Source organism: Toxotes jaculatrix, chromosome 16 (assembly GCF_017976425.1).
Source record: "Toxotes jaculatrix isolate fToxJac2 chromosome 16, fToxJac2.pri, whole genome shotgun sequence".
In the NCBI taxonomy this organism is placed as follows: domain Eukaryota; kingdom Metazoa; phylum Chordata; class Actinopteri; family Toxotidae; genus Toxotes; species Toxotes jaculatrix.
In genome coordinates this window covers 3,496,889-3,567,810 of record NC_054409.1, presented here as the reverse complement: position 1 = coordinate 3,567,810, position 70,922 = coordinate 3,496,889, and the positions used below count along the sequence as shown (strand labels likewise).

Sequence of the window (70,922 nt, the reverse complement as noted above, 5' to 3'; positions counted from 1 at the left end):
AGAACAGAGGAGGAGCAGCAGAGAGGCTTTTGTGAAGATCACAGTGAACTTCCTGAGGAGAATGAAGCAGGAGGAGCTGGCTGACTGTCTGCACAGCAGTAAGAGGATTTCTCTAAAGATTCAACATGATGGACAAATGGGACATTTACTAACATCTCAAGACATGGAGGGACATATGTTCATGTGTGTTCTTTAGGGGGACGAACATGTCATGTTTTCTTTATGAATCAGTCATTGATGTTGTTTCTTGTTTGTTCATTCAGGACATGTTGCTCCAGTTTGTCAACGTAAACTTAAATCTACTCTGAAGAAGAAGTTCCAGTGTGTGTTTGAGGGGATCTCTAAAGCAGGAAACCCAACCCTTCTGAATCAGATCTACACAGAGCTCTACATCACAGAGGGAGGGACTGGAGAGGTCAATGATGAACATGAAGTCAGACAGATTGAAACAGCATCCAGGAAACCAGCCAGACCAGAAACAAGCATCAGACAAGAAGACATCTTTAAAGCCTCACCTGGAAGAGATGGACCAATCAGAACAGTGATGACAAAGGGAGTGGCTGGCATTGGGAAAACAGTCTTAACACAGAAGCTGACTCTGGACTGGGCTGAAGACAAAGCCAACCAGGACATACACTTCACATTTCCATTCACGTTCAGAGAGCTGAATGTGCTGAAAGAGAAAAAGTTCAGCTTGATGGAACTTGTTCATCACTTCTTTACTGAAACCAAAGAAGCAGGACTCTGCAGGTTTGAAGAGGTCCGGGTTCTGTTCATCTTTGACGGTCTGGATGAGTGTCGACTTCCTCTGGACTTCCACAACACTGAGATCCTGACTGATGTTACAGAGTCCACCTCAGTGGATGTGCTGCTGACAAACCTCATCAGGGGGAAACTGCTTCCCTCTGCTCGCCTCTGGATAACCACACGACCTGCAGCAGCCAATCAGATCCCTCCTGAGTGTGTTGACATGGTGACAGAGGTCAGAGGGTTCACTGACCCACAGAAGGAGGAGTACTTCAGGAAGAGGTTCAGAGAGGAGGAGCAGGTCAGAAGGATCATCTCCCACATCAAGACTTCACGAAGCCTCCACATCATGTGCCACATCCCGGTCTTCTGCTGGATCACTGCTACAGTTCTGGAGGATGTGTTGAAAACCAGAGAGGGAGGAGGGCTGCCCAAGACCCTGACTGATATGTACATCCACTTCCTGGTGGCTCAGTCCAAACTGAAGAATGTTAAGTATGATAGAGGAGCTGAGACAGATCCACACTGGAGTAAAAAAAACAGGAAGATGATTGAGTCTCTGGGAAAACTGGCTTTTGAGCAGCTGCAGAAAGGAAACCTGATCTTCTATGAATCAGACCTGACAGAGTGTGGCATCAATATCAGAGCAGCCTCAGTGTACTCAGGAGTGTTCACACAGGTCTTTAAGGAGGAGAGAGGACTGTACCAGGACAAGGTGTTCTGCTTCGTCCATCTGAGTCTTCAGGAGTTTCTGGCTGCTCTTCATGTCCATCTGACCTTCATCAAGTCTGGAGTCAATCTGCTGTCAGAAGAACAATCAACCTCCAACTGGTCTGAACTGTTCAGAGACAAACCTGATCCAACACAGCTCTATCAGAGGGCTGTGGACAAGGCCTTACAGAGTCCAAATGGACATCTGGACTTGTTCCTCCGCTTCCTCCTGGGTCTTTCACTGCAGACCAATCAGACTCTCCTACGAGGTCTGCTGACACAGACAGGACGTGGCCAATCAGCAAACAGTCCAGTACATCAAGAAGAAGATTGAAGAGACTCCCTCTGCAGAGCAAAGCATCAACCTGTTCCACTGTCTGAATGAACTGAATGATCGTTCTCTGGTGGAGCAGATCCAACAGTCCCTGAGTTTAGGACGTCTCTCCACAGATGAACTGTCTCCTGCTCAATGGTCAGCTCTGGTCTTCATCTTACTGTCATCAGAAAAAGATCTGGACGTGTTTGACCTGAAGAAATACTCTGCTTCAGAGGAGGCTCTTCTGAAGCTGTTGCCAGTTGTCAAAGTCTCTAACAAAGCTCTGTAAGTGTATAGATAGTTGGATTTATTCATAATTATATAAAGACTCTGCTATTTTATTCAGCAGGACGGAAAATAAATTCCTCTCTTCTTTAATTCCTTATCATCATCTCTGAGCTCTGAGCTGCATCACACTGAATCTGAATTAAAATAATGGATCCTACATTAAAGAGCCAAGTCTCAGCTTTAATTTGAGCAGGTTGACATCAGTATAGAAATAACTGTGTGGGAGATTCAGCCCTTTTAGTGGTTCAAAAGTAACTGGACAAATACACATGAAGTGAAACAAACTCATCAGATTTAATATTTACTGTAAAATCCTTTGCAGTCATTGACTGTAGTATCCATTATTATATTTTAGAGTGAATGTGCTGAGATCCCAAATAACATCATGTCTAACTGTCCAAATACTTACGGCCTTGACTGTACATGTCTGTTTATTACTGATTGTGTCATATTTAACTGTCATGTCTCCAACTTGTTGAGAATAAAACAGAAAGGATTTGAATCAGAGCCAATGAAAGATGATCATCAATGTAGAGACTCCTCATTAGTTAGCAGGTGGATAAAGAGCTGATATTTCTGCTTCACTCAACAAATCTGTGTTTGATGTTTGGCCCAGTTTTCAAATGCAGGTCTGTTAGTTTGCTGTGAGCTGCAGAGCAAACTGAGAGTTTTGTTCCTTTGATTGTCCTTTCAACACAAATGTTATTTGACTTTTTCTTCATTGTTTCCTCTTCAGACTGAGCAGCTGTAACCTCTCAGAGAGAAGCTGTGAAGCTCTGTCCTCAGTTCTCAGCTCCCAGTCCTCTAGTCTGAGACACCTGGACCTGAGTAACAATGACCTGCAGGATTCAGGGGTGAAGCTTCTGTCTGCTGGACTGAAGAGTCCACACTGTACCCTGGAGACTCTGAGGTCAGTTCACTGTCTGTTATTGTTGTAGATCTTATATCTTTAATCCACAACTGAACCTGGTTTATCTTCATCCAGAACTTCAACTTGAATCCATTCATCTTGAATGAATGAATGAGGTTTGAAATAGTTATTTTTCCATATTTTTACTTTTTCTTATCTCAGACTAAGAATTTTTCCTTCAGTTTCACGTCATTTCACTTTACTTTATGTGACCCAACTCAGGCTGTAGAGAGGTCTGAGGAATTAAAATGATAAACCTCAAAGTAATATATTTTACTTATACTGAGTGGTGACACAAATAACTAAAAAGTTCAAAAAGGAAGAGCAGCAGACATGCATTCAAACAAATATTAAGTTTATTTAAACCTAGATAATTAAGACAGGAAGTGTTGAGAACTAACAGACCTGAAAGAACAAAAGCACTCAGGTAAGTACAAATGATAGCCTTTATTCTACAGTATTGAAATATCCTAGATAGCACCAACTGAATACAACAATAAAAGTTTAAAACAAGGGCAGAGTCCTCACTGTGGGGAGATTCTATCACAACCTGCTTATACTCACACCATGTGCTCACCTGGTGCTGGTCCCACTAGAAGACACTTCAAACACTGCAAGTCTACAAACAATGCAAGTCTACAAACACTGAACTACACATGAGAAAATTCAAGACACAACCATGTGACCACCACCATTTATATTACCACACAGCATGCAGAGTGTGTACCCTGCAAACTGCTCCCCACAGGCTGGACCTCTACCTAAAAATAAAAACAATTGGTTCGGATAAAATGAACAAGAAAGGATTTATATGGACAGATAATTAAAAACTCAGTGAGTTCAGATGAGCTAATGTCGGTGCAGCAGAATCATTACATCAGTCCCTGTAAAAACAACATGTGAAGTAAATAAAGCCAGCCAATAAAAGAACCGCTCAGGCAAAGCAGCAGTCTGGATCTGGGCCTGAAAGAAACAGAAGGAGAGTTTATCACTAAATAACATAATAAATATTCTAGTTTCATTTGAAGTGAACAAAGATTCTTTAATCTGACAGAATTCCTGACACTGTTGACGCTTTTACTCTTATTGCATCACTGCAGCTCAGAATAACATGAGGAGACTTTGTGATGAGAATTGTTGATTAAAACTAAACCCTCTGATGTCTGTTAGAAAAACTGTCCACACACTTAAAGATTTCATATGATTATAAATGAACATCTCAATCAGACTGAGCCTATAAGAAGTTAACTGCTTTTTTCCATCCTGCTTTGGAAGCTGAAAGAGTTAATTCACTATTCCTTTTTTAACGTGCATCACACTGTCATAATAATTTGTTGCTAATTAAGTAAGAAACTTAAAAATAATTATAGTATTTATCTACATTATATCCTTGGTCTGACATTATCAATTGCAAATTATTTCTAGTTTTTCTTTTCATTTTGGGTCATGTGATCACCAAGCAAGACATTTTTCCTGGATCAGGACTGAACATTTGAAGTTTGATCCATTTCAGTGGTGAATCAAAGTCAGTTTTTAGTCTAACATGTCTGATTTGATCTTTATCTTCTAATTCCAGACTTGACTGAGCTCAGCAGCATGTTATGAATCTGTGTTGACATGAATAGTTGTATGAATGTTGTGGTGACATTTGGATGATGTGTGTAGAAGGCTGACATTATGATGATCCACAATAAGAGAAAGACAAAGTCCCTCTACTCATGTTAGTGAAAGCTCATTGATTAGGACATATCTGATTGGATTAGAAATGATTTTATCTACATGATTTATTCTTTATTCAGATTGAGTTCCTGCAGTTTGTCAGAGATCAGCTGTGCTTCTCTGGCCTCAGCTCTGAAGTCCAACCCCTCCCATCTGACAGACCTGGACCTGAGTGACAACAAGCTGCAGGATTCAGGAGTGAAGCTGCTGTGTGGTTTTCTGGAGAGTCCACACTGTAGACTGGAGACTCTGAGGTCAGTTCACTGTCTGTTACTGTTGTAGATCTTATATCTTTAATCCACAACTGAACCTGGTTTATCTTCATCTAGGACTGGAACTTGAATCCATTCATTTTGAATGAATGAATGAATGAATGAGATTTGAAATAGTTGTTGTTCCATATTGTGACTTTTTCTTTTCTCAGACTAAGAATTATTCCTTCTGTTTCACTTTATTTCCGTCATTTGTCATGAATAATGTCTGTTGACTTCAATGAAACCTTCAGAACTCACAGGAAGTAGAGGCTTGACTCCGCACCATAGAAAACCACAACAGCCCGTGGTTCATCACCAACCGCTTCACATTTCAAACAGATTTTCCCCAATCAGCGACACAACCACTGAGGAAAAAACTCTGGTTATTGGCAGCTCCATTTTTTGAAATGTGAAGTTAGAGACTCCACTGACCATAGTTAAATGCATTCCTGGGGCCAGAGCGGGTGATGTTGAAGCATATTTAAAACTGCTGGCTAAGGATGAACGTAGATTTGGTAAGATTGTTATTCACGTCGGCGGTAATGACACCCGAGTACGCCAATTGGAGGTCACTAAAATTAATGTGGAATTGGTGTGTAACTATGCCAAAACAATGTTGGACTCCATAGTTTTCTCTGGACCCCTGCCCGATTTGACCAGTGATGACATGTTTAGGTGGTGTCCAGCAAACGACGTAGCCTTCATTGACAACTGGAAAACTTTTTGGGGAAAACCCACTTTGGATGGTGCAGCTCTCATATCTAGAAATATGGCAGATTTTATTAGACAACCAAAATCATGACAACCCTGAGTTGAGACCAGGAGGCAGAGTTGCAGTCCTACATGCTTCTCTGCAGTTTCTCTAGGGCTGTCACCCTCCCATGATTCCTACCATTCCAACAATTCCCTTCCTATAGAGACTGTGTTTGCTTCTCAGCTCCAAAGCCTTATCCTCTGCCTCTCATATCCAAACTGAAAGACAGAAAAACCAGTCCTATTTGCAGTGGTGTATCGTCCACCTGCTGCTTACTCAGAGTTTTTGTCTTAATTCACTGAATTTGTATCTGATTTAGTGCTTAGTATGGACAAAGCAATCATAGTGGGTGACTTTAATATTCATGTAGATACCCACAATGACAGCCTTAAGACTGCATTCAATTCAGTATTAGACTCAATTGGCTTCTTTCAAAATGTTAACAAACCAACTCACTGTTTTAATCACACCCTTGATCTTGTACTGACTTATGGCATAGAAGCTGAATATTTGACTGTATTCTCTCAGAACCCTCTTTTATCCCATCATTCTTTAATAACATTTGAATTTACAATAATGAACTGCACAACATCTGGGGAAAAAATAACTACTGTAGATATTTGTCTGATAATGCTGTTACCAAATATAAGGAAATTATTCCAAATCGATCTCATCGGTAAGACCTAAACCATCTTAGTGCGGCAATTAAATGTTCCAGTCTCTGTAGTAGGATGTGATGGTCAGTGGTGTCAAATGCAGCACTAAGATCTAACAAGACCAGTACAGAGACGAGTCCTTTGTCTGATGCACTTAGTAGGTCATTTGTAACTTTCACTAATGCTGTCTCTGTGCTATGATTCACTCTGAATCCTGACTGAAAATCCTCAAATAAATTATTGTTCTGTAGAAAGTCACACAACTGATTGGCAACTGCTTTCTCATGAATCTTAAAGAGAAAGGGAAGGTTAGATATAGAGTAGGCTTTTTAAGAAGTGGTTTAATTACTTACTTCACAGAACTGTGGTACATAGCCCTTTAGTAAGGAGGAATTTATCATATCCAGTAAAGAGATGCTGATTAGGGGTAAAATTCCTTGAGGAGCCCGGTGGGGATCAGGTCTAAAAGACAGGTTGATGGTTTGAGAAATTATAGAAGTTAGTTGGTGAAGATCAATGGAAAAGAAACTTTCTAAATACATATCAGGTTTTACTGTTTCTGAAGTTCCTGTGCTTAAAGAAAAATCAGTGCTAATTGAGGACAGGAGGTGATCAATTTTGTGTCTGATAGGTAGAATTTTATTATTAAAGAAGCCCATGAAGTCGTTACTGCTGAGAGCAATAGGAATACATATATCAATAGAGCTGTGACTCTCTGTCAGCCTGGCTACAGAGCTGAAGAGAAACCTGGTGTTGTTTTTATCGATTCAATCTCAATATCATATGACAGAACAAGGTCAAGGGTGTGGTTAAAACAATGAGTTGGTTTATTTACACTTTGAGAAGCCAATTGAGTCTAATAATGAGACAAATGCAGAGCTAAGGCTAACATTGTTAACATCCACATGAATATTGAAATCACTTACAATAATGACTTCATCTGTACTGAGAACTAGATTTGACAAAAACTCAGAGAATTCAGACAGAAACACAGAGTTTGGCCCAGGAGGGAGGTACACTATAACAAATTGAACTGGCTGTAATGTTTTCCAGGTTGGATGAGAAAACCTAAGCACAAGGCTTTCAAATGAATTATAATTGATCAACTGCAACTATGGCAAATGCACTCAAAGATGATGGAGACAGCCTGAGTGTAAGAATCCTCTGACTCTAAAATCATGATTCAAATTTCACTAAACCTAAAAACTGGTAAATGGCTGCGTTTATATAGAACTTTTACCCACAGCTCTTTACATGCTGCCTCTCATTCATCCATTCACACACACTGATGGCAGCCAGCTGCCATACAAGCTGCCGGTCTGGCCATCAGGGCTGGTTTGAGGTTGAGGTTTTTAGCGTAAGGACACTTGATGTTGACAGGAGGAGAGCTGTGATTAATGGACAAACATGTCTACCTGCTGAGACACAGCTGCCCTGTACTTACAACTAATAAACTATTTTATCAGAGGATTCAAACTAAATCAAATCAGGTACCAACATTAATACAGTTACAGTCAAGACCTGAAGTATTTGGACAGTTATTGTTCTTCAGACTCTGAGCTTCAGCACATTGAATCTGAATTAAAATAATGGATCCTACATTAAAGAGCCAAGTCTCAGCTTTAATTTGAGCAGGTTGACATCAGTATAGAAAGAACTGTGTGGGAGATTCAACCCTTTTAGTGGTTCAAAAGTATCTGAACAAACACACATGAAGTGAAACATCAGATTTAATATTTAGTGTAAAATCCTTTGCAGTCATTGACTGTAGTATCCATTATTATATTTTAAAGTCAGTCTGCTGAGAGCCCGAAGAACAAAACGTGTAACTGTCCAAATACTTATGGACTTATAATGTAATAAACAGACATGTACAGTACATGTCTGTTTATTACTGATTGTATCATATTTAACTGTCCAACTGTACCAAATTGTTGAGACATGAGCAAACTGAGAGTTTTGTTCCTTTGATTGTCCTTTCAACACAAATGCTATTTGACTTTTTTTTTCATTGTTTCCTCTTCAGACTGAGCAGCTGTAACCTCTCAGAGAGAAGCTGTGTAGCTCTGTCCTCAGTTCTCAGCTCCCAGTCCTCTAGTCTCAGAGACCTGGACCTGAGTAACAATGACCTGCAGGATTCAGGAGTGAAGCTTCTGTCTGCTGGACTGAAGAGTCCACACTGTACCCTAGAGACTCTCAGGTCGGGATTCATCAACCTATTTAGCTGATGATTTGTTCATATCTGATTTACATCAGTGGATAAACAGCCAACTTGTGTAGGATTGTTCAAAGTAAATTTTACTGAAGTTCAGCAGAACTTTCTAGACTCAGACAATTCATAATTTCTCTTGTTTATGCTTCAGTTGTTGATTTTTTTAATCCTACAGATAATGTTTAAGGAATTTGCCTTAAATACATTGAACCTGGACCAAAATGGACCAGAACCAAAAACAAAAATATGAACAAAAAAGGACAACAAAACAGACCAGCAGGTGTTGACAGAGGGTTTCTGTGTGATGTTGTGTGTGTCTGCAGGCTGTCAGGATGTCTGATCACAGAGGAAGGCTGTGCTTCTCTGGCCTCAGCTCTGAGCTCCAACCCCTCCCATCTGAGAAAGCTGGACCTGAGCTACAATCATCCAGGAGACTCAGGAGTGAAGCTGCTGTCTGCTGGACTGAAGGATCCACACTGGAGACTGGACACCCTCAGGTATGGAGAGACCTGCTGCAGCCACAGACAGTGTGTGATAGAGGAGGAAGAGCTGGAAACATTTAGTGTGTCACAGCTGATGACAGATCTCTACAGAAGTGCTTTGAATTGAACAACAACACAAAGTGGGATTTTCTCTAATTCTGACTTCAGTATCTCATCAGGACTCACTGTGTCATATTTAAGAGAAAATATGTGACAATCATTAAATCAGGTGTGGTCAGCTGTTTTCTGTGACCTGAGCAGGACTTTCTCAGACTGGATTTCATGCTGCATCAGCACAAAGCCAGCATGGAAACATTTGAGCTGCTGCTGGTTGAACTACTCCTGAACCAACAGGGTCACTTTGAGCACTCAGAGTGCTTTCACCACAACAACCCCAAAGACGTTAGATACCTGTTCAGTGCTGACACACTAATAATAACATCCCAACAATAATAAGACCATCTACACTGCTCAGAGACATTCATCTGCCAGTGTCTCAAACCAAGGAGGAAATGAAATCAGGTCTCTGATCACGTCTCTGTCTTCAAAAATATCCATGATCAATAATCAGCTGAACCTCTCTGACATCCTGATCTTGTCACTCTGAGATCTTTTGTTGTGTCTGACACCAAAAGTGATATCAAATGGAGAAGACAAATGATGAAATCATTCCTCCATGTCACCTCCCTGCTCTGTATAATTCCAAGATAAGGACTCCATGTCCTTTGTCTCTGTGCTGAATGAACAGAATAATCAAACCATCTGTGTATGAGAGCCATGTAATGTCCATGTTTGCATGCTGAAAGAGAATGTGCTGGTCTGACCCCCCTCCTCCTTTCAGGGTGGAGCCTGGTGGACTCCGATGGTTGAGACCAGGTCTGAGGAAGTGTAAGTGTGGTTTTCATTTGATTCCTGAAAACAAAGCAGCTCACATTCAACCATCTTCAGAGTGTCAACCAATGATCAGGTGATTGATCAATAACTGCAGCTGTGTTGTGTCTTCTTCTCTCCATCAGATTTCTGTGAACTCACCATCGACACAAACACAGTGTACAGAAACCTCAAACTGTCTGACAACAACAGGAAGGTGACACATGTGGTGGAGGATCAGTCATATCCTTATCATCCAGACAGATTTGACCAGTGGCCTCAGCTGCTGTGTAGTAATGGTCTCACTGGTTGCTGTTACTGGGAGGTTGAGTGGAGAGGAAGGGTTTATATATCAGTGAGTTACAGAGGAATCAGAAGGAAAGGAGGCAGAGTAAATTCTGTGTTTGGAAGGAACGATCAGTCCTGGAGTCTGTACTGCTCTGATGTTGGTTACTCTGTTTGGCACAATAACAGAAAGACACCTGTCTCCTCCTCCTCCTCCTCCTCCTCTTCATCATCTTCCTCTGTCTCTAACAGAGTAGCAGTGTATGTGGACTGTCCTGCTGGCTCTCTGTCCTTCTACAGAGTCTCCTCTGACTCACTGATCCACCTCTACACCTTCAACACCACATTCACTGAACCGCTGTATCCTTGGTTTGGGTTCTGGTCGTCTGGTTCGTCAGTGTCTCTGTGTAGAGTGTAGCAGAGAGAATCTCCTCCTGTTAGAGAAACTCTCTCACTGTTGAACAGATAGTTCAGTCTGTACATGTCTGTCTCTTTCACTCACACACACCTTTTCAGATTCATGTATTAAAGCAGTTTATTTGTTAAACTCTTCTAAATGATTCCTTGTAAACTTCTTCCTCTTCCAGTCCTTTAAAGATGGAAGCTACGATTATTACAGGAGAAAAATGTTGCTGACTTTGACTTTTTTAAGATTCTAATCATGATCTTGTCCTTTCACATTAAAAGCATCATTGTGAACATCAGTGTTTTGTCTTTCTCTGAATCTTGGGACAGCTGAACTGATTCAGTTCAAACTGAAATGTTGCCACAGTTTATCTGAAAGATCTGAAAAAAAAAAAAACTTTCAGAGGTTCACAGAGTTAGAAAGCTCCTGACTACTCTGAAGAGTTTGAGCCTCGATTCTATGAATTTTAAAAGTCAACTTAAAAAAAAGACTCAGAAAAGATGAGATTGAAAACCAGCAGCTGAAATTTGACTTTTACTGCTGATGTCATTCGTCATTTTCATTTTCACACTGCATCACATATTTCTGACAGTCCTTTCCCTTGTGATGTTTTCCACAGTCACCCTGGTTGTTGTGTTTTTAACAGTGCAGCGTAACTTCCACTTTACATCAGCTACTTTTTATTTTTAACAAGTTCATTAAACTGTTGGAATATGTTACAGTGCATCCCCTGGTTGTAAGTTAGTCCAGAGATCATCTATAACCATCATTGTTTATTGGATATATCCTGTGTCACCTTTGTTGCCATTTTACACAGTGCACAGCCTCCATTAAATTCTTTTACAGCGTATTTCCTGAATGAATTTTTTTTACAGTGCATCTCCTACTTTTACAGTGATCCTTTTAGTTGTCACATTTTTTTTACAGTGTATCTGCTTGTACTGAAAACATGGATGGAATAATACATGGAACATTATTCAAACTATGACCAGTCCTCATCTTCCTGCTGATGTCATCAATACTGATTGGTACATATTGATCCCAATAATCAGTGAGAGTCCTGTTGGACACTTGTCAGTGTGACCACTGGAGGGCAGTAAACTCTCTGATTATTTGTCCATCAGTCAGACATCTGTATTTATAGCAGTGTAATAATATGTGTGTTCACATACAGAGAGTCATTGTCAGACTGATTAACATTAGAGCTAAAATAAGTCAGTAAATGTGGAATAATGTCAGTGTGAACATCAGTATCATTGTCAGTGCTGTGTGCAGAGTTGTAGTTACTGACAGTGACCACTGGAGGGCAGAAGACTCCTGTTCAGTCAACACTAAAGACTGAGAAGCAACAATAAATTAAAAAAACAAATCAGATCAGACGATCAGTCAATAAACATGTTTACATGTGTTGATGGAAAAATGTGGAGGGTTGAAGAACTGCATGAGGAGAAGGAGCCTCAGGGGAACTGATGTGACTCTGGAGGATTCTCACTCTATTTCATTTGTGTTTATTTGAATTGGATGAATAATGTAAAGAGATCAGTGAGGTGTGTTGCATTGTAGACTCTGAGCTGGACCACAGAGGAGCATCTGAATTTCAAGTGTGGATCCAACATTGTGGTTGAAGAGGTTATAAAGTCACTTTGAGAGAGCCTGTCACCAAGTGGGGGCATTGGAGCATTGTGTGCCCCCATTACACCCCTACACCTCCCAAAATGACTTTTCAAGTGAAAGAAGAAAATGAGATACATTAACAGTCTGTGTGTTCACTGCAGAATGTGAAAAACCTTCAGGAGCACTGAGGAAAGTTTTCACTGTTTGTTGATGAACATCAGACACAGCTGCTCCTCAGCCTGAGCAGAGGCCAAAAGTAGAGGTGATGAGACTGCAGCTACCCCCCCTCCAGGTGGCTGAGGTGTATTATTGTCACACAAACGTGGGTTTTCGTTTTAGTTTAGGAATTTAAAAAAAATTCTCGCTGGAGTTACAAATAGCATTTATTTACAGCCCCAAAAAAAATACCAGAAAGCAAAGCAAAATTAATTAAAATTACATCCACAATTTACAGGGTGTTGCATCCCTCACTCTCTCCTTGAGTGCTTTGTTAGCCGGAGCATTATAAACCCTAAGCTCCTCCCAAGACCAACCAATTTATAATCATTGCATTAAATGAGATCTCTGGTCGCCACATCTTCATAATCAGGTCCCACATTAAACCCACAACAAAACACAAATCATCATTTCAATAATTCACTCATACATGAACCTGCTTCATCATATCATCCATTACTGCCAAACCAAAATCCCCCCTCCCACTCAGTGGGACCTGGTATGACAATGAAGCAGCTGTACAGGTACATCCTACCATTAAATAAGGCAGCCTTCTTCAGCTGCTCTGGTTCAGCCTCCAGGCACAGAGAAGGAGAGGACCAAGATGGCAGCAGCACTGGTAAAAGCATATGAGTGAATAAACCATCTTGAAATAACAGAGCTGGTGTGTAGTGTGTTTCTTATGTTTTACTGTGAGGGTTGGGTATATGGTGTATGAACATTTGTACAATGTGGTGTGTGCACTCACCAGGAAAACAGTGGGAATAATTTGTTATGAACCATGAGTGGGTACAGGGCTGAGTGTCTGTCCCACCATGTGCTACCACTGAGCAGTGACGTGGTCTTCATCACAGAGGGAAAAAGGAAAAAGACAAGAAGTACACAGAGGACAGATACACAAGGGCAAGGGTCTCAAAGGGTCTGGTCACAATGCAGAAAGAACTGAGAGACAGGAAGAGGGAGAGAGATGCTGTGAGCAGTGGTCAGATGGACATGTGCTCTGGAGATGCAGATGACGAGGTGAGAAAATCAGCTACAGCATCAGATGTTGTTCCAGGGATCAGTAAACTTTCAAGTGGCCTCATCCTGAGGCTTAAAATCCTTTCAGATGATATTGTGTCCACATGGTGTCATATATTTAAACATTTTAAATGTCATATTTTAAACATTTAAACATTATAAAAATATGAGAGGTCAGCAGGGACCTGTTACAGTCACTGCTGTGGCCAAGAACACTAAGGGGGAGGGCACAGGTGTAGAAACCCCAAGACAGACAGATGAGTCAGTTAAAGTCCTCTTTATTAAACTCAAAGTCACTGGATCAAAGTCCAAGGCCAGGAAACAAAACTTAAACAACTAAATCGTCCAAGAAGGAGAAAAACTTCAGAAGCTCAAGTTCAAAACTTCAAACTTCGAAGTCCTTACTTGGGGTGAACAAATGAAAGTGAATCCAAAGGGAACAGAGGATAAACCCTGAAGGTGACAAAGACAGGGAAACAGGTAACAGTAAGGTCAGGACAGCAGGTGAACACAGAGTCCAGGATGAGAAAAGCAGGTACAACCACAGCAAAAACACAGCAGGAACAGACTTGGACAAAACACTGGTGAACACAGGCTAGGACTCAGAAACACTGACAAGGAGACAAGGGAAGAATGAGACTTAAATACACTCGGGCTAATTGACAACAGGTGACACACATTAGGGCGGGACAGACAATCAGCAAAGGAGGTAAACAGGAAAAAGAAGTAGACAGAGGACAGATAAACAAGGGCTAGGGCTTCAGAATAAAATGGGAAAAGCAAAACCAAAACTCAAAACACAAAACAAGAGTAACATGTTTTAACAAAAACAGGAAACTACTGACAAAACCCAAGAGTCCTCAAGAGTCCAAAAGGCGCAAAATAGAGTTTAACAAAAGTCCAAAAAGAGTTGAAAATATTCTGTCCTCATGCACAGATCCTGCTGTTTTTCATATGTATTCAGTATTGTATTCACTCAGTATTGGCCTGTCTCCATTGGCTGGCACTGGAGTTTAGAATGAAACATGAAATCTTAGTTATTACCTAACACAGTGAAACCACTGAGTACATTTGTGAATAGTTGTCTCTGTTCAGGAAGCAGCCTGACTTCCTCTAGTAAATAATAACAAATAAGGAGCTCTTACATGGACTTATACAGTAAACAATCATCACAATCATTTCAAGTTTCCATCATATTATTCCTGAGATAATATGAAACATTTCCAAATCAGCACTTCAGGAGCTTTGGCACCTTCTAGAGGCAGTTAGTGGAAAGAAGCTCAGGTGAAGAGCAGATTTCATTGTTGACTCTCTTTAATATCACACTTTGTGAATGTGTTCCTCTTCTGCTCTCAGCTTTCTTACCCTGGACTTCATCTGTCAGCCAGTGATGATGTTTAACCCAGCACGTGCTGCATGGTTCACTTCTGTTTATCTGAACATCTCAGCTGCCATCCCTGGTGGGGTGAGTGCAAAGAGGTTTGGAAACAATATAGAGATGACATTTCTGGAAATCATATTCAAAATGATCAACTTTACTCAGTACCCTAAAACAGCTCCTATTGGCCCACATTTTCTCTGCTCCTCCTCTGTTTAGGGGCCAGGAACCATGGTCAAGCCCTAAATGTTACATGGACACTTTTCTTCATCACTACAGAAGTGTTTATTTTTGTACAAGTTCATGTGTAAAGCTGGAAATACTGCACACACAGCAAATTCTAGCCTCTGGAATAAACTCTGTGTGAGTTAAAATCAACTCAGTCTGAGTGAACATGTGTGACCATCGAATAGACTCTGTGGCAGAGTTAAAATAACTCTGTTCCTGGAGCTGAATTTTTAACTCTGAAACAGAATTAACTTGAACTCCTCCTGGTGTTAAAATACTCATCCCTCACTGAGTGTGACTCTAAAATTTAGTTAATTTCAATATAAACCCTTCTCCAGTGTTGACACTTAGAGGAATGTGTGTTTTATTTACCCTTTTTAGAATTAAAATGTATTCATTATTATTTTAGTTTTATGGGAAAATGACCACCAAACACCATCCTGTTGATTTTTTTGCTTTTATTTGTGCAAATACATTTAAAAATTCAATACATGACACTTTGAATTAATTGCTGTCTTAAAACTGTAAAATTTAACAGCACACAGGCAGCAAATAATGTCAATGAAAAACATTAGTGAAGTTGTACGAAACACTGTAAACAACACATTACTGCATAATAAAATGTCTGCAAATGTATAAAAAACTGACACATTTCTCTGTGGTGCATTGTGTAACTTGAGGTAGACTACTACTCACTTTACAGTTCAAGTAGAAAACAGTAAGAGAACTCATTCAATTCAGATTAGAAATCAGATTATACAACTCTCTGATACAACATAACATTATGAATCACAACCATATGACATCTGAGCATCAAACCATTTGAAATATCTTAATCTCTCCCTTTCTAGAATCAGTTCACTCTGTGTAGTGTCACTCACTTGGAAAGCATGGAAGTGATCATGGAAACAAGTTTCATGCTCAATCAAAACAAAAAACACTTTGTGCAAAATGATTGATGTTATTTTGCTGAACAATGGTTCATGTTTTCATCAGTACCAGTGCACACAAAGAGTCCAACACCATACTCAGCTCCACAGCATTTCACCCACTGTGTGACAGACGATGGCTTCACAATCAAGGTGAAGAGATGCTGTTATATCTTCAGAGAAATCCAGTGTTTCAACTGAACACATTTTAACTGGACCAGACTCAACTGTTTTTAAGGACAGGCATTCCCAGTGATAGCTGCTTGATAACCTGCTTGATAAATTCCTCTACCACGCCCCAAAACTGAAGGACTGAACAGCTTTGCTCTGAGCTCTTTTACTCTGGGAGTTTCTTCAGTTGTATCAATATTGTACAGAGTTGTCTGCAAAAATGTGTACAGGCTGGAGAGAGCGTCATCATACTTCACACCGAAAACAAAATGTGACTTGAACAGCTCATCAAAAGCACCAAAGGATGTACATGACTGACATGACAGAAGCTTTTTGTCCAAGACAATATAAAAGGTGAAAACCTGGGTCTTTGAAGTTTCTGTGGAAAGAAGATCTGGCTGATGGGTTCCTTCAGTGGTCAGGAGATGATCCTCAAGGCTTTGGGATGACTGAAACAAGAGAAATATGTTTACAAAAATGTGTTTATAAAACTCAGCAACATCTACAGTATTTAGAAGTTTTGACAAACCTTCTGAAATTTTACCAGATGATCCGTTGTCTCTCCGACGCTGATCTTTGTGGGACGCTTTCTTCCAGCTGGTTGTGGAGTGAGAAGATGAAGCAGCACCAGAAGAGAAGCCATGTTGCTGTCCCACTCTGGGGACAGAGTGAAAAGTACTTTTACACTCATTATATATATTAAGTAGTGTGTTTATGATATTGCTCTGTGCATTGTTCTAATGGTTTTACTATGATCTTAAACATATACTCATATAACAACTATTAATGGCCCAGTCATTATAAATCTGTGCTGGAGAGCAAAGCAATGTTCAGCCCTCACACTGAATCTTAACTGCAGACTTAAGTGGCCTATTTAGACTCAGAGATGCTTTTGTAAAATAAATCAATAAAAACACAATAAACTGACGACTGTTGGACGACTCACATAACTGCATTACTATTCTGATGATAACTGTACCTGCTTCATCAGCAGTGTCAGATCCTTCATTCAGGGCAGCTTTCAGTTTTTTAAGAATTATTTCTAATAAACAATGATTCAAATCTAGTTGTATACAAGTTGCAAGCACACTGTCCATCAAAGGCTGGCATCCAGAATCACTTGTGTCTCTGCTTAAAGTGCTTGAGACTGACAGTGTATCTGTCAGACTTGGAGAGGAGGAGCCTTCACACCCTTGCTGCAGGACACTTAGATCTGAAGATCACACACACACAAGTATAAGGCAAATAAAATCTAAAGTCCAGCACATTAAAACTATATCACATACCTGGCTGGATATTACCTGTCTCAAGACAAAACATTACCATTACCTATAACTCTGCTGACCACAAGTAGTGAGGGTCACATATTCTGTCAGGTCTGAACGATCAGCCAGGTTCATAGATGCTTCAGTAGATGGGAGGTCTGAAATGCAGACAACACATACAGCTTAATATGAACTGATTAAATACTGTACTTTGGAATTCTTATCATCCACTTCTCACAATCACATATTTTTGTCTGTGTCAAGATACAAATCTCTCAAAATATAAGTGCAGCAAAATATGAATTTTTAAATGTCCTACCATCATCACTGTAGATGAAACAACACAGATCTTTGAAACATCCTCATCCACCTCTGCTCCCTGTTGATCTGTGACTTTCAGTGTTGTAGTCTCTGGGATAAGAAACTTCTGCTGGACAATACCATAACAACTCCACCTTACAACATGTTTACATCTTTAATAATTTAATACTAAACATCTGACTGACCTGCACTGAGAAAATCTTAGAAGCAAGCCTCTTCGAGTTTAATGTCCTTCTTCTTCCCTCCATGTTGTACTTTGATCAACATGTTGGTTTGACATAAAGGAAGAAAATGTCATATGTCTGAGAATAACATGTTCAAGTTAAAGTTTATCCCAACTACACACTGTTAAAATACACGTTTCTCACCGCTGTTCAAAACAGCAAGGCTACAGTTTATAAGCTCAACTGTTAGCATGCTAGCCAAAACTGTATTTTCAGCTGCGTCTGCGCCGTTGAGCCGGAAATTATTCTCTTAAAACACCGACATGCGGTTGCATTGTTGGATGGTTATTTCCAAAACAGTATTAATTACCTTCAAGATGCGCGTCGTCATTAATTTGTGAAGCTTATCAAACAGTTTGTCATTACCGTCATACAGACACATCACACGCCACAGACAGTATGGCCGACATTAACGTTTGAGTGAAAGCTAACAGCTCCACAATGGCAGCTAAGGACAGTTAGCTAACTAATGCTGCGGGTGCTACTTGCTCTAAATAATGGAGTAAAAGCAATGGGGTTACGTTCAACATCAAGTTCGCAGTCATTAGCGGTACTATGTAAGTAGATAAAGTGAGAACAATGACAAAATATCACACATTTAAAGTACTTTCTGATAAAAATCATGCTCTTACCAGCCTTGTGACGACGTTCCTTGTGCTGCTCATGCCGCGATAAAATGCGTCGTGAACTCCAGGGTCAGAGTTAAAACCAGATCCTGAACACCAGGGAATAAACTCCAAAACCCGGCCTGGGTGTACAGCTTAACACAAACTGTAGTCAGAGTTATAAAATAAACTCCAGAAATGTAACTCTTTCACACTTTTTTGCCTGACTCCAGATTTTAGTACTTTGTGAATTTGCTGTGTGTTAGTACATGTAGTTGTGTACAGTTCAGCTGCTGCTGTCCTTGGTGCTGAATTCACCAACCCAGCTGAATGGTCCTGAGTGCTTATTGTTGTAATTCATTTGGTATTTTTGAGGAGATTGAATATCATTAGTATGGGTTATGTTTTGGTTAATGTTAGGCTTTCAGTTATGATGTGTCCTCATAACTATATTAAGACAAGAATGTGTGTGTGTGTGTGTGTGTGTGTGTGAGAGAGAGAGAGAGAGAGAGAGAGAGACAGAGAGAGAGAGAGAGTGTTTGTCCTTTGATGCCTTTGATGTATCAACATTCTACAGTCTGATGTCACAGGCTGCAGTAAGTGGACACACAGCCAGAGACAAGTTCAGAAGTCAAACAGGAGCAGAAACAGTTGGACTGGACAGGACTTGCTCATGATTTAGGAAGAAAGAAGCCCTCAGATATTTCTGCACAATTATTGACAAGGAAGGGAGGAGCTACTGCTGTTACAAGGACAAGAGGAAACTACAGGAAAGTCCAGATCAGCTCCAAGGTTTTCAGTAAGTCAAAACCTTTTTTAGTTGATGTCAGTGTTTCAGTTCAGTGAGATGTTTGTTAAATTGGCATGATGTCTAATCACACAAGAACTTCAGCCCAAAGGTTTCAGTACATGTTCAGTTTATTTATGCTGATTGTATCTGTGAGATTTTCCTATTGTCAACTTAGGTTTACATTTTTTTTGGTTCAAAGCATTATGGTTTGTGTTAAAGAAAAGGTGCCTATTTTTTTCAAGTTTGTCTTTTAAACTTCAAATGTTCAAAAACATTCACATTCTTTTATGTAAATTGAAATCATTTGTGGTTGTAAAAATCCACAGTCCATGTCCTGTGTAAAAGGGACGTCCAAAGTTCAAAAGAAGCAAACATGAGGCTTCAGCAGTCTGACTTATATAGTTGAAACAGGCGTCCTCCAAGTCTTTTTTATCATTTATGTTGAAGATCAACCAGCAGTGCTTTGCATGTGGAACAGTAGTTTGCCTGCAGCCACAGATCCAGACTCTGCAGCTCTGGAGGTGGAAGTAACTGCAGAGACGAGAAAGCACAACACCATGGGAGAGAGAAGAAGCCAAGTTAGTAACATACATTAATGGGATATGAATGTGTACAGATGGAGAGGGAGAGGAGGAGAGAGGAAATCAGTGCATCATGGGAAGTCTTCCAGCAGTGTAGACCTATAGCAGCATAACTAGTGGCTCATTCAGGAAAGCCTTACTCAGCTCTGACTATAAGGTTCATCAAAAGGGAAAGTTTGAAGCCTCCTCTTAAACATGGAGAGGGCGTCTGCCTCCAAGACCCAAACTAGTAGATGGTTCCACAGTAGAGGAGCCTGATATCTGAGGGCTCTGCCTCCCATTCTCTCTATTGGAGACTTTAGGAACCACAAGTAAAGCTGCATTCTGGGAACACAATGTTCCAGGGTAGTAGGGGATGGCTGCACTGCTGCTGTGACCCGGCTTGGTAACACAGCCGGCCATTGCCAACTCTTAACATTCTCCTCTCCTTAGCTGTGTCTTCAGTAGCTAAACTTGTGTATCTGTGCTGAAGATTAGAGAGAAAGCTCTGTTCTAAAACGTCTCTCTGTTTTCAGCTCTCAGGACTTTTGCAGCTTCTACCTCAGTCTCTACAGTTTGGAGTTTAGTCTCACTCCTGTGCTCTTGTTTGTACTTTGGGATATCAGCCTTATGTCACTGTTTACTGATCAGTTACAGCCATATCAGAGCTGTGTTATGTTACTGATGATGCAAACCAAACTTTTCCTGCTTAACTGGGGAAAAGTTGTAGGAATATTGATTGTAGTTATCAGTGAGTTGGCAGCGCTTGCCTTGGTCCTCGTTAGCCTGTCACCACATGAGGGCACTCTATAAAAGGGTGCTGTGGCCATCTTGACCCTCTCTTGCTCCTGGCTCCGAGGTTGCTGAGTGGACACGCTCAGCTTCTCTCTCAGAAGTTAGCCCTGATATTCAGTTGGATTTTGTTTTTGGTTTTTTTGTTTCTTGACTGTTTCTTTTGCTTGTGACAAGAATTTTATGTCTTGTTTAGTTACTGACATTCTCAGTGCTTTGATTTATTTGTAAGCATAAATTTATTGTTTTCTTTTGTTAGTATTTGTTAGTATTTTGTTATTATCCTGTGTTTTCCACTAATTTTATTTCCTTGTCCCCTTTTCAGTGGCTGAGAGCTGAAGGTGGTGGCGGTTGTGGTGCTGGGTGGTAGTTTCCCCCTCTTTCCTGTGTCATGTGCCTCCTCTGGTCCTGGGTTCCTTTCACTACGTGTGCGTGGGTGTGCGTGGGTGTGTGTGGCTGTCATGTGTACCTGGGGTGATAATTTTTGTATATTATTTGGGATCCCTCACCCCTCTCCTCGAGCTGGCCCCCTGGTAAGCCTCAGCCCTGATAGGGTCTCCCCTCACGTCCCCTGTGTGTGAATGGTGTTTTATAGTATTTTAATACTCTGTGTGTGAATGGTGTTTTATAATGTTTAAAGACATACTGAAGTTATTTTGAAATAAAGTATATTGATTATTGCTCTGGAACTACGTCTCTGCCCGTTGTAAAATGAACCTGGGTGCCTTGGAGTTGGTACAGTTGACTAAAACTATTTCCTTGGGTGAAATTCCCAAGGTGGCGTTGTCTGGCTTCGTAGGTTGCTCTTAGTTGGGTGTTGTAGTGATCGACACCATCCGCTATCTGCTACAACCCCATTATCATCTATCTCATCTCCCTCGCTCGCCACACTCAGATCAACAACTTCATTTGCTGTGCAGTATGTGGTGGAAAAATACTTTCTTCCTGATGAGAAGTGAAATAGAATTCTTTAGACAGTTATTGTCTTTTGATGTTTTATTATAAAATAAGGTTTACAGAGTAATCAATTTCTGCAGAAAGGACAGAGCTCACGCAGCATGTCATGCTACAGAGGTCTGACCCCAGGTTACAAGTTACAAGAGTACTTATGCCTGTTTCTCACATACCAGGATGGCAAGGAGGGCAGGGAGACAAAATAATCTGAAGGTCAAGAAATAGAGATAAGTTGTGCTCGGAGGCACCGGAGACATAATAGGTGTCTTCACAAAGTACAGTAAACAAAATACATTAGGCCACTACAGGTCATGTTATATGTACTTCACCCAGAATTGAATATACAAGTTCATGAGAATATATGAATGTTTGTTAAAGAATATATGGTTATATGATAAATTGACATTACAATTCCCCCTTTGGCCATAAAATGGCCACACTAAAGTATATACAAATTTATCATATCATCAGTGACTACATTCCTTTAGGTTTAAGTAGACACATTATTAGCTGATAAATGTTAAAATATGCATTTAGCTGTTTTTGTAGGACACAGATGTCCTTAGGTTGATAGCAAGCTAGGAAAAAAGTACAAACACTCAAAACATCAACATCAATATCATCATCATCATCATCATTATTATGAGTCTCAGAGGCCATCTGGTGTGTGACTGACCTATCAATAGACCTTACATTGTTGCTCTTCTTGGTGACACAGAGCTTTACTCTGTAGTCACTTCGTTGGAGCTTGGCATGCTACTGGTGGAGGAGGGCGCTCTTTCACCCCTCACTCTTATATTGCAGATGGTTCCAACGCAGCTGAAGGTTAGGGGCAGCGCACAGCGTGCACCCCAGTTGTCTTCCTCAACGTCTGGATGAGTCTTTTTTCCCTAGACCATTATTCTGGGTCTAAAGAATTTATGTCGTCTCCTTTGCTTTGATTCTCTGGTGGCTGGTTGTCGGCCTTTGGTTCAGGAACCCGTTTGCAGTGGCTGGCATGTACCCATGTGGCCTTCTCCGCAACCTTTACAGCTGTTTCAGTGGTCAGCAGAACCTGGAACGGGCCCTGGAATAGCCTTTGTTTCCAGTGACGGCGTCTGTGATCTTTGATGAGAACCCAATCTCCAGGCTGTAAGTTGTGGAGGACTGCTGTGGCTGCAGATGGCAGGGCACTTTTCACCTTTGAATGTAATGCTGATAAAGTTGTAGACAAATTGGCACAGTATCTCAACATAGCATCATCACATGCACCTGTGGTAAGGGGAGGATGCCTAACTGGACCTACACCTGTCTGAGGGGGTCTACCAAACAAGATTTCAAATGGACTCAAGCCATATTTGTTTCTTATTCGCGTGCGCATGTGGAAAAGCACCAGTGGAAGTGCTTTAACCCACGAAAGACCAGTTTCATCACAACATTTAGCAAGTTTTGCTTTAATGGTGCCATTTTCTCTTTCAACAGCACCTGCACTCTGTGGATGATATGAACAATGATGACGTATGTCAAACCCAAGATAGTCTGACACTTCTTTCAGGGCCTGGTTGACAAAACCTGGTCCATTGTCACTGCTGATGACTGAAGGAATTCCTCACCTAGGAATAATTTCAGTTAGCAGTGCTTTAGCCACAGCTCCAGCATCCTGTTTGGAAGAGGGGAAAACTTCAACCCATTTGCTGAACATGTCAACAATTACAAGACAGTATCTTTTCCCTTCACTTGGTGTTAGTTCAATGAAATCCATCATTAAATGATCAAAAGGTTTGTCAGGAGGTGGATGACCAGCAGGTGGCATATGAATAGCCCCTGATGCATTGTTGGATGCACAAATTATGCATTTCCTGCAAAAGTCCTGTGCAAAAGTTGAAAAACCACGTGTGTACCATGATGAATTAACAGCAGCACACATTCCCCCTTTGCCCACGTGGTCTCTTCCATGGGACAGTTTTGCATAACAGTGGAAAAGAGCACGTGGCAAACAAGGTTTGTTATCTGGACCCATCCACACTGAGTCTTTAAATGTGGCACCTGATTTTGACCACATGGTGCGCTCTTGAGGAGTGGAAAGAGACTGCAGAACAGAAACATCAGCAGGTGAACAAGTGTCAGGAGTGTTAGACAACATCAAACAGTTAACTGTGAAAGGTGAACCAGACAATGCAGCAGCTTTAGCGGCTGCATCTGCTGCAGCATTTCCTGTAGAAATAGAGTCAGAACTGTTAGTGTGAGCTTCACATTTAATCACAGAGATGGATGCTGGAAGGAGGATGGCATCCAGCAATGCAGACACAAGTTTATGGTGTGAGATGGGCTTGCCAGAAGATGTAAGAAATCCTCTGTGTCGCCAGAGGGCCCCAAAATCATGCACCACTCCAAACGCATAACGCGAGTCTGTGTAAATATTCACAGTTTTACCTGAAGCCAGTTTACAGGCTTCAGTAAGAGCTACAAGTTCTGCAGCTTGTGCTGAAAAATGTGATGGCAGTTTGCCACTGAGCAAAATGTCATGTGGTGTCACTATTGCAAAACCCACTCGAGCTGCACCTGTGTCCACGTTGCGGGACGCCGAACCGTCCACAAACAGCTCCATGTCTGCATTTGGTATGGGCTGAGTGGAAAGATCTGGTCTGGGTGTGCAAACTTCATCAAGAATCTGAAGACAGTCATGTGCTTCTCCATCTGCTGCAGTTGGGAGAAGAGTTGCTGGATTAAGTACACTGCATCTTTTAACAGTAATGTTAGGCATATCAAGCAAAGTAGTGTGATATCTTAACCAGCGCTGTGCAGAGAGATGAGAGGTTTTCTGTGTGTGCAGAATGTGAGCAACAGCATGAGGAACCATGAGTGTCAAATCTCCATAGCCTACAATATCACGTGATGCAACCACAGCCTTCTCTGCTGCAGCTACAGCACGCAGACAAAGAGGGAGACCAGCAGCAACAGGATCAAGCTTGGTGGAAAAATAAGCTACAGGTCTCAGTCTACCCCCATGTTCCTGTGTCAAAACAGAGGTCATGTATCCGTCCTTCTGGTCAACAAACTGAGTAAAGGGAAGGTCAGGGTTTGGCAGTCCCAGTGTGGGAGCAGCCTGCAAAGAAGCCTTTAAGTCAGTGAAGGCTCTGTCAGTTTGGTCAGTCCAAGTCAGTTTGTCATGTGCACAAAGATTGTTACCATGAATCATGGAAGAGAGAGGTGCCTCTCTCTCTGAATAATTTGGGATCCACTGTCTGCAATATGACGTCATGCCTAAGAAACTCATCATTTGCTTTTTGGTGGTTGGTTTTAGCACAGATTGAACTGCTTCAATACGTTTGGGAGAGAGAGATTTGCCCTCTGCTGTGATCACATGTCCCAAATATGTAACACAAGTCTGAGCAAACTGCAGTTTTGACAAGCTAGCTTTATGGCCATTATTTGCTAGATGTTTTAGCAATGCTATTGTATCTGTTTTACATGCTTCCTGTGATGGACTACAAATCATCAAATCATCAACATACTGTAACAAAACAGAGCCTAGAGGCAAATGGAGGCTCTGTAAATTGTCACGCAGTGCACTGTGGAATACTCCAGGACTTTCTGAATATCCCTGTGGACAGCGAGTCCAAGTGTAGCCCTTACCATCGAAAGAAAATGCAAACCAGAATTGACTGTCTGGATGAACGGGAACGGAGAAAAAAGCATTTGTGAGATCAATGACAGAAAAATGAGTGGCATTAGGTGGAATTAACCACAAAATTGTATGTGGATTTGAAACTTGGGGCGCCCGCGGATGTATTGCAGCATTTACTGCTTACAAATCGCCACTCAGTGGGTTGATCTGCGTCTCGGATTTTCTTAACTGGAAAAATTGGTGTTCTGACAGGGGAGTCATCGCACGGAACTATAACTCCAGCCTTTAAAAGTGAATCAAAAAAACAGGCCTGATACCATTTAGCGCTTCTGGTTTCAATGGATATTGTTTCATGCATGGTCTGTAATCTGATTTTGGGTGAACTACAAGAGGTGTGGCTCCCTCAATAAGCCCCACGTCATATTTGTGACGCGCCCACAAACAGGGTGGCACCTCAGATAGTTCAGCCATGTCAACTGATGTGTCGTGTGAAAGCATGCAAGGTGTGGTGTGTGTATTTGGAATCAAACAAATTGTTCTGTCGACAAAGGCAGTAGATGTAAGTTTTGTTTTATATACATCACCCCTTTCGCTGTACAGTGTTCTGGGATCCCCATTTATGGGCCTGAAATCAGAGAGGGTCTGTTGTCTGCGGAGCCATGGTCCCATTTCCTGCCATGTCCAGTGGGCAGGTTTCGCCAACGACACGTGTGGAGACGCACCATCAAACAGTTCATCTTGTGAATGAGAGAGAGATACAGAGACAGCAGCAGCCTTCTTTGTCCAATAAATACATGTCATATTTAATTTCTCCACTTCTAGTGGCTTTCTGTTCCAAACTTTCTCAAACATTCCTTCTGGCCCTTCTGAAACATGTGCTGTGCAGTGTAGTGAATCAGCTGACATGTCCTGTAGTGTGTGAGCAAAGCTGGTCTTCATTGCAAGCAGTGTGTGTGCTTGTGTGTGCGTGTGTGTGTGTTACCTCCTGTAGTCTGTGAGTCACTGTCGCTGCGGCCAGATCGCTCCTCTCCCCCTGCCCCGTCCCGCACTCACTTTGCAGCAGTTGTAGTTTGCACAGAGCCATTCTTCTGAGGGCAATCTTTAGCCCAGTGTCCTTGCTTATGACAGTCAAAACAGATGTTTAGGGTCATATTGCCAGTGTCCACCTCCATCGTATTCACGTTCTCGTCCCCGACCTCTATGTGGCCGGTCGCGGCCACGTCCTTGTCCGCCAGCCATAGGTTGAGCACCCCTGTACATGGTTAAGGCTGCCGTGTGTAGATCCTTGTCGACTTTGTCTTTCTTTCTCTTCTGTTGATCCTTGATAGTGTCTTCAGCATGCACAGTGTGTCGTCTGAGATCATTTAATCAAGCTTTGTCCCTTATTGCCAGATGTGTTCTCATCCAGCTGTCGGAGTTCTTCTCTCAGCTGTGACTCAGTCCTGGTCTGTAAAGCATCAGGTTTAGATGTGGTTGAATCAGGGGATGAGGATGATGCTGGTGGAGGTGATGAAGTTTCTGTTAGACGTCTGGAGGATCCTTCTGCTGTTCCCAGATCCCCACCAGGCTCATGTGGCAGTGGAGGTGCGGTCGGAGGGCAGGAGTCGAGGTCGCGATCCACCTTGACATATTGACTCACAGAAGGACAAAGTGTATTAGTTTCTTCATTTTCCTGTAAGGAATGTGTCTTGTACTTTTGCGTTTGTTACTTTCAATTCTTTATCTCCTTCTTTCCCTCTTCTCTCCATATGGTATATGCCTTCCAGTCTGCTTTATACCGTTCATGCTTCTCTCGTTTACGTTTGGACAAAGCTGCATGCTGCTCTGCACCTTTTTTTCTTTTTTTTTTTTTTTCTTTTGCCTCCAAACATGTCTTCAGTTGGTCTAATTGTCTCAGGCTAAAGCTGCCATTTTCTGGAAACCCAAAATCAACCCACTGTGTAAATTGATTCATACTTTCAGATTTTTCTCAATCATCAATTTTATTATTGGTGGGAGAATTTTGGGAGTTGGCTCCACATCAGACTTCTCCTTACTCTGACTTTTACCCAACCTTTATCTCTGATTATTTTGTCTCTTGTATTCACAGAATAAACTGGTCCACTTTTTCAAGCAGATACACCAGAAACTCTCAAATACTACAATAATAACCAAGACACGTCTGTCTGCAAGTACTTATGCGAGATATACCGGTTTTCACTCTTAATTCTCTGATTAACTCTGTAACCTCTCACAAACAACATCAAGACACTTCTCACCGTGTGCGATTCTTTCCCTTTAAATCCTTCGGGATTGGAGCGATGACTGGGCTCCGTCCGAGGACAGCTTCTCACCCACAGGGAGGAATCTTTTGCAGCCGGCTTTCTGTCTTTTCAACGGAGTCCAGATCACACGTCCAATCCCATCCTCGTCGCCAAGTTTGTGGTGGAAAAACACTTTCCACCTGATGAGAAGTGAAATAAAATTCCTTAGACAATCTTTGTCTTTTGAGGTTTTATTACAAAATAAAATCTTCAGAGTAATCAATTTCTGCAGAAAGGACAGAGCTCACGCAGCAACACCATGCTACAGAGGTCTGACCCCGAACTCCATGTTCCCAGGGCTTTTAATGTCTCTTTCTCACATACCAGGATTGCAGGGATGGCAGGGAAAGAAAACAAGCTCGAGGTCAAGTGATAAAATTAATGAGCAACTGAGATAAAGTGTAAGTTATGCTCAGAGACACCGGACAGCAACAAAGATAAAGAATAGACAGTCTTTGTCCAAGACATAAGCAGGTGTCCTCACAAGGCACAATGAACAGCATACTCAGCACATTAGGTCACTTCAGGTCAAGTTGTATGTACTTCACACAGAATTGAATATACGAGTTTATGAGAATATACGAGTGTATGATAAGAGAATATATGGCTATATGATAAATTGGCATTACAATAGAAGTCCACATCATCCCACCCTCTGGGACACTCACACCGCATAGGTCTAAGAGATCAGTAAGCCATGATCCGTGCCTTCGGATATTTGGAGGTATCGTTCTAAACTATGTTAAGGGTTCTCCAACAATGTTTAAATTTGATTTATGTCAGGTGATCAATTGTCAGGGTCAGCCACAGGATTGGAGGGGATATGATATTTACTTGTGTGCAGATTTAGGAACTAACAAAATGTGTAGGGGCGGAAGTCGGAACCCCACAGGATCTACATGTTCAAGCTGGGGAGGAGTAGCTAAATATACTGGTCCGCATTGGACACCAGGTCCTCCCTATGGAGATTTTGATAATTGGTGGGGCAATGTATCATTTTGCAGAGAAGGGAGTAGTAATGCTGGGTCACTAAATCCCCTAGTGTTGACAATTCCACAGAAGTGGATAGGCCCAAATGCAGTACGCAAGAGTGAACGACGTGAAGAGATAGAGACGTTTTATTTTATAGTTGGAGTGGATCACTCGGGGAAAGATACTTTTGGTATTATTAAATTTAACATGCGTGATCCACCTCTAATTACCGAACCTGGTCCCCAGATAATTAATGCGAATGCTTCCTTAATTTCCTCCCCGGCCCCTCCAGAGGATGAGGAGACGTCGGGGGTGGTAGCTGTAGATTACACTAAAAATCCCAGATATTATGGCTATAGCAACAGGTTATACGGATTCTAATGTATGGATAGACTGGGTTATGAACACGGCTAAAGAACAGGGAATGGGTGATTGTGTTGCGTGCGCGTTTGCGAGACCCCACCTATTCACTGAACCTGCCCCTCTGTATCCAGAGGATCAGTGGGGATATCAGTGTATGTTACAACTCACTAAAGTTCCGACACCACCAGGTTGTACTACCCTCGCCTCCATTTTTCCGCCTATTCAGAATAACACTAAAAGAGGGCCGTTCAACCCCTTTAAAGGACAAGGTAATTATACATGTTTTAATTTTACTCGAGCGGGAGCTAAAGTGAATGTCGGCCAAATCAAATTAGACTGGTGTAATGTTACTTATGTAGATAATGGTTCTATTATAGGCCCGTGGGCACGCGCAGGTATTTATTACTTTTGTGGGGATGACCGTCTGCTTGTGAGAATACCTGAAGAGACGATAGGATTATGTGCCATGGTGAGATTAGCATCTCCGTTAGCTCTCATAGGACCCAGAGGAAAAGCAGTCCCTGTAAATGGACCAGCTATGTACCCACCTACATAGATGCTATGGGAGTCCCCAGAGGTGTTCCACAGGAGTATAAATTGGCAGATCAAGTTGCAGCAGGATTTGAAAATCTTCCTATTATCGGGGCACTTTTCCCAATAACATCCAGTAAGAATGTGGATCGTATTAATTATGTCCATTACAATGTGTTACGTTTGGCTAATCTCACCCGTGATGTGGTTGAAGGACTTTCAGAACAATTAGCGCCAACTTCTTTTATGGCAGTTCAAAATAGAATGGCCCTGGATATGTTATTGGCAGAAAAAGGGGGTGTATGTGCTATGTTCGGTGATATGTGTTGTACTTTTATTCCAAACAATACTGCGCCAGATGGATCAGTCACAAAAGCTTTGGAAGGCCTAAGGACTCTGTCTAAAACCATGCATGAGCATTCAGGTGTGAGTAACCCCCTGGAGGAGTGGATGACGTCCATTTTTGGAAAATGGAAGGGTTTGATTATGTCTGTTATGTTTTCTATAGCTACTTTTATTGCAATTCTTGTAACTTATGGATGTTGTTGTGTTCCATGTATTAGATCATTGTGTACTCGATTTATAACCACTGTTATTGAAGGGAAACTGGATCCAAGACAGATGATGCCCCTCTTAGCTGCAGCACTGGAGGAGAATGATGTTAGTAAGATGATGGAGGTGCAGTGACATGGTGTGATCTCTGAGAGAGAGATCAAAAGGGGGAATTGTGGGTCATAGGAAGGCTGTAGTTGTTCATTGTCCGACCAGTTGTGTTAGGTCATGCAAGGTTGAACTGCAAATGGTGTCATAAACTGTAAAAAGGTTTGGTAAACAGTTGTAAAAGCAATTGAACCCAGGGGGTCAGATTCTTGGTGTGCAATGGGGGGGTTACTTACGACATATAATGTGCTGTTCTGAACTGTTTCTTTAGATCTGTGACAGAAGGTACAGTGTGTGTGTCACAGGTCTCCAGATATCTGCATCTGAATTACCCATATATACTTTGTATGAATAAAGTGTATTTTAAATTGAAGAATTTGAGGTTCAGTGATCCCTTCTTATTAATCAAGTCGGGGAGTAGAGAGACAGCATTTCCCCGACAGTTGCGACATACAACCGAACAACTCCATCCACAACTCACCACCCCCATGGCACAACACCTCAGACACGCACATCAGATGCTTGGGAGAGAGATTGCATGATAAGGAAAAAAGAGAGTTCACTGGCAGTCGCTACACTGTTGGATCCACGCTTCAAAACATTTGGATTCACCAGTCCAAGAGTGGCAGCCGGTGTCAAAGAGTGTCTGATATCAGAATGCACAAAAGTTATCAACATACACAGCACGCAGCAGCAGCAACAGCAGCCTCCACAGATATTTCTTCTTTATTTGATTATGAATAAGGAATGACTAATGACATTTCTGGTGATGATGATCTACCATATGTTTTAGAAGTTGACCTGTGGACACTGTTGGATCAGGATGCTAACAGAGCCAGGCAAATGCAAAGTGCCACAGCTAATGCAATGGTGGAAGTGAACCGGTACCTAGCTGATCCTCCCCTGGAAAGAACTGAGGATCCCCTCACATACTGAGCCACCCACAAAACTGTGTACCCCAATCTGTATCATGTAGCCAAGCATTTTCTGTGCACCCCAGCCTCATCTGTGCCGTGAGAATGGGTTTTTTCCGAGGCTGGGGAAATGGTTTGTAAAAGAAGAAACCGAGTGTAAAAACTGTTATTTCTTAATAAAAACTCATAAACAGTTACACAAGCACACCCACTGCCCTGTTCTTCAAGCACACCTTCTTTACCCACGTACACATAAACCTCTTTACCAACGAAGCCCAAAACATACCATGATATAATCTGTATTTGCACCAGTACCATGTGAAAATTACATCAGTCTGTATTTGTAGAGCACATCTCATGAATGTACCAGCGCCATTTCAATGTTTCACAAAGCAAAATACAAGTGAAGATTATGTAGGTTTACAATCAGCCATGCCAAATAACAAACATGGTCTTCTATTATTATTATTATTATTATTAGGAGGTTGTTAAAAGAACGAGACAGAGAGAGAAAAACCAAAGCTAATAGAGTGTGAAAGTACAAACATGGTGTGAAACTGTTTGGAGCTGCTCGTGTTTTCTTCTCTGACATGTCAGTTTTTTAGAACAGCCTGCTCCAGACAGACACACATCATTCACCATGTCACACTCCTTCCATTTCATAGTGATTGGTTTAACTGTTCTTCAAGGGAAGTTCAGTGACTTGGAAATTCTCTTGTATCCAGCCACTGATTTCTGCTTTTCAATCCCATTTTTTCAGAGACACTCAGTGTTGTTCTGTCTTCATGGTGGAGAGTTTCTCTGCTCACTCACCAAAAGCTGGATCCTCCAGATGCAGGTGTATTTATACTACAATCACCTGAAAGCCCTTGGCTGCACACAGGTGATCTCCATTTATCTAATTATGTGACTTTTCAAACCAACTGGCTTCACCACTGATGATTTAGATGTGTCCTGAGTGTTTTGTGTTTTACATTAATAATGAATTAAGATCACATCGAGATCTGTTTAATTTTGTCATTAAATGGACTTTTTTCTGTTTGTGTCAAAAGAAATTAAATTCCCTTTCATTCAATGTTATGTTGTTGTACAACACTGAATGTGAAGAGGAAGCAGCAGATGAAACACTGCTCTTAAGGCGAGTGACATACAGTGGCTACAGGAAGTATTCAGACCCCTTCAGTTTTTGCAGACTTCACTGTTGTAGATTTAATTTTAAATAGATAAAATCAGCATTTTGTTAATCAGTCAGTATAGATTGAAAATGGGCCTGATTCACATTTGGTTAATTATCTATGTGAAATTTATTTGCTTTTGTCACTTAACAATAGGATGAAAAAATACAGCACAGAAACTTCTCTCTTTACCATCTTTTAGTGGAGAGCGTGGCACAAAGTCATGTTAGGAGCCGACAGTCTCTCCCTCCTTCCTCGTGTTTCTGGGAGAACCTCCCTAGTGTTTCTTGTTTGTCCCCTGTTTGTCTGTGTTCTTGTCTGTGTGTGTGTAGGCCTGGGTGTGGTTGACTTACTTTGGGTTTCCCGCCAGAGCTCCTGCTCACCTGTCTGCAATCACCTCATCAGCCACACCCTCAGCCTGCAGTGTATTAACAGCACTTCTTCTCTCCACACCATGTTGTCAGTTCACAGTAGTGTTAATACTCCTGTTAATGATAATGTTTGATGTGTGCAGGTGGATAAAGCTCAGTGTTGATTAAATGGAGAAGCTGAATTCTCCCTCCACCTGCGTCTGTGACACAGAGTCTGACACTTCACATCAATTCTACTAGTGAAGACAATAAACAGTGTGTGTCCCACTGCTGATCACGGTAAACCTCCATTTCTGTCAGGAGGACATATGAACTGGATTCTCTCATCCTGTTGTCCTTTGCTTTTTCCTATACCTTCAGTAGCAACTTTCAAATACACTTTAACATTTCACATAGTTTAATTTGATGTAATGTTGTAAACATATGGTGTAAACAAATATTTTATCAGTTTTTTGTTCTATCCCACCACATTGTGTCCTCTCGGAGATAATGATGCCATCCATTAGTTTCCCTGATGCAAATCTATTTAACCTGTTATAAATCTAAGGGCAGGTGCATTTCTGCTGTTTCGATGGACGAGTTGTTCCAGCTCTTATCACTGAGATTCACAAACCATTTTGGTCATGTCTGCATGTTAGAGAGTGAGAGAGTGTGTCACATGACCAAACACAACTACAACAACAATCAGTTTCTGACAGTGCTGGTGTCAAACAGGTTTAGTAATAAGAAGAGTCTATAGTTTGATTCCTCCTGTCTGAAGAGTCAGAAGTTGTCTGACGTTTGTTCATTTCTAAGAAATCCACTCTGCTTGTTAACCACTGCAGTCCAGTGGGTTGTGTTGAAGCTGTAGATCAGTGCATAAATGAGAGAGATTGTTAAAAAGCACAGTTGTTGAGTAAAGTTTGCTGTTTGTGAAAATGTGAGGCTGATCAATCACACTTCAGCTCCACCTGGTGTTGAAATGTTCTTCATCTGCATGTTCTCCTGCATTATGATAAATCCAGTCATGCTCCTACATTTACAGCCAGAATTCACACGCTTTCCTGTCCACATATCAACTAGATCAGATTTTTTATGATAAAAACTGATAAGAAAACAGGTTTAATTAATTTTAGTGAATGAATGAATGAAATGTGTCAGGATGCACTGCAATAACAAATGAAAAGCTTTAGATGGATGTTAAAAGATAAACACACACAGTTCATGTCTCATGTTAAAATCCAGCACACACTGCTCCCTGTATGTTCTGTCACTCTGCTGTTGTAAAGAATGGTCGACACAAATGATCTGTGACCCTGTGTGTGTAAAAGCAAACACACTCAAATCCAATTTAAATCTGGTTTGTTGACGTGTGAGTCTGACAACAACAGTTCAACACACTCACAAAATGTGTCGCTCCACTGAGACACCAGATGCATGTGATTTGATTTCATGGTTCTGCAAATCTCAGGGTTATTGACACACACAGAGAGAGAGAGAGAGAGAGAGAGAGTGAGAAAGATGCAAAGACATCTTTCAATTGCTCTGCACAATCCTTTAAAAAGGCATCCAGGGATGTGTCCAGTCCTGCCGCCTTATGTGGATTGAAGCTGGCAAAGGCCTTTCTTACTTCAGCAGGCGACAGCTGGAGTGCCTGGTCTCTGGATGGTAGTGGGAGCGTCTGTGCCTGGATGATGCTTTTGACCTCAAACTGTACATAAGAGGTGTTCAGTTCATCTGGTAGAGAGCCGTTGTTTTGGCATATCGTTCAGGGAGGGGTCTTGTAGTCAGTGATGTTCTGAAAACCCTTCCACAGTCGACGTGGATCTTTATCACACATGAAGCAGCTGTTCAGTTTTTGTGCGTACAGCTTCGTCCCCTCTCTGATCCCTGTGACAGGTTTTTCCTTGTCAGACTATTTGCTGCAGCATCCCCAGATTTATATGCAGAATTCTAGGTTCTCAGCAGAGAGCAAACGTTTTTGTGGTTGGCTCGCCTCTTGATGGTTTTGATCACTGTCACATCATCTATACATTTATTAATGTAGTCAGTGACAGACACAGTGTATTCCTGGAGGTCAGAAACATTGTCATATGTGGCTGCCTCTTTGAAAATGTCCCACTGACTGGTCTCAAAGCAGTGGTCTCATTCTAACCTGTCTGACCTCTGGCTTGACCTGTTTCACTCTGGGTTTCTAAGCCGGTGTGAGCATCACAGCTGGATGGTGTTACCAACATGGCAGGAGGGCAGCAGCTCTGTAAGTTGTTGTTTGTAGACATTAGGTCTGGTAGTGCTGAATTATGTTAGAATTCAAAGAACTTTCCTGCATGTTGTCAGAATAATTATTGGATTTATTATTAGTGTTAGGAAACAGCATTTAAACCATTCAATTCAATACACACAGGAAACAATACAGAAATTCAGAGGTTCATTAAAACTCAGGGACACACTGCTGCATTTAAATAACACATCACAGAGAGTTCAGACCTGTTAGATAGATGAGTTATATGGTTTAAAAAATTCAGATAAACAGAAAATGGAAGAAAAAAAACATTGTCTAAAGGAAGCTTGACCTCATGACCTTAGGGTGACCAGATCCCAATTCACCAGATGTGGGACAAAGACTACGTTTGTGTGGGACAATGTGGGACAATGTGGGATACCAATGCATCAAGGTAGTCTAAAAGAACTTTAAAAAAAATAAACATTTCTATTCTGATCCTTTGCTTAAAACAGTACTATACCTTGCCATCTGATTGATTCAGTAGCACATAACAGCCTGCAAATAAAAACTTAATATATATTTAATATATCTTATTTAAATGCAACTTTCCCAAGTTCTCTCACGTGAGAAAACATAGTATGCATTGAGCTTTCATGCTATTTCACAGTGCCTGACAGTGTACAATCAAACAGAACACACAGTCAAGGCTACAACTGTTCTTTCAAGTATTGCACTTTAATTTGCCTTTTCTCCAACAACTGAGAGCAACAACATAACCCCAGCACAACTCCAAACACCACATTAAAGTGTTTGCTCTAGTAGAACAATACTGAACCACATATTCAAGTAGAATATTAGCTTTTATCTGAACAAAACAAAACTCACTCAGCTCAGAACCACATAGATTAACTACACTGAAGAAATGTATTTGAAAATTATCTGCATTTACTGGACAATGCCAACTAAAGTCACCACATAAAATAATAAATAAAAAAAAAAACAAAAAAAACAAATACAAATCAAAACTGGTCAGGAGGCAACAAAAACTTATATTAAATAATATTTTTTCAGTTTTGTCCATCATAGTCACACAATCATTGCTCTTCCAGCACCAAGGAGAGCACCTGGCTGAATTTTTTTTTAAGTTTTGTCCATCAAAAGTCTTTAAATTCTCTCCATCACGGCAACAATTGCAGGCAGGCCGGGCCCACACAGAGAATGCACTTTCAGCACCACAGAAAGCACCTGCCGGTGAAACACAAGAATAGGGCACTGTCTTAAAATCTAGCACCACACTGGCTCAGTGCTCACAATATTCTAATCTATATCTTAGACAATGATCTTACCTTAGATGTTCTTTACTTTATACTTTTTGCTTGAGCGTGCAGCTTCTAATAAGGCCTTCTGCTTAAGTGCATAGCTGTAGAATTCCTTGCAACTGTATTCAAAATTGGTCTTGACTTGAATTTCACTCTTGATAAGGTCCACAGAGCAACGGTTCCTCTGATTAGTCCAGGCTGCAGTCATGAGGGAAAACACTCTCTCTACAGAAGCATTGGTTATGGGGATGCTGAAGAGAAAGGATGCAACAGCAGTCAGATTTGGTGTCTTTGTGCTTTTAAGCAAGATCGACCACTTCTCCACAACAGGAGCTCTTCTCTCAACAATTTCCTGTTGGCGTGGCAGAGTCACACAGTACTCCTCATACAGTTCATCTATGTCCAGTTTCCCCCCTATCTGTAGGGACTCCACAGCATCACTGAGCTGGGAGAATGTGAAGCTGCTCTTCAGCGCCAAGCATGAAACATTCTTCTGGTAGTTGTCTGTGAAGTCATACCATTTTTCCAGGTAGTTGAGTGCAGTCTTGTAGAAGTTGGAAAAATCACGTTTGATTGTTGCTGCCTTTTGGTCAGGAAACTGTTGGACAATAGCACTGGTCTCTATTCCAAAGAAGGAATCAATTTGTCGCTGTTGGAGCTTTGTCTTGAGAGTGAGCATTATGTCATATAGCTCGCAGATGTTCCCATCCTCTCTCTCCAACAGAAGCACAACATCATGGAAGATCTTCAGTATGTTATTGAGGAAAGCCACGTAGGCCTGTAGCTCAACGGGTTGCCCCTCACCATCCTGATCCGTTTTCAACAGGTGCCACAGTGCTTTTGGGCACTTACTCTCTCCCAATGACAAGAAGTAGCTCTTGATAGCTGCCCAGCTGTCATGCAGCCTCTGGACAGCAGGCCACAGACTCAACCATCTTGTGGGTACATGTCTCTGTACAACATGATAATCTTCCTCCACAAAGTCGAATACTGCTTTCAATTCCTCTGTGCGCTGTGCAGAAACTGAAAAGTGACTGAATATTTTGTTCACTACAGAGTCAATGTCAATGTTCAACATGTCTCCAGCATGCTTTGCACACTTGTGTACTATGTGGGCCATACAGTTTGCCTTGATGATGCCACTGTTGTCTGCCTTTAGCTTTTGGAAAACAGAATTCTTTTTCCCGTAGTTTACACTAGCATTATCAGCAGTGTAAGCTGAAATCATGTCCAGTTGTAGGCCATTTTCCTCCAACTTGCTTGTAATCTGGCGGTGTATGGTAGCAGCTGACTCATGGCTATCCTCATAAAAGTCAAGGATCTTGCTTTTCAAACCCAGCTCTGGTGTCCAATATCTCAAAGACAGTGGGAAGAGTTTTGTAGTGCCATGATTAGATGCATCTGAAGCCACTGAAAAAAACGGCGTGTGGACTTTTTTATTACTTGGGAGCTCTTGCACAACCGCCGTTTTGAATTCTCTCAAACAGCTCTCCACAGAGGCAGGTGCAAGCACATCTGTAACTATGGATGCTGCCTTTGTATGACCACATGACATTTTCTTTGCAATCTCGGAATCTGGAAACATGGTCGATGTTAGCTTATTACCACAGTCTTCTGACCTGTATGATAGGGAGTGTTTTACAGTGTGGTAAACGCTAGCTAGTTCAGCTGCTGTTACCTTATCTGCGTTTGAATCTTGTTTGGGTTTTAGCAGGAATGTATGCATAGACTGGGAAGCCTCCTTTTGAGCAACACGTTTTCTGTGCGTCTGGCATTGTCCGTGTCGTTTCACGTCGTATTCCCCTCCGTGTGAAACGGAAAAATGACTCAAGCAAACTTCACACAAAACTTTACCAGAATCGGCTTGCACTGGTTTCACCCAGGGATAGATAGCCTCCCAATCTTCATTGTAGCTGCATTTCCTCTTCTTAGCCGTGCGGGTTGTGCTTTCGTCCATGTCTCAAGCTGCATGCCGTTTTGACTTGATCTGCATTGTTTCTTGATGGGCGCACCCGCAACCCACGTCCCAGTTTGATTTACATGATGAAACAGCCTGCCCCGCCCCCTATTTATTAAATGCCAGATTATAAAACACGCATTTCAAAACTGGAGTCTGATTGTCAATAATAATGCGGGACAACGTCTCAATTTGCGGGACGTGTGAAAAGTAATGGAATTGCGTGACTGTCCCGCACAAAGCGGGACATCTGGTCACCCTACTTCACAGACCTTCACAACTCGAGTCAGCATCAGACGGACACACGCACAATAAACATCCACGGTAGCTGGAATTTCCCTCTCAGCTCCGGTGTTTCGTAGTGGAAAACGCCAGGACATGAAATGAAACGATCCGTTGCCTTGAAATCCAAAGAGGAAAGCGACGGCGGGGATCCACACGGTGTGTATCCAGGAGTAAAGCATGGTGTCCTTTAATCAGCTGCAAAAGCTCCGCACTCTTCCCGACGAAGCTCCGTGTCCAGCGGTTCATTTCCAGAAGAGAAAGCGCTGCAGATGAAGCCGAGCGGAGGAAGAAATCCCAGTGTGAACGCTGCTGATGAACACAAGAGCTGGAGACTCTGTCTCTGCTTCTTCTGCTGCTTTCACACGGACATTAGCGACCAGAGAGGAAGAGACTGTGTCTGTGTGTGAGTCCTCTGAGTCCTCTGTCCAACTCATTTCATTCAGCACCACAACCATGATTTGTCACATGGAGTGAAGTGAAGCCAGTGAAGAGGAGGGGAATGGGAGGAGGAAGCAACACAAAGTGTTTGCTGGTCTCTGATGGGATCTTAGCCAGCAGTTTGTCTCTGTGTTATTCTGTCTCTGCACCGTTTAACATTCATACTCAGGTGGACAGTCACAGTGGACACTGTCTAATGTCCAGAGGACAAGTTCTTTTATCACATATTAAAGCTGTGTGATGTTCACTGACACTGACCATGTGTAGTTTAAACACGTGTGCAAGTTTATTTTCCTTAAGACAGAAGATGAGCTGATTAATGCAGGAAACAACATGAGTCAGACTCAAGTATCTGCCTTTATAATTCTAAAATCATGAGCTGAGGACAAAAGGTGAAGGCGACAGCTCATATGGAAAATTGGCACATTAAGAAAACATATATTATTTGTGTGAATATTATATTATTATATTATATATGTCTTTTCAGTCTAAAATCCTTCTAGTGTATCTACAGAAGCTGATTAGTCCCATATATACAGTGGTGTTCCAGTATATGTCAGAGGTCAAAGTGAAGACAGTCTAGTTGGTCTCATTGGATAAAGCCAGTTATCTGTGTGCAAACAAGCGTGACAGCAGATTTATTCCACTTAGTTCTGTCAGAGCCACTGAAGCTGTTTCTTTACTTTTTATTCTTCCCTGGAGCTGCAGTGAGAACATCTACAGAAGAAACATTATTATTATTATTTACTGTCCAACACAGTAAAGTGTAAATGATGGACATTTACTCAACACAACTTTTTATTTCCACTGTCACAGGATAGAAAGAACAAAGAACTTCACTAAGAGCCTTGTTTCATAATTCATTTCCAGCCCACAGTGTTTCTGTCCTCCAGCAAACCTTTGGATGTCAGTGTGTCAAGCTAATGTTGGTGAATCTGAGGCTGTGTTGACTGAGAGAAGAAGCTGTGAGGTCTTTTAGACCCTGAGGACTCACTTTGGACTGATTTGATAGATGCTCCACAAATAAAAGTGCTTCTCCACTCAACTAACTACTACTCCTCATAGGGACTGTCTGCAGGAACTGAAGCTGCTTTTGGTCGAAGAGATATTCATGTGTTCACTGTTCACTCAGGACCATTCAGCTGGGTTGGTGAATTCAGCACCAAGGACAGCAGCAGCTGTTACAGTGTGAAGTGCAGCAGCTTCAGAGTCCTTCTCACCTCACTATGGCAGCAGAGAAGCAGCTAAAGGAGACACAGCAGCCACAGATGTGTTCCATGCTGCTTACACACTAATTGTTCTCAAACTTGTATGAACTAATTACTTCCCTTTTTTCCTTTTAATTAATGTGACTGACTCTCAGAGACTAACAGAACATTTACCTCCAAGCAGCAGTTACTCCATCAGTATAGAGTCTCATTATTCAGTCGTGTAACAGGACGGAGTCAGACACACTCAGCAGCAGAGGACAGTGGAATCATCTTCCCTGATCCATCCTGTCTGTCTCATCCACATCCTGTAAGACTTTCTGCTTGTCAATAATCCAACCATCATAAATGATTGTCCCTCAGTGCTTTCACTGTAAAAACAGCCTGTGTGACACCATGAGCCTCAGTGAGATCTGGACATAATGTCAAGTTGTTGCTGTTTAATGTGATAACAAGTTGTTCTGATGGTGAAAGTGGATTAAATAATATAACAGCAATAAGAGACAGAGGGCCACCTGACAGCATTAATGGACATGGACAGATATGTGCTCACACACTGCCGAGCTGCACACACTGTTAAACACTGTCACAGCTCATTAGCATCACGTTCTACCTGCAATTCAAGATCAATGAGTTGGTTCAGGATGGTGCAAAACACGAGACAACAAACAATCAGACACCAGGCATGAACTGCATCATGTTAAAATCAGAGCAAAGCAGCAACGATTGAAAAAGACAGAAAGTCAAACATGTGAGAGCACGATTGAATGTGGAGGAAGAGACAGAGATGATGGTTCTACTTCAGTCCAGCTGCTGAAAACTGTTTCCACTGCAGTTCTACTCCAAGGTGGAAAAATGCAGAATATTACCTGACACTTCTAACAGACAGGAGCTGAAAACTTCACACAGACAATACAAGTGTCCCTGAATAACAAAGAGAGGAACGAGAGGAAGAGAAAGTGGGTGGACAAAGAGAAAAGAAGGATCTGAGAGAGCAATGGAGGAGAGAAACTTTAAAGTCCAACAGTGATTCATCATAGTGAAAACTACCTGATACTTGTCCTGAGTGTTCAGTCAGTGAAAGAAACCATGAAAACAAAGCTGATTCTTCATTTTACATTTATCATGAATGACTAAGGGCTTTTTTTTTGGATCACTTGATTATTCATCTGAGAAAAGCAGTAAGTTCTTTGAGTTACTGAGTCACTGCAGTGTGTTCAAAACAACTATACTTATAGAAATGAAGGCACTGATCACACAGTCTAAAACATAAGCTTCAGAAAAAAATGAATACATTTCATATGCTGAAGGAAATGTTAGGTTTGTGTCATGTCCGACAGTCGACAATCAACCAAATACCCAACAAATCTAAGTCATTTAGCTTTGTAGCTCTGCACACATCCTTCTTCAAACACTGTGGTTTATGACACAGCCAGTTAAGTCTGGACTTCAAACCAGTTCAAACACAGTCATGCAGCATGTAGATGCAGAATGTAAATCATTTTCTCAAACAGCTGCACCAGCACTGAGGAATAAACATCAATGATAATTCATCATGATTTATGCAAAAAAAGAGAAGTTCAATGTTTCTGTTGTTTTACTGTTTGAAAAAGGAGAAAAAATGTTTGTATATTTGAAGACTAAAATCAGCTGTGAAGAACATTTTCCTTTGTTTTCTTCTTTTCAGAGGTTTTTGAAAAGCAGATAAAATGAATCAGTGGATGTGTCAGAATATGGAGAGAATCTTTATCGACTACAAACTTGTGACTTTTGGAAATTTCCCAAAGCAAAACTCTGTTCATGTGACTCAAACCAGTAAATGTCTGGTTTCAGCTAATTTAACCTTTGGGCTGATGAATGAACGACTACCTGCTGCATAATCAGACTCATCACTACATTATTCACTGCACAAGCAGCTGCACACTGGTTCACACCTGAGAGAATAACGTCTGTCACTGTTCAGTTAGAAGAGCAAAGAAGAAGCAGGTGGTAGAAGAAGAACTGATGAGAGGAGGAAACGGAGGAGGGTGAGAAAAAGATGAATAATTACTGAACCTGCAACATCAACAGACGCCTGTCAGTGCCAAAGAAATGATTCTTATCAAGAAAGGCAGAGATTAAAGCAACTAGCCTCATCTTCATGTTCCAGATGCTCACACAGTTTTTAAAAAATAAAGTAAACCAGATGAAAATAAATCATTCATGATTTGACTCAAGATGAAGAAAACATATCTCTTTACCTGGATGCATGAAATAAAAGTAATAAATCAGTGAAGGTTCAGAATGGTTTCAGTAAAATATCACAGATCTTATTTAAAGCTCTGATACTCTGTCACAGCAGACAGCAGGACAATGACAGTGAGAAGACTAAAGGAGACGTGGAGCTTTGTCCTGGTTTGAAGGACAGAAGACGGAGGACAGTCTGTGTGTGGCTGCTCTGTCTGGGGAGACTGGTGGAGAAGAGACTGAGGTCCAAACTCTGACAGGACACAAGAGAGCAGCTCCAGCCCTCTGACAGAAGACAGGCTGGGAGGGAGGACAGCTGTCCAGCTGTGGATCAGCTACTGGACACTGACGGGACACACACCAACGTTCTGGCTGTCCCACAGAACAAACCCTGACTTCATATCAGGTGAGGATGTGTCCTTCATTTAAACTGAGGACTACAGGAAAAGTATAAGCTTCATTTCTTCAGAAGCTGTTTACAGTTATTGGAATTTTAAAATAAATAAAATCTCAGTTTGATCACAAACAAAACAGATTCTATAAATTCCCTCGACAGAAATAAAAACCAATCTCATTTCTATTATCAGCTGATTAAATGTTCATTTTCTCAGCTCACCATCTGCTGGGCTACAGAGCTGATCAGCTCAGCAGGCGTGTTGTGATCTAATAGGATCAGACAGGTGGAGACATGAAGGATGAAAACAGCTCTGCTCCAATGAAGGAAGCAGAACTAGAAACAGGCAGAGACACCTGCTGTACTGATTTCATCAACACTAACAGAGAAACACAGAGATGGAGTGAACTTTCATTCATGCATCTTAGTTTAATCTTTAAAGTTTATTCTGGACCATGGAAAATAAAAGCCCCAGAAAAAGCTGGTACTCCTGACATCGGGAATGATTTTTAAAATGACTCATGAGCTGATTTAAAAATCTCAAATGTTTTGATGCGCATTTAAAAATATAAAGTATGAGGGAAAACTGTTGAAAACTCACCACTTCAAGCTTCTCCTTCCTCCACCTGTTTCTCTCCCTCCTTTCATCTGTCTCTATGTAGACTCACTCCTTCCTGTACTGTCTCTCTGCATCTCCTTCATTTCACCTTCACCTTTACTTTTCATGGCAGCATCATCCACATACAGAGACGATAGAAGCAAATGGGTCATTTAGCAAAGACGAACACATCAAAGATAAAACACAAACTTTCTACATGCTCCTAAAGTCAGAAACACACTCAAACACCAAAATTCTCTTGTTGTTTCTCAGGCAAACACATGCACACCCTCCTACAGACTGTCCACACTGCTGCTCTCTGTGTCTGTGAGATCACTCGTCACCACTTTGTTCCTCCAAATATAACAGTGATAATATTTGTGTCTGTGAAAGGACACATATACACACACTGTTACACATTCTCCACCTGCTTTGTGGTTGTGTGAGGAGTGTGTGAAGTGTGGAGGCGAGCATCACAATGACTGACTTCTCCTCTCTGCTTGGTTCCACTCAGCTGCCTGTCACTGACTCTTCAGAGCAAAGTGTTGGAGGTTAAAAATCTATTTACTGAAGCTGGAGCTTTAAACAGGCCACATTCGCAGGTAAGTATGAGCTGCAGTTGTATATGTCAGCTTTTGCAGTCTGTCCACAAAGCCAGCCGTCAAGCTGTCTCTTGGGAAAGAAAGCAAAGGCCCACGTGGTACATTTTTCTTGTCTCAAAGACGCCAGCATCCCCACCAAAGCCTAAAAATAAAGTATACCAGCGAAATGACAACATCTAGCACGCATTTCTTCCGCAAAGAAAGAGCAAAGTCGGACAGGGGAGCTCACACTTATGGCGCTCTATAAAGATGTTTGACTTTTCACCAACTCAAAAGGCTCAGCCAAAAGGCCAAGCCAAGCAAAAATAACTTCAACTCATTGGTGTTCCTCTCCACGGAAGTCTTTAGTAAAAGGCGAAAGACTTGTGCGTTATGAAGAGAAACAAGAGTCAGAACGGGCCTGTCTCAGAGAGCAGCTGAGGACCCTAGTTGTCCCAGCTACCACCGTCGCGGTGCGCCTCCCTTGGCTTGCCGCGTGCTAAATCCCAGCCTCCCCTCCATTGCCCCCCCCCCCCCCCCCCCCCCACCACCTCCAGCCTGAAAAATCCAGGCCTGGCTTTTACATGGAGACTACAAAGTCTGGGAAACCATCAGGCGTCTTCAGGGAGTCCACGACCAATCATCGTAGCTGAAGTGCACCGTGTTGTTGAGCGGGGTTCCCTGGGTGATATCAGTAAATCAACTCACTGGTTGTGCACAATTCACTTGATAAAAACGTAGCCGCATTTTCCTTCAGCCAAAGTAAAAGTTTGACTCCTAACTAAACATGTCTGGCAGAGCTTGATTTTCTACAAAGCAAGAGAAAGGTGCACCGTTCCCAGCGGCACTGCAATGCCAGGTCGATGCGTGGAGTGAGCGGAGCAAGCTCCCTTTTCAGCTCCCTCTCCTAAAAATGGGTTTAATACGTTATCCCCATATAGGGAACATATCAGATATTAAACTGATAAGAACAGATACTACACTTGATCTTAGCCAAAAGGCCGAGAAGCGATGAGGCCCAAGCGTTTGACGTCCAAATCAAGCTCTTGGTACAACCGTCACTTGTCGCGGTGTCCCGTTTGTAAGCCAGCATATCAATTGCCGCCACTTAGCAACTCTGCCCATCTGTCTGCTGTGTACTTTTCCCTGCCGCTATACAAAGATGTTTGACTTTTCACCAACTCAAAAGGCTCAGCCATACGGCAAAGCCGGCCAAAAATAGCTTCAACTCCTTGGTGTTCCACACCAAAGCCTAGAAATAAAGCATACTAGAACAACATCTAGCACACATTTCTTCCACAAACAAGCAGCAAAGTCGGACAGGAGAGCTCACACTTCATTTTGTCATGGAAAGGCCACGCCCACTTCCCCAACTCCAATGGGAACACGGGGAATTGTCATGACTAAACACGCCACTCTGTAGCGTACGCCAGAGAGTTTCTGCAGAGCAACACTTCCGCCGCTCTGTGGACAGACTGCAAAAGCTGACATGTAACTCCTTGTTGATCATGGTATTTCCCCTGCCAGGTAAGTATGAGCTGCAGTTGGAAGAGAGCAGGTGGTGGTCACCGGGCACAGCACTCTGTCTGATGGTGCCTACAATGCATAATCCCACATTTCAGTGCCTTGAGCATCAGCTCCCCTTTGTATGATACATTTATGGCTGAAAAGACACAAACACTGCTTCAAATAGGCTGCGGCGTGCGGCAAACGCGCTTTGTTAGATCTACCCATCATGCACTGCTCTGCCAAAAACAAAGGAACACTGTGTGAAATGCCACTAGTCAAACTGTCTCTTGGGAAAGAAAGCAAAGGCCCACGTGGGACACTTTTCAAAACATTTCACTACATGAACTAAACACTGACATGAACTACTAACATGTACTGACTTACTGAAAACCTTGGAGCTGATCTGGACTTTCCTGTGGTTTCCTCTTGTCCTTATAACAGCAGTAGCTCCTCCCTTCCTTGTCAATAATTGTGCAGAAATATCTGAGTGCTTCTTTCTTCCTAAATCATGAGCAAGTCCTGTCCAGTCCAACTGTTTCTGCTCCTGTTTGACTTCTGAACTTGTCTCTGGCTGTGTGTCCACTTACTGCAGCCTCTGACATCAGACTGTAGAATGTTGATACATCAAAGACATCAAAGGACTCTTGTATAGTTGTGAGGACACATGTTGCCATAAGTCATTCCCTTGCCCCTTAACCTAACCTTAACCATCATAACTGAAAGCCTAACTCTAACCAAAACATAACCCATACTAATGATATTGAACCTTCTCAAAAATACCAAATGAATTACAACAATAAGCACTCAGGACCATTCAGCTGGGTTGGTGAATTCAGCACCAAGGACAGCAGCAGCTGAACTGTACACAACTACATGTACTAACACACAGCAAATTCACAAAGTACTAAAATCTGGAGTCAGGCAAAAAAGTGTGAAAGAGTTACATTTCTGGAGTTTATTGTATAACTCTGACTACAGTCTGTGTTAAGGTGTACACCCAGGCCGAGTTGAATTTTGGAGTTTATTCCCTGGTGTTCAGGATCTGGTTTTAACTCTGTCCCTGGAGTTCACGACGCATTTTATCGCGGCATGAGCAGCACAAGGAACGTCGTCACAAGGCTGGTAAGAACATGATTTTTATCAGAAAGTACTTTAAATGCGTGATATTTTGTCATTGTTATCACTTTATCTACTTACATAGTACCGCTAATGACTGCCAACTTGATGTTGAACGTAACCCCATTGCTTTTACTCCATTATTTAGAGCAAGTAGCTCCCGCAGCATTAGTTAGCTAAGTGTCCTAAGTGTCAGATCTAAGTGTCCTGCAGCAAAGGTGTGAAGGCTCCTCCTCTCCAAGTCTGACAGATACACTGTCAGTCTCAAGCACTTTAAGCTGAGACACAAGTGATTCTGGATGCCAGCCTTTGATGGACAGTGTCCTTTCAGAAAATGTAATTGTTTTCCAGCTTGTATACAACTAGATTTTAATCATTATTTGACATAATTCTTAAAAAATGAAAGTAATATGTACAGGTATTAGATGAATGTACTTGCTTACAACATAGATCTAAGTGTAGCTGTAAATATGTTTCTAATGTTTTCTTTTTTAGAATGTGGAGCAAATTCTTACCTCAAAACCAGCAGAGCATGAAGAGACTGGAAGTTTGAAATATTCCACCACACGGTTACTGGTTAATATTATTGTTGCTCATGCATGGAAAAGAAGGATAAGAGGCTTCAACTTAATGCTGTAAGACATTTTATGAAAACAGACAAAAATGGTAAGAGATTTTTTTCCCTCTTGCAGGAGAGCTGTTAGTAAAGCAACAAAAGAGTTCCATGCCCTTGGGATTGTTTCACTTTTCCCATCTTTGAAAGACCCATACTCCAAAAATGATATGTAAGTTTAACTTTAACTCCCTTGTTTGCATATAAGTAACATACAGTATTTTTTCTTGAGACAGCTTTTTTTCTTTCAGGAACTTCTATGATATTCAAAGCAACAAAGGCCCCAACCCTTTCTTGAGTGGCGCATGAAGACAAATCCAGGACCATCTCTTCATCCCAGAGTAGAGTGGAGCTAAAAGGAGGTCCCACATCATCCAGAACATATGATGATCAGCCAATCAGAGATGAATGCATGGAAGCCATATCTCTCCTTCACCACACAGCTGATCCTGACTTAGTGTTTCAGACACTTTCAGACACTTCATGACCCACAGCGGTCAGCTGATGTATTACATGTTTCTACGTTTCTTGGATGTCATGGGACTGGTTAGTATTAAATATATATTTTTAAGTAAAAATATTGGTTTATTTTAAACGATTGAAAATGTTGTTTTTCTCTTTTTATTTAGATTTTGCAAGACTTCTCACTGATGTTTGGAGCAGAGGTTGCTTCAAGGTTACTTGAAAAATGGAACAGCAGTTTTAAAGATAAAGTTATCAAGGAGGCAGGAACCTGAAAGAGACGTCTCTCTTAAAACAACAACTGAAAGCTGCCCTGAATGAAGGATCTGACACTGCTGATGAAGCAGGTACAGTTATCATCAAAATAGTAATGCAGTTATGTGAGTCGTCCAACAGTCGTCAGTTTATTGTGTTTTTATTGATTTATTTTACAAAAGCATCTCTGAGTCTAAATAGGCCACTTAAGTCTGCAGTTAAGATACAGTGTGAGGGCTGAACATTGCTTTGCTCTCCAGCACAGATTTATAATGACTGGGCCATTAATAGTTGTTATATGTGTATATGTTTAAGATCATAGTAAAACCATTAGAACAATGCACAGAGCAATATAATAAACACACTACTTAATATATATAATGAGTGTAAAAGTACTTTTCTGGAGTCTCTGGACTAAGTGACTCGTTGGGAGATTGTGATGGCTGTGGTTTGCCATTATCATGTCCGCTGATAACCACAAAAATACAAAAGCAGAGTCCAGAGAGATCCAGCAGCGTAACCAGGCAACACGTAAACAAGGGAGAAAAACTACTCACTCACTTCGTAGTTAGCGGGATAAAACAAAGGTATTAGTCAACGTCCAATGAAAAAAAGAGAAGAAATGATTGGCGATGTTATTAAGCAGTCTGTAGGACTATAAAACTTATAAGAATCTATATACAAAGTGCAAATATTAGAAAAAAGCCTGTAAACTGCCTCAATGGCCAGGCTCCTTGATATCTCAAAGAGCTGATAGTACCATATTATCCCAACAGATTGCTTCGTTCCCAGAATGCAGGTTTGCTTATGGTTCCCAGAATCTCTAAAAGTAGAATGGGAGGCCGAGCCTTTAGCTATCAGGCCCCTCTCCTGTGGAACCAACTGCCAGTTTGGGTTCGGGAAGCAGACACCCTCTCTAATTTTAAAACTTAAAACCTTTTTGTTTAAAGCTTAAAACCTTTTTGTTTGACAAAGCTTATAATTAGTTGTAGTTACAGTTTTGGTTATTATGACTAAACCTATAGTTAGTCACAATTATTTCTGTATTATATCTATATCATTGCTGAGACAGTAACACACTTTTCAGAGTCAGTCTGATACCAAACCTTCTGACACAACAAATCAGACTACAGACAGATCACTACAGGACGCTGTACAGGACAAACCAAACTACCTGGAAAACTTTAGTATGAGTATTTAGTAAAAGGATAGGCCTGTTGTGGGTGACAGGGACCAGGAGAGTGGGATGTAATGCAACAATTTAATGCAACCTCTACCTTTGGCCTCTGCTCAGGCTGAGGAGCAGCTGTGTCTGACCTGCATCAACAAACAGTGAAAACTTTCCTCAGTGCTCCTGAAGGTTTTTCACATTCTGCAGTGAACACACAGACAGACTGTTCATGTATCTCATTTTCTTCTTTTACTTGAAAAGTCATTTTGGGAGGTGTAGGGGTGTAATGGGGGCACACAATGCTCCAATGCCCCCACTTGGTGACAGACTCTCTCAAAGTGAGATCGTTCAGATAAACTGTGGCAGCATTTTCGTTTGAACTGAATCAGCTCAGTTGTCCCAAGATTCAGAGAAAGACAAAACACTGATGTTCACAATGATGCTTTTAATGTGAAATGACAAGATCATGATTAGAATCTTAAAAAGTAAAAGTCAGCAACATTTTTCTCCTGTAATAATTGTAGCTTCCATCTTTAAAGGATGAGGAAGAAGTTTACAAGGAATCATTTGGAAGAGTTTAACAAATAAACTGCTTTAATACATGAATCTGAAAAGGTGTGTGTGAGTGAAAGAGACAGACATGTACAGACTGAACTATATGTTCAACAGTGAGAGAGTTTCTCTAACAGGAGGAGACTCTCTCTGCTACACTCTACACAGAGACACTGAGGAACCAGACGACCAGAACCAGAACCCAAACCCAGGATACAGAGGTTCAGTGAATGTGGTGTTGAAGGTGTAGAGGTGGATCAGTGAGTCAGAGGAGACTCTGTAGAAGGACAGAGAGCCAGCAGGACAGTCCACATACACTGCTACTCTGTTAGAGACAGAGGAAGATGATGAAGAGGAGGAGGAGGAGGAGACAGGTGTCTTTCTGTTACTGTGCCAAACAGAGTAACAACCATTACAGATCAGACTCCAGGACTGATCGTTCCTTCCAAACAAACAGTTTCCTCTGTTTCCTTTCCTTCTGATTCCTCTGTAACTCACTGATATATCAACCCATTCTCTCCACTCGACCTCCCAGTAACAGCGACCAGTCAGACCATTACTACACAGCAGCTGAAGACACTGGTCAAATCTGTCTGGATGATCAGGATACGACTGATCCTCTTTCACATGTGTAGCCTTCCTGTTGTTGTCAGACAGTTTGAGGTTTCTGTTTAGTGTGTTTGTGTCGATGGTGAGTTCACAGAAATCTGATGGAGAGAAGAAGACACAACACAGCTGCAGTTATTGATCTATCACCTGATCATTGGTTGACACTCTGAAGATGGTTGAATGTGAGCTGCTTTGTTTTCAGGAATCAAATGAAAACCACACTTACACTTCCTCAGACTTGGTCTCAACCATCGGACTCCACCAGGCTCCACCCTGAAAGGAGGAGGGGGGTCAGACCAGCACATTCTCTTTCAGCATGTAAACATGGACATTACATGGCTCTCATACACAGATGCTTTGATTATTCTGTTCATTCAGCAAAGAGACAAAGGACCTGGAGTCCTTATCTTGGAATTATATGGAGCAGGAAGGAAAGATTTCATCATTTGTCTTCTCCATTTGATATGACTTTTGGTGTCAGACACAAGAAAATATCTCAGAATGATAAGATCAGGATCTCAGAGAGGTTCAGCTGATTATTGATCATGGATATTTTAGAAGACAGAGACATGATCAGAGACCTGATTTCATTTCCTCCTTGGTTTGAGACACTGGCAGATGAATGTCTCTGAGCAGTGTAGATGCTCTTATTATTGCTGGGATGTTATTATTAGTGTGTCAGCACTGAACAGGTATCTAAAGTCTTTGGGGTTGTTGTGGTGAAAGCACTCAAAGTGCTCAAAGTGGCTCTGTTGGTTCAGGAGCAGTTCAACCAGCTGCAGCTCAAATGTTTCCACGCTGGCTTTGTGCTGATGCAGCATGAAATCCAGTCTGAGAAAGTCCTGCTCAGGTCACAGAAAACAGCTGACCACACCTGATTTAATGATTGTGACATATTTTCTCTTAAATATGACACAGTGAGTCATGATGAGATACTGAAGTCAGAATTAGAGAAAACCCCTCTTTGTGTTGTTGTTGAATTCAAAGCACTTGTGTAGAGATCTGTCATCAGCTGTGACACACTAAATGTTTCCAGCTCTTCCTCCTCTATCACATACTATCTGTGGCTGCAGCAGGCCTCTCCATACCTGAGGGTGTCCAGTCTCCACAGTGGATCCTCCAGTCCAGCAGACAGCAGCTTCACTCCTGAGTCTCCTGGATGATTGTAGCTCAGGTCCAGCTCTCTCAGATGGGAGGGGTTGGAGCTCAGAGCTGAGGCCAGAGAAGCACAGCCTTCCTCTGTGATCAGACATCCTGACAGCCTGCAGACACACACAACATCACACAGGAACCCTCTGTCAACACCTGCTGTTGACAGAGGGTTCTGTCTTCTTGTTCTTTTCTGTTCATATTTTTGTTTTTAGTTTTGGTCCAGGTTCAATGTATTTAAGGCAAATTCCTGAAACATCATCTGTAGGATGAAAAAAAATTAACAACTGAAGCACAAGAGAAACTGAAAAATAAGAGAAAATGATGAATAATTTTCTGAGTCTAGAAAATTCTGTTGAACTTTAATAAAATTTACTTGAACAATCCTACACAAGTTGGCTGTTTATCCACTGATGTAAATCAGATATGAGGGTTGATGATCCTGACCTGAGAGTCTCCAGGGTACAGTGTGAACTCTTCAGTCCAGCAGACAGAAGCTTCACTCCTGAATCCTGCAGGTCATTGTTACTCAGGTCCAGGTGTCTCAGCCTAGAAGACTGGGAGCTGAGAACTGAGGACAGAGCTTCACAGCTTCTCTCTGAGAGGTTACAGCTGCTCAGTCTGAAGAGGAAACAATGAAGAAAAAGTCAAATAATATTTGTGTTGAAAGGCCAATCTGATGAGTTTGTTTCACTTCATGTGTATTTGTCTAGTTACTTCTGAACCACTAAAAGGGCTGAATCTCCCACACAGTTCTTTCTATACAGATGCCAACCTGCTCAAATTAAAGCGAGAGACTCAGCTCTTTAATATAGGATCCACCTTGTATGGTAGCTGGCTGTCATCAGTGTGTGTGAATTGGTGAATGAGAGGCAGCATGTAAAGAGCCATGGCTGCAGGAGGAAGAATATGTCAGTCTAAATGAGTCAACCCCTGCTAGTCATATTAATTATCACATTCCTCGAGGCACAGGCCGAGGAGGAGGAGTGGCAGCAGTCTACCACTCAAGTTTATTAATTAATCCTAGACCTAAGTTATAGCACATTTGAAAGCCTTATCCTCAGCCTCTCACATCCAAACTAGAAGACAGAAAAACCAGTCCTATTTGCTGTGGTGTATCATCCACCTGCTGCTTACTAAGTTTTTGTCTGAATTCACTGAATTTTTATCTGATTTAGTGCTTAGTACGGATAGAGTAATTATAGTGGGTGACTTTAATATTCATGTAGATGCCCACAATGGCAGCCTTAAGACTGTATTCAATTCAATATTAGACTCAATTGGCTTCTTGCAACATGTTAACAAACCAACTCACTGTTTTAATCACACCCTTGATCTTGTACTGACCTATGGCATAGAAGCTGAATATTTGACAGTATTCCCTCAGAACCCTGTTTTATCCCATCATTCTTTAGTAACATTTGAATTTACAATAATGAACTGCACAGCACCTGGGAAAAAAATTAACTACTGTAGATATTTGTCTAATAATACTGTTACCAAATATAAGGAAGTTATTCCATCTTTATTAGCTGCATGTACTCTGTGGTCCTGGCTCCACCCACCTGCTGCTGTTTATTGTCTACAATGATCCATTTCTAACACATGTTCAATGTTCCACTCTGCTACAGATACATTTTGGATTAATATTCTATGCCAACTGTAATGTAAATAATTACCAATTATGACAGTTTTTTTCAATGTCCCATTTGTCCATCATGTTTTCATTGTTTTCGTTGTCATTGTTTTTACCGATGTCATAAACACTGACACGTAATCATCTAAACCATTTTATAACAAAGCATAACTGAGTGTGTGTATCTCAGCCAGAGTTCATATATGTGAAGCTGAATAACAGCAAAATAGAAAGAAGAGCTCAAAGATATGTAGAGATGTATAAACTATGAAAATCATTAGATATGGGCCTCTTTAAAGTCAGCATAGTTGGACTCACGAAATATCTGCAGTCATTTCAAACAAACTGTAACATTGTCTCACCTGAGAGTCTCCAGGGTACAGTTTTGACTCTCCAGTCCAGCAGACAGAAGCTTCATTCCTGAATCCTGCAGGTCATTGTTACTCAGGTCCAGGTCTCTCAGACTAGAGGACTGGGAGCTGAGAACTGAGGACAGAGCTTCACAGCTTCTCTCTGAGAGGTTACAGCTACTCAGTCTGAAGAGGAAACAATGAAGAAAAAGTCAAATAACATTTGTGTTGAAAGGACAATCAAAGGAACAAATCTCTCAGTTTGTTCTGCAGCTCACAGCAAACTAACAGACCTGCATTTGAAAACTGGGCCAAACATCAAACAGATTTGTTCAGTGAAGCAGCAATATCAGCTCTTTATCCACCTGCTAACCAATGAGGAGTTTCTTTATTCTACTCGAGAAATGACAGTAAAATTTTCAATTCAATTTTATTTATATAGCTCCGTAGGCAATCAAAATATTCTCAAAGTGCTTTACCCAGAGCCTGACCCCAGAGCAAGCACTTAAGGAGACAGTGGCAAGAAAAAACTTCATGTTCATTGAATATTAAGTTCAGAAATGGATCATTGTAGACAATAAACAGCAGAAGGTCGGTGGAGCCAAGACCACAGACAGAGAACATGCAGCTCCGGAGCCAGAGATACTAAGACTTTAACTACAACTAATTATACAAAAAAAAAAAAGATTTTAAGCCTAATTTTAAAATTACAGAGGGTGTTTGCTTCCCCAACACTCTCTCTCACGTAGTCCTGTGCTTGTTTCTCTCTGGTCTCTCTTTCTCTACCTTTCTGCAGGTATCTCTGGCTCCAGAGCTGCATGTTCTCTGTCTGTGGTCCTGGCTCCACCCACCTGCTGCTGTTTATTGTCAACAATGATCCATTTCTAACACATTACTATGTTTAATGTTCCACTCTGCTACTGATACATGTTGGATTAATATTCTATACAGACTGTAATGTAAATAATTACCAATCATGACAGCTTTTTGCCTCTGTGCTCTGTTTCCTCTCATAACTGTAATCTGCTGAGCACACAGTATCCACTAACTGTTCAATAACTGTAATCTAAATGCTGGTGTCACCGGGTGACTAAGTGTAAGTGTGTGTTTCTAAGTGTGTATGTGTGTTTGAGAGGGTGCGTGCGCATCGACCGTAAGTAATTGGATAACAGGATAAGAGACAGGTGTGTGTGTGTGGCGCGAAAGGCGAGTTTGTTCTCCTTTTATAGAGACGCGGACAGCGAGAAAGAGGAGCAGCAGGCGGAAGAAGCAGCTGAGCTGATCGGGAGGAGAAGCGGCTGAGGACACTGTGTACGAGTGCTGGGCAGACGGTCGCCACGCCATCTTGGCCTAGGAGTCCGGTGAACAGCGCGAGAGGAGCGCCCCGGTCGAGTCGTGTGCGCCGCTGCCGAGTGGGGATCCAGGCCGCCACTACGCCACAGACGCACGGTGCGAGAGGGGGAAGCCTCGGGTGAAAGTGGAGGGGTGGGGACGCGTTCCACCCCTCCTGCGGTTAACAACCATCCAACGGCCACGCAGAGACCTGCTGCCCAGGGGACTCTCTACATTCCATCTGGTCAGGTGGACAACCTGCGGGACTTTTTAATTCAAGTAGCCGGAGTACTCTTTATTTTACCTATTGTTCTAAACTTACGTTTGTAATAAAGATATTTATATATTTTTTAACTGAACCTTCCCCTGAGTGTTGTTGCTTTGATGTGCCTGCTCCCCACAGAGAAAAAGTGTCTTATATCATCACGGCCCCTCCACTCGGTGACACTGGAATTCTAACATTGTCCATTGCCAACCTTGTTTGTATCATGTTTTAGCTGCATGTCCTTCTCCTCCTTTCCTCCAATTCCAGCTGTCCTATCTTCCTCCTTTTCCTCCTTTCACCCAGTCTGGCCATCAGCAGGAGGGTCCCCCATCTGAGCCAGGTTCTGCTCAAGGTTTCTTCCTGTTAAAAGGGAGTTTTTTCTTGCCACTGTCTCCTTAAGTGTTTGCTCTGGGGTCAGGCTCTGGGTCTCTGTAAAACGCCTCGAGACAGTTTTGAATGTGGAAGGAGTTATATAAATAAAATTGAATTGAACTGAATTGAATTAAATCCTGACTGAAAAACTTAAACTGTTCATATGAAGACGGTCACACAACTGAATTGCCTTTTCAAGAATTTTAGAAGTAAAGGGGAGATTGGATATAGGTCTATAGTTTGCTAAAACACCAGGGTTAAGAGAAGGCATATGACACAATTATATTAATCAATCATTAATAAACAGACATGTACAGTTAAGGAAGTAAGTTATAAGTGATTTGGACTGTTAGACGTCTTTTGTTCTTCAGGCTCTCAGCACATTCACTTTAAAATATAACAATGGATACTACAGTCAATGACTGCAAAATATTTTACATTAAATATTAAATCTGATGCGTTTGTTTTACTTCAAGTGTATTTGTCCAGTTACTTTTGAACCAATAAAAGGGCTGAATCTCCCACACAGTTCTTTCTATACTGATGTCAACCTGCTCAAATTAAAGCTGAGACTTGGCTCTTTAATGTAGGATCCATTATTTTAATTCAGATTCAATGTGATGAAGCTCAGTCCTCAGAGATGATGATAAGGAATTAAAGAAGAGAGGAATTTATTTTCCCTCCTGCTGAATAAAATAGCAGAGTCTTTATATAATGATGAATAAATCCAACTATCTATACACTTACAGAGCTTTGTTAGAGGCTTTGACAACTGGCAGCAGCTTCAGAAGAGCCTCCTCTGAAGCAGAGTATTTCTTCAGGTCAAACACGTCCAGATCGTTTTCTGATGACAGTAAGATGAAGACCAGAGCTGACCATTGAGCAGGAGACAGTTCATCTGTGGAGAGACGTCCTGAACTCAGGGACTGTTGGATCTGCTCCACTAGAGAACGATCATTCAGTTCATTCAGACAGTGGAACAGGTTGATGCTTTGCTCTGCAGAGGGAGTCTCTTCAGTCTTCTTCTTGATGTACTGGACTGTTTGCTGATTGGTCTGTGAGCCACTTCCTGTCTGTTTCAGCAGACCTCGTAGGAGAGTCTGATTGGTCTGCAGTGAAAGACCCAGGAGGAAGCGGAGGAACAAGTCCAGGTGTCCATTTGGACTCTGTAAGGCCTTGTCCACAGCCCTCTGATAGAGCTGCGTTGGATCAGGTTTGTCTCTGAACAGTTTAGACCTGTTGGAGGTTGATTGTTCTTCTGACAGCAGATTGACTCCCGAGTTGATGAAGGTCAGATGGACATGAAGAGCAGCCAGAAACTCCTGAAGACTCAGATGGACGAAGCAGAACACCTTGTCCTGGTAAAGTCCTCTCTCCTCTTTAAAGACCTGTGTGAACACTCCTGAGTACACTGAGGCTGCTCTGATATCGATGCCACACTCTGTCAGGTCTGATTCATAGAAGATCAGGTTTCCTTTCTGCAGCTGCTCAAAAGCCAGTTTTCCCAGAGACTCAATCATCTTCCTGGTCTCTGGACTCCAGTGTGGATCTGTCTCAGCTCCTCCATCATACTTAACATTCTTTAGTTTGGACTGAACCACCAGGAAGTGGATGTACATCTCAGTCAGGGTCTTGGGCAGCCCTCCTCCCTCTCTGGTTTTCAACACATCCTCCAGAACTGTAGCAGTGATCCAGCAGAAGACCGGGATGTGGCACATGATGTGGAGGCTTCGTGAAGTCTTGATGTGGGATCTGATCCTTCTGGCCTGCTCCACCTCTCTGAACCTTTTCCTGAAGTACTCCTCCTTCTGTGGGTCAGTGAACCCTCTGACCTCTGTCACCATGTCAACACACTCGGGAGGGATCTGATTGGCTGCTGCAGGTCGTGTGGTTATCCAGAGGCGAGCAGAGGGAAGCAGTTTCCCCCTGATGAGATTTGTCAGCAGCACATCCACTGAGGTGGACTCTGTAACATCAGTCAGGATCTCAGTGTTGTGGAAGTCCAGAGGAAGTCGACACTCATCCAGACCGTCAAAGATGAACAGAACCTGGACCTCTTCAAACCTGCAGAGTCCTGCTTCTTTGGTTTCAGTAAAGAAGTGATGAACAAATTCCACCAAGCTGAACTTTTTCTCTTTCAGCACATTCAGCTCTCTGAACGTGAATGGAAATGTGAAGTGTATGTCCTGGTTGGCTTTGTCTTCAGCCCAGTCCAGAGTCAACTTCTGTGTTAAGACTGTTTTCCCAATGCCAGCCACTCCCTTCGTCATCACTGTTCTGATTGGTCCATCTCTTCCAGGTGAGGCTTTAAAGATGTCTTCTTGTCTGATGCTTGTTTCTGGTCTGGCTGGTTTCCTGGATGCTGTTTCAATCTGTCTGACCTCATGTTCATCATTGACCTCTCCAGTCCCTCCCTCTGTGATGTAGAGCTCTGTGTAGATCTGATTCAGAAGGGTTGGGTTTCCTGCTTTAGAGATCCCCTGCAACACACACTGGAACTTCTTCTTCAGAGCAGATTTAAGTTTACGTTGACAAACTGCAGCAACATGTCCTGAATGAACAAACAAGAAACAACATCAATGACTGATTCATAAAGAAAACATGACATGTTCATCCCTCTAAAGAACACACATGAACATATTTCCCTCCATGTCTTGAGACGTTAGTAAATGTCCCATTTGTCCATCATGTTGAATCTTTAGAGAAATCCTCTTACTGCTGTGCAGACAGTCAGCCAGCTCCTCCTGCTTCATTCTCCTCAGGAAGTTCACTGTGATCTTCACAAAAGCCTCTCTGCTGCTGCTCCTCCTCTGCTCTTCATCCTCACCGTCCAACACCTCCTCATCCTCCCTCTGACTCTCTGAGCATTCTGGGTAATCTGGACTCACAACCCTCTGGATCTTCTTCAGCTCCTTCTTCACAAAAGTGACAATGTTCTCCTCCAGCAGCTGGAACAGAAAACTATATGAATGACACAGTCAAAGTAAAACCATGGAGCCAAACATCAGATCCATGTTGGACACACTGACAATCCACTGGTCTAAAAAGTGCAGCATGGAGATTATTGTCAACACAACAGATGTCAAAGTAGTTGTTGTCCATGTACAGACCATAAATATGGAGTCCAGGTGTGTTGAGCACTGAGCACTGGGAACCTCTGAGCTCTCCTGGTCCACTCTGTGGAGGAATCATGAAGAATTAGCTCACATTATGTTTGCAGCATCTGTGAGTGTTTTATGCTTTGTACACAAACAACAGCTGCTTTTATGTTCTGTGGTGACTGTCCTGATTAAAGCAAACACTACTGTGCTGTGACATTCTCAATGAGAGGAAACAAGCAATCAGTTCTGTACCTCATGATCTAGAGTCATCACAACAAGGCCACCTTTTAAATGAGTTTTAAGGACTCACACTGGGTTTGACAGAAGTCTCACCTCTGCTACAGGACACTAACACAAACACTGGAACTGGATAGGTGCTGAGTTACAGGGAGTTTTAGTTCTGATCTGAATGACACATATAAGAACATAAGAAGTGCTTTTCTTGAAAAGAGAAACATCAACTTTGCCACTAAAGCCTGTGTTTCAGCCTGATCATGTTCATATACTGTGTCATTCATGAAGCCTGGAGACAAAACACAATCACTTCATCTTTCATAGAAGACCAGTTATACAGAGCAACTGTCTGATACATTTTAAACTCAGCTGCAGCTCACTTCTTTGCAGCAGAGGGAGGCTGTCCTTTGAAATTCATGGGGTGACCCTTTGACCTGTCACTCTTCATGGACACACAGCTGGGCTCAGGTCCATGTTCAGGTCCAGGTCCAGCAGAGTCTGGTGTGTGCTGCTGCTCTGGCCTTCAACACAACACACACAGAGCTTTGAGTGTGAATAATGATGGTGCAGTGATGTGAGTGCTGAGCTCTGACATGGAGACGAGTCATGGACAGTTAGAGATCCTCATCTCACCTCTGAGCTTTGGTCTGGATCTCATGGTCCCCACACAGACTGCTTTTAGGGGGAGGGGCTCCCTCCTCTCTGTCCTCACACTGATTCATGATGCTGAATTCACATCCACATCAGCTCACACACACTTTCTACCTTCATCTGCAGAGAAAACACAAATCATTCATCTGCACATCAACTGAAATCATCCTCTCCATCATTTGTCCTGTAGAAATATCAGCTGCTCCTCCACTGATTGGCTCTTCTTTCCTCTTTCATATCAGTGTCAGTTGAATGCAGTCAGACAGCAGTGTGAGGCAGAGGAAGCTGCCATCAGCTGCTGTACTTCCACTGTCAGTCCACTAGATGGGGTCATGAAGCTGCAGTGAAGTGCAGAGCAGCACACACAGGGTCCAGGGACGAGCATTTCCATTCACTGACACTCAGACAGACTGAGATCCACTGGTTTTATCTGACACAATCTAAAAATGCTGCTTTCTAATTTCACTTCAGTAAAAGTACACGAGTGTAATCAGTAAAATATACTTCAACTGTCAAAAACTTCCTCCTGATTTAAACAAACTCCATCCAACTGTAAAACACTCATAATAAACTAGTTTCTCCAGCTAAAATAACCAGAAGATCTAGTGATGTCACTGTCAACATTTTCCACAAACTAGAGAAAACCATGTCCCTTTAACGAAGACAAATCAAACCAATCAAGAGCTCCACTTACTCAGTTTCTTCCCATGAACTTCATCCCTCTGCAGCTCTCTCCTGTCAGTGTAGGAAAGGCTCTCAGTTCTTCAGTTCAAGCTTCTTTTTATTTCTTGTGTGTGTGAACTTCAACTGACACACACAAAAAAAAAACCCTGAAAAAAAACCCCACAATAAGTCAAAGGTCAGAAATCCCAGGTAACAACAGGGAGTGTTGATGAGTAAAACTTTAAAACTGCTGACATTTACCTTCAGATGGAGAAAATCATCTGCGCCACAAAGTTTGGTCAAAGTGAAAGTAAACTGCGAGGCTTTGCCCAGAGAGGTGTGTGTGTGTGTGTGTGTGTGTGTGTGTAGGCGTAGGTGTGTGTGTGTGTGTTCTCTTCATTATCCAAATATGCAGTGTGACTGGTTGGACTGAGTCTCAGTCAGACTGAAGTTCACATGCTGAAGTGTTATTGTGACTTAAGACAATTCTTCACAATGTAGAATAAGTATAAAACATGACAATTCCTGTTGCCAGTAAAACATGAACAGGAACTAAGTAGAAGCATGAGGAAACTCAGAGGAATGAAGGAAACACAGAGACTTAAATACACAAGGGAACTGTGTAACAAGTGAAACACGTCAGGGCGGGACAGACAATCACAGAAGAAGGAAAAAGATATAAGGGCAGAACAAAGAGTCACTTAAGGGGCATGCAGTGAGACTGGTTATTATGGTCTGCATTCCTCCTCTGCCCTTTGTTTTTCTGCAGAGTAGAACTGATCAGTTCTTCACCAAACCCTCAACAAACCACAGTGAAAACCCAAAGTCAAGGGCTGCAATAAACAGCTGATTTCACCTGAGGGTCACCTGATCACACAGCCCGATCACACAGCCTAAAACAAACACACACACCCCGAACACACATATGAAAGTCAACAACTGTCTCTGATTTTGATGAGTGTTTTTATTCCAATCATTATTTTCATCACTTGTTTCATGTTAACAGTGCTGTTCAGAGTTTTACATTGAAATCCACATGAGTCATCTGTGATACTGGTCAGTGGTTATTATCAAAATCAAATATAGATCAACAGCTGTGGTCAGCTTGACTTGACATCAGAGCCAACATGACTGTGGAATAAACTGTCAGCACAGAGATGAGAAAGCCGATGTTTGTGATTCCTTTCAGACCTTCTGTGTCTCTCCAAAGAGAACCATCCTCCTGGATCACATCAAGGACATCATGGATGACAAGGACCTTCAGGACCATCTGGAGATCCACATCCAGAAGCCTGGTTACTGTGGAGGTGAGATAGAGAGCATCAAGTACATCTCTGGTGGAACAGCTCTGCAGGACTTTGTCTGTGAGGACATGGAGGAGAGAGACGACTGAGTTTAACCTACAGCAGCCAAACCTCCAACAGCTCCACCGTGTAAGGACGGTCCTCCTATGATTGTTAGAAAGTTGTTTTTAATGTCAGTGAAGCCTGTATATTTCTTGTCAAAACTAAAGAGAGGTATTTTGGAAAATTCATTTATTTATTTACTTTATTTAACACAGGGCTGTTTCAGTCTGAATCCCTGCTGACAGTTGTGTTTGAATTGCTGCTCTGATTTTCTCTTCTACATTGTGCTTATTAAAAGATGTGAATCAGTCACAGGAGTTGTGTGTTTGTAATGACTCAGGCTGTGGATACATACCTGTATGTAAAGTGGTTCAGTGTCAGCAGTGGATTCTGTTTCTATCTGTCCCTTTAATTCAGTTTGAGTTTTGCTTTCTACTTTAAAGCTGATCCTCCAACATGCATCAGAATTGTGGAGCTCTATCTGTGCACCAGTTTCCACATTATCATTGTGCAGATTCTGTGGGTGACAGAGCTGCTGGGTTCAGGCCTTCTCAGCTAATTTCTGTCTCTTACTCTGTGACTGATATTCTGAGCAGCTGTCAGGATATTTTCCTCTGGACTAAATCATGAATCAGCCAAAATTTCATCAGCTATTTTCATCTCAACGTAACAAAACATTTCTGAACAAAGATGGTAGATGGATTGGTGGTAGACAAAATGTCACCAGGAACGATGCACTGCATGTAGGCCTTTAATATCCAGACATATCAAGGAAAGCATCTCTTAAGCATTCTACCTCAGCTCACTGTTAAACCTAACCTCTCATACCTCAGAGGACGTTTGGCTCCCAACCACATTGCAAGAAACACAAAGCTACAGATAACGAAGCTAATCAGCTCAGAAGAAGTCCACACTTCAGATGTTACCAGCATTTCCTGCTCATTTTCACTGGCTTCAGCTGGACACTGACAGGACACATGTGGGCAAGGGTGACAGGAAACTCCACTGCTGCAGAATATGATACTGTGTGGAATCAGTACAAGTCACAGTTTGCTCATGTGATGGCGTCTCCAGTAATGATGCTTGTCACTATTTTTGGGCTTCAAACCACAACAAAATGAAAAAAGATTAAAAGACATCCACAGCTTTGCATTTTACTAAGAAATGGAACATTAGATTGAAAACACATTTACTGATAAGAGCTGTCCCAGTTCAAAGAGCTTGAATAAGTGAATAACTCCCCATCTCTTACTGGTGTTAATGGATTTAGGTCAGGAGAAGTACATCTGGAGGGGGTCTGCATACCTGATGACTGAGGCCAAATCACAATGTGGACAACACTTAATAATATTAGGTGTAAACATAAAGTAAGTAGTTGGGGGAGCATAGAGAATGCAGATGCTTTCATACAGATGTACTGCAAGTAGCTCATATTGGACTCTGTGACGTGTACAAATGCTGAGCAGGACTTTGGATCACGATGGTGAGAGGAAAAGATCTAAAAGAGAAGCTGTCCTCAGCCACAGGACGTGAGGACGCAGTTAAGGTTTTGGAGCCACGTTAGACAGCACTCCTTAAATGAAGGAATATCTTTCAGAAGTATGCTGCTCACCCTCCACTCTGACAAGAAGTACTGAAGACGTTCTAGTGGACCAACACTTTACTAAGAACCTTTGTGTTGGCTTCTCAGCAGCTCTCTGTAGCTGCAGGTGATGGTGAATTGGGACTCACAGTATTCTGCCAATCCACTGTCTCCAGAAAGTCAACTTGGCACATTTTCATCCAAAGCATCTAATCCAGGGGTGTCAAACCCAAATACACAGTGGACCAAAATCGACCAAGTCGAGGGCCGGATTGGTTCAGTGTTTACTGAAAACAAATTGAAATGAATCTGGAACTAACACTGCACAGAAGTTATTTCCTATAAAACAACATAAATTATTAAATAAATGAAAAATCAGTTGCATTAATTTCTTATGGCTATGAAATGTTACCAGAGTAATTTAAGTTGAAAACTTTTTTTCTACAGGCAAACAACAGCCAGAAATTAATTTACTTCAAAGAAAAATCAGATGCCCTGTAGAAAAAAAAAGCATTAAAGCTCAGTTTGCTGCTGTAATATTTTTCAGAGGAGGAGGCCTGAACATGGCCGACTAAACAAACAAGACAAATGAACAATTAAAAAATAAATAACCACTATATAAAGAACCAACCAATAACCTCAAACTTTAAACAATACTAATGGACAGTAAAATAACTGCACTTCAAACAATACAATACAACTGAACAATAACTGCACTTCTACCTGAACATTATAAAATCAATCTTGGACATTTGTGTTGATTGGAGTGGATGTTTCCAATCAGTCCTCATTTGCTCGGCACAAGTAAGTGTAAAGTTTGTCTTGAGGTTATTGTTTAGTGATGCAGTGCAAGTTGTATTTAATATGGACTCATAGTGACTCATTATGAAAACAAAACACCAAGATCAGTGTCTTCTTAACAGGCCTGAGTCTGACAGCTGTACAATGAGGCTGAAATCCAAACAGCTGCTTTGAAGTCCTCCATCGAGTATCATCATACATCACAGACCTGACCTACAGTACATTGATGGAACTTCCTAAAATAACACACAACACTCTCCACTTTGTGCTGTGACGTCCAGAACTGGAATATTTACAGTAAAGTCTCAGATACTATTGCACTCTGATCTTAATGACTCCTGGAGCTCCAGGTTCTCCTGTTGTTGGTCTGTGTCTGTGACTCCACCAACAGTGGACAGACACTGGACCTCTAGCTGATTGTGTGAAACCCTATGGGAGAAAACCCACAAAAAAAAGGAGAAAAAGAAAAGAAAAAGGAGAAAAAGAAAACTCCACAAAGCAAGGATCAAATCTCAATCCTCTAACCTTACTCCTGTGAGAAATAATGCTCCATCTTTAAGGAATTGGAGCCCTGCCTCAGTGCCAAAGTTGGCACACACACAACTGGCCTAAGTGTAAGGCTCCTTGAGTTATTAGATCATTTTGTGTAAATAGACTGAAAAACAAATGAAATAAATATTAATGGTTAGAATAGAATATAATAGAATAGAGTTTTATTTGCCATTTGCACAGATACACTGCAGTACATGTGCATTGGAATTCTTGTGCATCCCTCTCCTGAGTCAAGCGACAAATAGCAAAACTTCATCTAAATTAGACAGGAAGGGTAACAGACATCTATCCATGGTAGCAAATTTAAACAGGGCCTAAAAATTCTGGTTAGACATGAACCAAGTTTATGTATCGAGTTCATTTACCTATAGTGTCGATACTGACTTCCTTCACTGACACTTGCAGTCAGTTTGAATATCTTTATTGAAACCTGAAGCCTGATTTCTTGCTGTTCTCTGGTTCTTTGTTTATAAGCTCCTCAAGCACGACCTGTCTGCAGAACTGTTAAAGTATGGAATGCAGAATCAGAACAGATGCTTCAGGACTGCTTTAACAACACAGACTGGGAGGTGTTCAAAGAGAGGAGTCTACTGTGGACTTAGAGGAGAATGGTGCAGCAGTTACTGGTTACATCAGCACATGCACGGACAATATCATTCCCACAAAACAGATTAAAACCTACCCCAATAACAAACCTTGGATAAACTGTGAAGTGTGGTCCATGCTACATGCTCGCTCTGCTGCTTATGTCTCAGGCACTGCTGAGGAATACAAAAAGACAGGCCAAGAGACAGTACAGCCTGAAGCTGGAGGATTACTACAACACCTCAGACCCACCCAGGATGTAGAGAACTTGACTGGGGCCACAAGAGACAAGGAGGCGTGGCTTCCAAAACCACAGTGTTAGAACAAGGAGTATATTGATTTTAGATGTCACATTTCCAGGCCACTCACCTTCCCACTTTAGTAGCCTGGAAGTGTGACATGTAAAATCAATATACCCCTCGTTCTAACAAGTAGCGTTTTCCAGTGTGGAGATGTACTCACATTAAGCCATGCTGTGAACAGCCACTATCACTAAGTGTTTCTTCCACTTTACTGCACAACAAACTGATTTGTTCATCTGAACCACTAATAAAGTGATGCTAACTCACTGAGAAACACATTTCATTTTCTTACAACCTTTTCCTAGTTTAAAAGAAACAGCAAAAAGGACTGGAAACATTGATGCCTCTGCCTCCACCTGATTTCCTGTCATCTCTCTACTGTCCATAATAAAGGCATAAAAAATCCAAATCACTTAAAGATATACTCACATTCCCATTTCCACATTCAAAGCACTGGTGTTTGATCTAATTCTTCCTGCTGTCCATACTGGCTGCCAGGAGATCCCTTCTTTAAACTATTTCTGTGGAAATGATAGGCCACAAAATCCACAGTCCTATTTCTGTGCAAATAGTAATTCCAAAATTCATTATCATTGTGAAACGAAATCAAGTTGGTATCTTCAAATGTTTGTCTTTTAGTGCAGAATTTCCTCTCTGTGTTTCCATCTCTCCACCACAACTTTGCAAGGAAACATTAGGTGTAGAAACACAAAGAGGAGAATTTTGGACTAAAAATACCTGGAAGATAGAAACTTGATCTACTCAGACTGTTGAAGCCTCATGTTTGCTTCTTTTCAACTCTGGAAGTCAACTTTTCCACAGGACAGGGACTGTGGATTTTATGCTCCATCATTTCCATTAGAATTTCTTTAGAAAGGATCTTGTTGCAGACAGTACAGACTTCCTAGAAATCCTTTCCTTTAACACAAACTACAGTGCATCACACCAAAACAAAGTTAAGAAGCTGAGCAACCATGAGAATATCTCACAGTCATGATCAGTATTAAAAAAAAACTCAACATTGTCCATGAATGATAGGCACACAATCAAACCACCGGGCTTATGGGTATGATTACTTGTCGTCCCAGTTTCACAAACATATCATTTGGACAAAACATTTCAAAACATTAACTTCTAAACTAGACACTGACATGAACTACTAACATGTATTGACTTACTGAAAACCTTGGAGCTGATCTGGACTTTCCTGTAGTTTCCTCTTGTCCTTGTAACAGCAGTAGCTCCTCCCTTCCTTGTCAATAATTGTGCAGAAATATCTGAGTGCTTCTTTCTTCCTAAATCATGAGCAAGTCCTGTCCAGTCCAACTGTTTCTGCTCCTGTTTGACTTCTGAACTTGTCTCTGGCTGTGTGTCCACTTACTGCAGCCTCTGACATCAGACTGTAGAATGTTGATACATCAAAGGCATCAAAGGACAAACACTCTCTCTCTCTCTCTCTCTCTCTCTCACACACACACACACACACACACACACATACTTGTACTTATTTATTTGTGAGGACACTTGCTGACATAATGCATTCCCTAGCCCTTACCCTAACTCTAACCAAAACCCAATTCTAACCCTGAAACCAAGTCTTAACCCTCAAACAGCAACATGAACACAGATGGAAACACTGCAGAGCTGCTTTGGATGGTTTAACAGGTAGAGATCATCAGATAATGGAATGACCTGATACCTTCATCTGTTTCCATAAACACATGGAGGAAATCTCCCAAACACAAACTTAACCACAATGTGATTCACAGTTAACAAACACACTTGCATGTAAACTCTCACACCAGCATAAAAATAAGTCATTGTTTTAGGATCTGAAGAAGAAGATCCAGGATGAAGGAGATCAGGAGACAGGAGCCCCACAACAGAAGAGAGAGAAATAAAAGAAATACAATTAAAACACAAACTTACAAACAGATGAAGAATCACCTTAAAGTCATTGTAGTAAACACAGTTTTGTTTCTGGACCCAGACTGAGAAAATGCCAGTAACTGAAAATAATGATGAAATAATGTTGGAGGAAAAAAATGCTTCCTCCTTCCATCCAGCCTGGTTATTTTACAGCTTCTACTCCCAGAACATGATGATATAGTGTCAGCTTTAACTTTCACCATCAGCTTCCTACTTGATTCAGGTGACAGGTGTAACTGTTATCTCAGTGTGATGCAGAGAAGAGACCAACATACAGCAGGACTCTGTGGATTTAAGGTCTAACAGCACAAGAGAAGTTGAACGAGATCTAAAAGAAACATGAGTCAAAATGATTCTCTGTGCAGCAGCTGATCTGTTGCAGAAACAACAACTAAAACTGTCTGTGGCAATGGAGAGATAGTGAATATCACTCCTCACTGTCAATAAAGAGGTGAAGACAGAAAATAATGTCTACTGCAAAGTCACAGGAAAACCAGAGTGTGAGGAAAGAGCACATTACTGTATTGATGAAAAAACAAAGATCTGATGGACAAAAACTCTTCTCAAAGTTGGAATGTAGGTGGTGCAAAGCACAGAGAGCAGAGAGAGATGAAGAACCCTCTGAAACCAGTCCTGGAGTCCTTGATGGAGGACTTATTATGGACTGACAGGAGACAGAAAGACACTTTACACTCATTTCTACCAGCAGTCAGCAGACAAACACTCATGAGAGCACCTTTACACCTCACTGTGATAAAAGAGACACAGCCCAGTTCAGCCTCTGCACAGCTCTGAAGGACAAACACTGCTGTGACTGTATTTAAGAGGCAACATACTGTGATTCACATTAACAACTGACAATCATATCACTGATAAAACATTCAATTCAATACCTAATTAAAAAGCCAACAGGAGAACACTGTTTCTTTTACAGGCTGTTGGTATAAGATTTGAAGGAGAACAATGATTGAGACCTTAAGTGAGATTAGTTTCATCGTGAGCTCATTATCAAGTCTATCAAGGATGAAGCAGCGTTTTGTATTTTTAGCTAAGAAGTTTTTGTCCACAATCCCAGTTGTCATTTAAAGCACAGACTCATCACTCTGCCTCCACAAAGACTCTAATCTAGTCACACACTGCTTCACAGTCAAAGAAAGAGAAACAAATAAAACAATAAGAACAGCAGATAAAATTCAAGAGAGGAGCAGATATAGAACACAAGTGTAAACAGAAAATACTACGTTACCTAAAAACCTGTCTGAACAGATGGATTTGTATCTGCTTTGTGAAAGAGTCCACAGAGTCCACACACCTCAGACTTACTGGGAGATTATTCCAAAGTTTAGAGGCTGCAAACTGGAAAGCACAATCTTCCTGAGTCTTAAAACATGTCTGAGGTACATTTAGAAAGTCCTGACCTAAGAGATCAGCTCATGGTGTGGGGGTGCAGAAGGTCCATGGTATACTGTGGAGCCTGGACATGTAACAGTCACTTCTGCACAATGAACTTCAGCGATGGTTTGGAATTTAATTTTTTGAAGTCAGCACATTATACAGGGACAGTGATACACCTGGATGTGTTTCATCCAAAATAAAAATAGTACCTTCTTAAACTAATACTGTATGTCAGCTTTCAGGGAGTCTGAAGACGCCAACCACCAACAGTGTGAGCTGCACACTGAATGTGATATTTCAGTGTTAGAGATAGAAATAGGATTTTCCATTGTGTTGGTTGTAGTCACATCAAGTCATGATATGAATGGTCACTAACACTCAAACTGTGCTGGAACAGTGAAAAAAGGGTTTTTCCACTTTACTGCACAGCAAATGAAGTTGTTGATCTGAGTGTGGCGAGTGAGGGAGATGAGATAGATGATAATGGGGGTTGTAGCAGATAGCGGATGGTGTCGATCACTACAACACCCAACTAAGAGCAACCTACGAAGCCAGACAACGCCACCTTGGGAATTTCGCCCAAGGAAATAGTTTTAGTCAACTGTACCAACTCCAAGGCACCAAGGTTCATTTTACAACGGGTAGAGACGTGGTTCCAGAGCAATAATCAATATACTTTATTTCAAAATAACTTCAGTATGTCTTTAAACATTATAAAACAACATTCACACACAGGGGACGTGAGGGGAAAGGGGGGAGACCCTATCAGGGCTGAGGCTTACCAGGGCGCCAGCTGGAGGAGAGGGGTGAGGGATCCCAAATAATATACAAAAATTATCACCCCAGCCACACGTGACAGCCACACACACCCACGCACACGTAGTGAAAGGAACCCAGGACCAGAAGAGGCACATGACACAGGAAAGAGGGGGAAACCACCACCCGGCACCACGACCACCACCACCTTCAACTCTCAGCCACTGAAAAGGGGACAAGGAAGTAAAATTAGTGGAAAACACAGGATAATAACAAAATACTAACAAATACTAACAAAAGAAAACAATAAATTTATGCTTACAAATTAATTAAAGCACTAAGAATATCAGTAACTAAACATAACATAAAATTCTTGTCACAAGCAAAAGAAACAGTCAAGACACAACAACAAAAAAAAACTAAATCCAACTGAATATCAGGGCTAATTGAATCACAGAACGTCAAAAAATAAGCAAGAAAAAAAAAACCAGCACAGGACCTAGTTAAACACAATATTTAATAAACCAAATAACCTAATAGAAATAAAGCTATAAAAAAAAAACAAAATAATCAAAACAACAACCCAAAACCCATTCTAACTAAATGAAACAAAGGAAATGGGGACATTAAATGAGGAGCAACCCCACCGTGCATTCATTTAATTTTTAAAAGTCCAGGCCCAAGGCGAACGAAACTGTCCATTCAATACTCGCGTAGGTAGGGGGTGATTGCGTTGTCCACCTGCGCAGCCCGATGGCAGCAACACCGAAGCGCCCGAGCGACCGGCAGAACCGCAGCGGAGAACCGCGGCAGAAACACCCCGGTAAGGTAGAACAAGGCAAAGCAGCAGTATTTCTTCTCCGTGCAGGACAAAGCAGCTGGCAAATAATTCTCGATCAGGCTACGTGTGATCACCTGAAGGAGAGAGAAGCTGAGCGTGTCCACTCAGCAACAGTGGAGGCTAGCAGCAACCTGCGGCTAATTTGCAGCACTGGGAATGAACCCACGAGCCGCGCACGTCGGTGGAGGATCGGCAGTTCGGCGTAACTGATCAGTAAACAGTGACATAAGGCTGATATCCCAAAGTACAAACAAGAGCACAGGAGTGAGACTAAACTCCAAACTGTAGAGACTGAGGTAGAAGCTGCAAAAGTCCTGAGAGCTGAAAACAGAGAGACGTTTTAGAACAGAGCTTTCTCTCTAATCTTCAGCATAGATACACAAGTTTAGCTACTGAAGACACAGCTAAGGAGAGGAGAATGTTAAGAGTTGGCAATGGCCGGCTGTGTTACCAAGCCGGGTCACAGCAGCAGTGCAGCCATCCCCTACTACCCTGGAACATTGTGTTCCCAGAATGCAGGTTTACTTGTGGTTCCTAAAGTCTCCAATAGAGAGAATGGGAGGCAGAGCCCTCAGATATCAGGCTCCTCTACTGTGGAACCATCTACTAGTTTGGGTCTTGGAGGCAAACGCCCTCTCCATGTTTAAGAGGAGGCTTCAAACTTTCCCTTTTGATGAACCTTATAGTCAGAGCTGAGTAAGTGCTTTCCTGAATGAGCCACTAGTTATGCTGCTATAGGTCTACACTGCTGGAAGACTTCCCATGATGCACTGATTTCCTCTCTCCTCCTCTCCCTCTCCATCTGTACACATTCATATCCCATTAATGTATGTTACTAACTTGGCTTCTTCTCTCTCCCATGGTGTTGTGCTTTCTCGCCTCTGCAGTTACTTCCACCTCCAGAGCTGCAGTCTGGATCTGTGGCTGCAGGCAAACTACTGTTCCACATGCAAAGCACTGGTGGTTGACCTTCAACATAAATGATAAAAAGATTTGGAGGACGCCTGTTTC

At 41.7% G+C, this 70,922-nt stretch overlaps 1 protein-coding gene, 2 non-coding genes and 1 pseudogene across 3 annotated transcripts; 1 reads left to right on the top strand and 3 right to left on the bottom strand.

Moving 5' to 3' along the window:
- Positions 1 to 10,721, top strand: part of LOC121195353 — an 11,286-nt pseudogene extending 565 nt beyond the window's left edge.
- Positions 10,722 to 44,079: 33,358 nt separating this feature from the next.
- Positions 44,080 to 44,195, bottom strand: LOC121196232. Its single transcript, XR_005895705.1, has one exon. It is a non-coding gene; the product is annotated as a U5 spliceosomal RNA (small nuclear RNA).
- Positions 44,196 to 44,604: 409 nt separating this feature from the next.
- LOC121196680 lies at positions 44,605 to 44,795 on the bottom strand. The gene has a single exon (XR_005896122.1). It is a non-coding gene; the product is annotated as a U2 spliceosomal RNA (small nuclear RNA).
- Positions 44,796 to 49,637: 4,842 nt separating this feature from the next.
- LOC121195354 (protein NLRC3-like) lies at positions 49,638 to 58,343 on the bottom strand (the record flags this gene model as incomplete). The annotated part of the gene is made up of 7 exons (XM_041058783.1): positions 49,638 to 50,167; positions 50,296 to 50,342; positions 51,666 to 51,839; positions 53,217 to 53,390; positions 55,921 to 57,724; positions 57,890 to 58,121; positions 58,284 to 58,343. Coding segments are annotated over 7 exons (3,021 nt in total), but the record flags the coding sequence as incomplete, so codon positions are not given.
- Positions 58,344 to 70,922: the final 12,579 nt, after the last annotated feature.